We start from the raw sequence: 72089 nt of genomic DNA on the forward strand, positions 1-72089 counted from the left end.
ACTGAATTAATTGACATGGAGCGCATAAGCACTCCACATGGCCTAACCACTGTCGACAATCACCGTACGACTCGGATTCATCGAACGTATCCAATGTGGCGAAACTAGTTCAGCCACTCAATCATGAACTGTTACCAATTGCTTGGACTACGCAGTAGTCCCAATCATACTCAAATGCAATAGGTAGTCACATATGTTAATCATAACAATATTTAAAAAATAATTCAAACATAATTCTCATTTGAGCATTTTTCAAGCACATTGAACATGTTAATATACATATGCATTTCATCCATAAATCACATAGTGGCAATTTACATTACATGAAAGAAATTATAGATATGGATAAGGTAGTTGAGAATCCTATCTCAACACCCTTATTAAAAATGAATCATCAAACAATTTCTCATTCAGTCATTTTATCAAACACTTAGGCTACACATTACTACATCGTGAACTAAATTAGTTATAACATATATTATGGAAAATGCTTTCGCAAAGGAGTTCTCATACATACAAAAAACATGTATTCTAGATTAATAGTCATGACAAGCATAAATCAGAATTGTACTTTCAATCAAACATTTCAACAAACATATGGAATGCATTATATATTCACATAGTTCACACACATGTATAGTTTATAGGATACATCGTAACTAAGATCATATAACAGCAATCAAGTTAGACATAAATCATTGCTGACATTAAAAGCCTTAAAAACCATAACCTAAACATTTATAGTCCGCACCTTTTGTCGAATTACTCATTTCGAACTCAGTTTGAATCCTACGCTCCTGTCTATAGAACAATGGTTACCTAAATCACAAAATAGGTTAGTTATTTCTTCGATTCCTCTATTTGGATTCCTAAAACAAGATTAGGGTTAGGATTTCTTACCCAAATTAAAGTTGGAATGGCTCATGTAGTGATGGTGGGGAGGCGATTCAGTACATGGTGTAGTGGGAGTGAATCCCAACAACGATCTCCCGAACTCTCACTCTACTCCTCACTCTTTCTCCTCTTTTCTCTCTTTTCTCACCCAGGGTCTAAGAAATTAATATGGAATGAGAGAGGGGTGGTTTAAGGGCCTTATATAGGCTCAGAAGTGATGTAAATGGCTCTATGGCCATGATATACTTAGGTTATAGCTAAAGGGTGCTTGTTTTGGACAAACAAGGCCCTTAGGAAGGTCCATTTCTCACCTAAGTCATAAAGTAAGTTCCCTGACAATGGATCTATGCCAGGACTATGTTTATGGTGTAATCTGATAAACTGATCGTCCATGAAGGACCCGTATCAGATCAATAGTTGTCGTCCCTCGATCAGGGCCACAAGTATACCGATTGGTGCAGGGAAATTACTTGATCCATGGGTGTAGTTGGATCACAAACTAACGATCTAAAGTCTTCAATTTCACCCGCAAGTGAATGGTCTAATTCACTTGAGTTTGGGTTCATTTTTTAAAGATATTCGCGTTTCTCACACACTTCACTCAAGGCTCAAGTTGTGCATTTCTGGATACTATTTGAGCTTAATTCCTGCGATGGTTATCAAGCCCAATATGACGGTCATAACCCTATAGTTTCGCAGTCATCGGACTTTTGACGCACAGTGCAGGTCCGATACAGAGTTTCAATGTGCTCCCGAGGGCAACTGGGTTTTGGGATTTTCCCGAGGTTTCCAGGTAACGTTGAGCTAGCGATTTTTATGGTTTTAGGTCTTACAGTTTGTATAGATAGTGGTCCAAGCTAATCCACTGATTAATTTAGTTTAGTACTTAATTAATTTTTGTCTAATTTCTACAATATACGGTCTTTAGGGATTTCTGCTTGAGGTGGTACTGGAGTCTTTGCATAGATTTTCCCGAGACATTAGAATCTACCCCTCTTAAAGAAAAATTGTGTCCCCGAAATTAATACTTTTTCGTACTCCTCGAGGATCTGAGGGTAGTTCTTATAGACTTCGGCTTCTGTTTCCCAAGTAGCCTATTCCTCAGTGTGGTGAGTCAACAATACTTTCACAAGTGGGATAATTTTATTACGTGACACCTGTTCCTTCCTATCCAGAATATGTGTTAGTCACAGTACATAGGTAACATCCTCACTTAGCTGCACCTGCTCTCACTTGATAATGTGAGTGGGATCAAAAACGTATTTCTTCAGCATGGATACGTGAAAAACGTTGTGCATGTTGGCGAGTGGTGTGGGCAAAGTAAGGTGGTATGGTACCACACCCACTCGGTCTGGAATCTGGAATGGCCCAATAAATTGCAGTGTGAGTTTCCCTTTCTTGACAAATCAAAGAACTCCCTTCGTGGGGAAAACCATAAGAAACACATGGTCCCCAACTTCGAATTCCAACTATCGCCATCAGGTATTGGCATAACTCTTCTCTCTACTTTGTGTTGCATGGAGTTGGCGTTTAATAATATTAATCTTTTTTGAGGTCGCCTGAACTAAATCTGGGCCAATCAGGCTCTTCTCGCCAACTTTCGCCCAACAATGCAGTGCTCGACATGGGCGCCCATACAATGCTTCATAGGGAGCCATGCCAATGCTTGTTTGGAAGTTATTTTTATAAGAAAACTCAACATAGGGAAGGTAGTCATCCCAACTGTCCTTGAAATCAAGCACACACGCTTGTAACATATCTTCAAGTATCTGATTTACCCGTTCCATCTGCCCATCGGTCTGTGGGTGGAATGCGATACTGAACTTCAATTTCACCCCCATTGGTTCCTGGATTCGAGTCAGAAAATGAACATGAATCGCATGTCTCGATCCGACACAATCTCCATAGGAACTCCATGCAGTCATACAATCTCCTTGATGTACAACTTGGCTAAATCATCTGTTGAGTTTGAAACTTTAATCGGGATGAACTGAGCAGATTTCGTCAATCGGTCCACAATCACCTAAATAGAGTCCTGTCCACTCCTCATCTTCAGTAACTCAGAAATAAACTCCATAGATATGAAGTCCCATTTCCATTCAGCTATGGGCATGGGCTGAAGCAAACCAGGAGGTCGGCGATGCTCTGCCTTAACTTGCTGGCACGTGAGACAACGAGATACATAATCTGCTATGTAGGCCTTCATGTTGTCCCACCAGTATGAACACTTCATTTCTCTATACATCTTCATACTGCCTAAATGCATTGCCATCCTTGAATTGTGAGCGGCGTCAAGGACTTCCTTTCTCAAGTCATGGAGGTTCGGGACGCATAGGTGGCCGCGATATCTCAAACCTCCATCTAAGCTAACCCTCTATTCGGAGTCTTCACTGTCAATTGCTCGCCTTCTCATCTTCACCAACAATCTGTCTTCTTTCTGTGTTGCAATGATTCGGTCATTAATAAGCAGCTGTACATGTATGTGTGCGATGCTCTCGAACGACTCCTCTACTGTAAGCCTCTGTTTGAAGTCTCGCACGAACTCTAACATATTCCATTCTTCTATCATCAGCGAAGCTATAAATTCTATTGTCTTCTTGCAGCTCAACACATCAGCCATAAGGTTGGCCTTACTAGGATGGTAGGAGACCTCAAACTTAAAGTCTTTCAAGGTTTACATCCAACGTCGTTGCCTCATATTCAGGTCTCTCTGTGTGAATATGTACTTGAGGCTCTTGTGGTAGCAAAAGAGCTCGAAGTGGTCGCAAAAGAGCTCGAACTCCTCTCCGTAGAGGTAATGTCTCCAGAGCTTTAATGTGAAAATAACTACTGCCAATTCCAAGTTGTGCGTGGGGTAGTTTTCTTCGTACTTCCTCAACTGTCGCGAGGCATAGGTGATCACCCTATCCTTCTGCATTAGAACACATCCCAAACCAACACGAGATGTGTCGGTGTATATAGTATATTTGACCCCTTGCTTTGGCAATACTAGCATAGGTGCGAATGTCAGCTTGTCCTTTAATTCCTGAAAGGCTGCTTTGCTTTCTCATTCCAAACAAATTTAAGATCCTTTCGAGTGAGTTGAGACAATGGTCTGACTATCTTGGAAAAGTTTTTGATAAACCTGCGATAGTAGCCTACAAGTCTGAGGAAACTCCTCACTTCTGTAACCGAACCGGGTTGTTCCCAGTCTTGTACTGCAATCACCTTAACAATGTCCATGGTAGCAACCTAGAATGCCATATGCCGAGGATGTAATGCAATATGCAATATGTGGTGCGAATGAAATGACCAAGCTGCAGTGTGAATTCGGGATGATAGTACATGGTATCGCAGGCTGCGGGGCCTATCACAAAGAACTTCTATCCAAACCAGTCTCATACCTAAATTTAGATAGACTCAATGTGGTAAGCTCCTGATCTTAGGTTAGTCGTGCACCCCAACCAGAATCCTGGTCATTATGAAAGTACACATAACGATTAGTTGTGCACTACCAGCCCGAGTGGATAGTGAATGAATGAATGAATATAATGCTGAGTATGCAACTCGTGCTCCAAAAATCAGTATTGTACATCTCTAGGATCGTCACCGGGGTCTAGTACACTCTACATGCAATCACCGTCCACTGACGCACGACCATGCAAGTGGAAGAGACCTCACTATCCGCCTAGCCAGTAGCCAGCTAATATCTACCTAGCACGTCGATAGTGGACCCATTCATGAGCTGGTTAAACTTAACCTAGCTATGCCCCCTACCCTCAGGTGGGTAAGGCCACACCCCTCCCAACTGACCATGACACAGTGGGAGATGTGGCCTCCTGGTATTCGGTACTCGGACGCTTATGTATCCAATCGATCTCAACATTGGGGCAGCCTCTGGTACCAAGAGGGTTTAAGAATTTTCACCCGGGGTCATCTATGGCAGCCCGATGCTAATAACAGATTTTCGGTGTCCCATTTGGCCATCCACAATATGCAAGTGGAGGCTATGGCCCTGATGTTGCTAGGGCATACAGTAATCAAAACACACAATGCAAGATGCATGAGTCATACAATCCAGTCATGCATCAATCCTGCGCATACCGTGTACTTATGTGAGACAATCTCTGCCTATCAGGGAGTCTCATAAACCACCAGCACTATGGCATATGCAATGGACAATCATATCGCATAATAAACATGTAGATGATGTGTATGGGCATGTATCATGATGTTATGCTGTCACATACTCATAATCGGCATCAATAACCGACATCGACAATCGACCTCGACAATGTGGATATTTAACCAACATTGCCCCTAAGGAATGGCCCACATAGAACCTAACATATAGTGGACCTATGGCCTCACATAAGGGCCTAATATATAACACCATATGCCTCACTCAAGAGCTTAATACACATCACGATGGGCCCCTCTCATGGGTCTAATATACATCACAATGGGTTCCATCGCCTGGCCCTCAAATGCACCATAATGGGCCTCAGCACATAGGCCTTATATGCATCAAACCGAGGCCGAATGTTCATCACAATGGGCCTCAAATATAGGCCGCATATACATCATGTTGGGCCTCGACATTTAGCCTCGATATCCGGCCTCGACCATTAGAATCAGCCTCGACAATTGGCCTCGGCAATCGGAATCAGCCTCAATAATCAGAATCGGCCTCAACAATCAGCCCCGACATTCAGAATCGGCCTCAGCAATCGGCCTCGATAATCAACCTCAGCAATCGCCTTGATAATCAGCCTCAACAATCAAAATCGGCCTCGATAATCGGAACTGGCCTCAATAATCGGAATCGGCCTCGACAATCAGAATTGGCCTCGACAATCGGCCTCGACATTCGAAATTGATAATCAGAATCAGCCTCAGCAATCGGTCTCGATAATTGGCCTCGACAATCGGAATAAGGCTCGACAATGGAAATTGACAATCAGAATCGGCCTCAGCAATCGGCCTCGATAATCAACCTCAGCAATCGCCTCAATAATCAGCCTCAACAATCAAAATCGGCCTCGATAATCGGAACTGGCCTCAATAATCAGAATCGGCCTCGACATTCGAAATTGATAATCAAAATCAGCCTCAGCAATCGGTCTCGATAATTGGCCTCGACAATCGGAATAAGCCTCGACAATGGAAATTGACAATCAAAATCGGCCTCAGCAATCGGCCTCGATAATTGGAATCATCCTCGACAAACGGAATCGACCTTGACAATCGACCTCGACAATTAGAATTGGCAATTAGAATCGACTTCAACAATCGACCTCGATAATCAAAATTGACCTCGATAATCGAAATCGGCCTCGACAATCGAAATCGACAATCAGAATTGGCCTCAGCAACTAGCCTCAACAATCAGAATCGTCTTTGACAATCACCTCGACAATCGAAATTGGTAATCAAAATCGGCCTTAGCAATCAATCTCGATAATTGGAATCAGCCTCGACAATTAAAATCGGCCTTGACAATCGGAATCAGCAATCAAAATCGGCCTCAACAATCAGCCTCGACAATCGACCCCACATTCGGAATAGCCAATCAGAATCGGCCTCAGCAATCGGCCTCGATAATCAGAATTGGCCTCGATAATCAATCCCGACATTCAAAATCAGCAATCAGAATCAGCCTCGACAATCGGAATTGGCATCGATAATTGAAATCAGCCTCGACATTCGGCCAAACAAGGCCTAAGGTAAGGTCACAGTGGGGACATTAAACCATTATTGCCCATCAATGTGGTCGTTTAACCAACATTGCTCCCAAGGAATGGCACACATAGAGCCAAATGTATAGTGGGCCCATGGCCTCACACAAGGGCCTAATATATATCGACATGGGCCTCACTCAAGGCCTTAATACACATCACAATGGGCCTCACTCATGGGCCACATATGCATCACATTAGGCCTCACTCATTGGCCTCATATACATCAAATTGGGCCTCATCATATGGGCCTCACATACATCAAATGGGCCGCCATACATGGGTTTCTCCTACATCATAAAGGGCTGCAATACATAGGTCTAATAGACATCACAATGGCCACTCACACGGGCTTAATATACATCACCATGGGCCTCTCATACGGCGTAATATACATCGTAATGGGCCTTACCAAATGGGTCGATAACACATCACAATGGGCCACAACATATGGCCGTAAATACATAATAGGTGGGCCTCAAATATCCAACAGATGGGCCTCAAATAGCCAATAGGTGGGCCTCAAATATACATCACAGGTGGGCCTTGCACATGTAGTAAGTGGGCCTACTAGCGGTCTAGCCAAAAAACAGCCTGGATAACATACACATCACGGTGGGTCTCATCATTGGGCCGCACTAATGGGCCTCATATATAACAAGTGGGCCGCATCAATGGGCCACACTAATGGGCCTCATAAAGGTCAAGTGGGCCGCATCGACGGGCCACACCAATGGGCCTCATATACTTTAAGTGGGTCACACCAATGCGCCACACCAATGGCCCTCATAAACATCGGGTGGCCACATCAATGGGCTATATATACATCATAGGTGGGTCTCAAGTGGGCTTGGACCACACCAAAAATCATTTCAATTGTTGTGGGCGTGACATGGGTATCACTGTACACTATCATTCCATGGGGCACATGGCCCACTAATGATGATCAGCACTGTCCAAACATTGTCCAGGTGAATCAGCACCATCCAAACATTTCCCATGTAAATCAACACCACCCAAACATTGTCTATGTAAATCACCACTATCCAAACATTGTCTAGCACCGTCCAGCACAATCTGGACGGTGTGGATGAAATAAATACATCGTGGCGGTGTTCATGCCAGCAAAATAGGTGGACGACTTGGGGTAAAACACATATAAGGTGGGTCCACAATGGACGAACGGTTTGGATTTAATACATACATCGTGGGAGGGCCCACCATCCCATCTGGACGGTGTGGATGAACATATACATCATGGTGGTGTCCACCATCTAGATTACTGGACGATGGAGATAAGACACATTTATCACAGTGGGTCACACCATCCCACTCAGTGGATGGTGTGGATATAAAACACTTGCATTAAGGTGGGTCCCACCCGCTAGAGATGGACAGCAAAGGTAAAACACAAATATCAAGGTGGGCCCCAGTCCCACACATGTAGCACGTGTGGGGTGAGCCCCACATGGCTGCAAATGCATGGAAGGCAGGGTTAACATGTACATCACGGTGGCCCCTGCATAAACGGTGCAAATGAAATCCATATAGCATGGTAGGTTCCACGTCCCAAACGATTGGACGATATGAAAAGGCCTAGTTATATGTCCTAGAAGGGGGGTGAATAGGACAATGCCAAATTTAAAATAATAACAGCAGAATTAAATAATGAGATAGCCAAATAAAGGAAATCAATTCACAATACTGAAATGAAAGGCAACCTCAATAAACAAGTATTGAGAGGTTGATACAAATATTGTTCTAAGGACAACCTTACACCATAAAAACCAAGGGTTTACAGGACAACCTTATTTCTAGAACGTTCTTCGTATCAAAAACTCAAACCGAAGAGGAATAAATAAATAGCAAGGAATTGAAATAAATTGTAAGAATTTAAATCTAAATTATTACAACATTCCCCATAGTGCTTGAAATGTAAATATTACAACATTCACATTCACACATATATTCTACAAACTTGAATGATAAAAGATAGGAAATATAAATCACACATCCACCAAACACAGAGTTATAGTGGTTCGCCTGTATGTACACCAACTGTTAAACAGCAGCTACACAGCTTGCTACTCCACTCCTAATATCCTCATACAGGGGATATCAGCGTTCACAATGAAAATAGGTTTCACAGGTTTACCTAAAACCTTCACAATTGTGTCTTTCAAATAGGCTTAAAAAATTCAAAAACCCTACTTCTGAGTTTTCCTGGCTCTCATTAGATAACCACTAGATTGATATTTTTCTGGCTTAATCTCAAACAAAAACCAAAATGAAGGAAATTTACAATACAGTAAAATACCTGGATTTCTCCTTTTGTAGCAGCCCGGAAGAACCAATCGGAGTAGAAGTTCGAATGTGAAAGTTCAATGTCCAATGCTCACTTTGAAATGGTTCTAGGTTTTAATTGATTTTAAAATAAACCAGTTGGGCTAGCTATATTTGATTTTGATTCCAAGAAGAAGGACTACAACAATTCCTCTTTTTAATTCAAATTGGAATATAAAAACAAAATCAAATTAATAAAGCTAACAAAAGAGAATATTAAATATGCACAATGTAGCTTTAAAATGAACACAAACTTATCTTAGAGTGATGCCTTGAATTTACTTGAAATTCGTTATGAAACTCTGAAATTCGTCTTCTATTTATAGTTGCAGAAATCTCATCTATGACTGGTCATAGACTGAATAGATTTTTAACATTTTGAGCGTGATCAGATACAACTGTTTCACGACTGGTTGTAGGGTGTCCACGATCGGTCGTGAGCCCTCCACGAATGGTCGTGAGAAATCAGGTTGAGTCATAGGTCCAGGAGTAGTCGTCGGACGAGTCATGCACTGTTCACACGACCGGTCGAACAGAGTCTAGGACTGGTCATAGCTCAACCAAAAAATTCTAAAAATTTGCAACAACTTAGGACTAGTCTTGGAATTTCTTGGACTGGTCGAGCCATAGCTAGGATTAGTCAAACAGAGTTCAGGACTAGTCTTAGAATAGTCCAAATACATGTAAAGTAATTCAATTTGAATTATGTATACAAAATGACCTACCCTAAGGTCAATCATACCTTGAAAGTGAGGTATGAATATTGAGACTTCATTTCTTTAGATGATAATTGACCTTTGAAGATTGTGAAGCTTGAGATCTCTCTCCTTGATGTAACATTGAGCTTGAGATCTTCTAGAGCTTGAATTACACTTAATCTTGAGTTGTACTTCTTGTAGCTTGAATTACACTTGACTTGGGTCTTGAACAAGATCACTTCTTTCGTTGTAGCTTGTACTTGCATTTCTTGAAATGGTTTGAAGTAGTTCTTCGTTCTTGACTTGAAGCAAAGTGTTTAGAGAGGTGATGCAATGTCTTGATCATATAAACCAATGAGCTACACAAGACATAGATTGATGTTTTGGCACCACAAAATTTGACAACCAAAGGAGCATAAAACCATAGCACTTACAATCTCCCCCTTTGTCAAATTTATGACAAAACACACTTCAAAAATAAATAAGAGAAGCACAACATGCTCAATGAAGAATCATGCACCAGACATATATAAGAGAACCAGTTACAGCCTATTTAAAGAATCATGCACCAGTTGTCATTAACTAGCACAAAGTCTTCCTTACTTATTTACTCCCCCTGAGTGGCACATATATATCGTAAACATTAATGTTACTACCCTTCAATCTATATCCATTATCCATTACAATCAATCTAAACTACTTGAAATCTTCTCCCCCTTTTTGTCACAAGATGACAAAGGAAGCAAAAAAGAAATGGAAAAGGATAATAAACAGGAGTAAGAAAAGGATTAACTAGTCAAGATTTAAGCAAATTAAAGTCCACAAACCATTAACCAGTTCAAATTCCACAAACAAAGGTCAGTCAACCAAACTGAAGTAAAATCAAAGTGCACACACTAACAAAGGTAAAATAGTATTAGAGTTAATATAGACCAAAGGATAAAACACTTAATCAGATCCAGATGAAGGAGCAGGTATGGTAGGATCAAGTTGATGAAGGCCCTTGTTTATGTGTCTAAGATACTTGCGCATATATTTAAATCGTAAATCATGAGCAACATTCATGTTCTCAACCTTCTCCTCAAGTGCACGAAGACAAGCATCAAAATTAGATGGCTCATAGTCAGGATCATTAGTAGAATCAGATTCAAGTTCATCAAAGATATCATCCATATTAATATCATCAGGAAGATCACCAGCTTCATATTCATTCCCTGCTTCAGCTCCGCCAACACCAACATCCACTTGGCCAAGGGTCAATTCCAACTTCATCTTGTTAATATTCGAATTGTTAAAAATAAGATGATGGATAGGAGCCTCTCCAATCGGCATAACAACTAACATGTGATTAGCTAACACAGTCATAATATATGCAAATGGAATATTACTATGACCTGGATGGAGACGAAACTCAATGACAGAATGACATATCAATGAAGGAAGACAAACTTTAGTACCAGAAATAACAGAATGCAAAACCCGAACCATAAACGAAGCCAGTTCAGTTTTGTTACCTGATCGAGGATACAAACTTGAAACAAAAATTTTGTGGAGAACTCTATATCTGGGTAACAAATACTTTGAGGGAAGCGTATTCCCTTTATAAGTCCATTGCACATTCATATTACATAGATCTCTAGTGAGTATGCATTTTTTCAATTCTGATGGTTTTTTAGCTAAAGTATGAATAGGAATACCCTCATCATTGACAGGTATGTCCATAAGGCCATATATCAGATGGCGGTCTACATCGAATGGACCTTCTTTGGCATCAATTTTAAATGTTAAATTCTCAGATGAAAATTCAGACATACATGCAAACATGGCCTGAGCAATAGATTGGTATGCAGGTCCACCCCAATGTAAGATATTAGCCCATCCTACAGATTAGAGCAAAGGAAGGATACCAAAAGAAGCAATGTAGTCAAGATCAATAGGACGTTCAACAATGACATTGTGCATATGCAAATTCCACAAATGTGAGGGATCATCTTCGGGTAACCGAAGATGGCACCGAGTGATAGGAGTTGATTTAGAAGATGATGGACCACGAGAAGTTTTCTTTTTCCCTCTAGCATCCATTTGCATGAAATAACTCAAAGAATCAAGAAGATGCAAATAGGATAAAGTGGGGTTTACAAAGATTAGATTTGGGTGTAGAAAACCCTAAAATCTTTAAGAAAACTTAAAATCAACCACTCCAAGGAAGAAAATGAAGTGATTAGAGCATAAATCTACAAGGAAAACTGAAATGATGCACTTACCTTGAAGAATAAAGCAGTTGGGTACGACTAGTCATGCCACACCCGTTAGAGAAGAAGGAAGAAATGAAGAAGAAAATATTTTCCCCAAATTTTAAAATGACCAGCGTGCTCCATGACCGGTCTTGAGCTGTCCTTGACCGGTCGTACCATGACCGATTGAGCACATCCACGACTGGTCGTGTACAAATAAAAACATGCATTTTTTATAAAAATTTGAAATTTAAACACATAAATTATCAAATATATGTATACTATGATACATACATGCATGAATAATCAATTTTGAATACACATACCAAGATTAAATTTTAACTTATTAAACCTGCTTTTGTTGAGCAGTTTAGTGAAAATGTCAGCAAGTTGACTCTCGGTCGGAATGTATTCCAAAGATATTATTTTTTTTCTTCCACTAATTCATGAATGTAATGATACTTAATGTTAATGTGCTTAGTACATGAATACTGAATTGGATTTCTCGAAATATTTATAGCACTGGAATTATCACAATATAATATCATTGATTCCTGTGCAATTCCATAATCGCTTAACATACGTTTCATCCATTCAAGCTGAGTACATGTATTTCCTGCTGTGATGTATTAAGCCTCAGCAGTTGAGAGTGATATGGAACTTTGTTTCTTGCTAAACCAAGAAACCAAATAATTTCCAATATAGAAACAACCACCACTGGTTGATTTCATATCATCAATATTACCAGCCCAATCAGCATTTAAGTACCCAGCTAATTGAACACTAGTATCATAAGGATACCAGAGACCTAATTTAGAAGTGCTTGTGACATATCGCATTATCCTCTTAACAGCAGTTAGATGTGACTCTTTAGGGTCAGACTGATATCTAGTGCAAATACCAATACTAAAAGCAATATCAGGTCTACTAGCAGTTAAATAAAGTAAACTGTCATTCATACTATGATATAATTTAGGATCAACATTTTTACTTGTAGAGTCCTTTGAGAGTCTTAAAGTTGTACTCATAGGAATATCAAAATTCTTACCATTCTCAAATCTGAACTTTTTAATCAAGTTCAAAACATATTTGGTTTGAGAAATAAAAATACTATCAGGTTGTTGTTTTACTTGTAACCCTAGGAAATAATTTAATTCCCCAACCATGCTTATTTTAAATATAGATTTGATTAAATCTGCAAACTAACAGTCATGTTAGAACAGGTAGATCCATATATAATATCATCAACGTAGATCTATACTATTAGAATGTGATCATTAAGTTTCTTAACAAAAAGAGTCTTATCTACACTTCCCATTTGAAAATTATGACTTAGTGAAAACTTAGTCAACTTCTCGTACCATGCCCTGGGAGCTTGTTTTAAACTGTAGAGAACCTTTTTAAGGCGATAGACATGATCGGTGTTCTTAGGGTCTTCAAAACCCATTAGCTGTTCAACATACACTTCTTCATGTAGATCACCATTTAAGAAGGCACTTTTTACATCCATTTGATAAATTTTGAATTTTCTAAAGCAAGCAATGGATATGAATAGTCTGATTGATTCAAGATGAGCTACTGGGGCAAAGGTTTCATCATAATCAATGCCTTCAATTTGAGTGTACCCTTGTACGACCAGTCTAGCCTTGTTTCAAATAATATTACCAAGTTCATCAGACTTATTTTTGAAAATCTATTCACCTCCAATAATATGTTTATCTTTAGGTCTAGGAACAAGATACCAAACATCATTTCTCACAAATTGGTTCAGCTCTTCTTGCATCGCAACTATCCAGTTTTCGTCAGTAAGAGCTTCTTTTACGTTTGGCGACTCTATCTGGGATGTAAAGCATACGTAGTTACATATGTCTTCAAGTTGTTTACGAGTGCACACACCAGTGAGAGGGTTTTTAAGAATTTGATTGGTTGCATGATCTTTAATAGTCCTTAATTCAGAATTATTTTAACTTGATGAAGTATTTGGTTTATCAATTAAAAGAACTTCATCATTATCTGAACTTGGGGCAGGTATATTCAAGTGATCGTCTATGACTACATTAATAGATTCCTGAATAACACTAATCCTTTTGTTCAGTACGCGATATACGCGACTGTTTAAAGAATAACCTAAAAAGATCCCTTCATTACTTTTAGTGTAAAACTTTCCTAAATTTTCACAGTCACGTAAAATATAGCACTTGTTGCCAAAAACTCAAAAATATTTGACAGTAGGCTTCTTATGGAACCACATCTCATAAGTTGTCTTACAGTTTGACTTTCTTGTATACACCCGATTGATTATATAGCATGCAGTATTTACAACTTCAACCCAAAGATTTTTAGATAGCTTAATACTATTCAACATTACATTAGCCATTTCTTGAAGTACTCTATTTTTTCTATCTACAATTCCATTTTTTTGTGGAGTTTTGGGTGCAGCGAATTCATGTAATATCCCCTGATCGCTATAAAACTTCTTAAAACTGCTATTTTCGAATTCTTATCCATGATCACTGCGGATCTTATTAGCTTGAGAACCTTTTTCAGTTTGGATCCGTTTGAGAATCCTTTTTACTTCATCAAGGGTTTTTAATTTATCCCTTAAGAAAGCTACCCAAGTAAACTTGGTATAATCATCCACGATCACCAGTATGTATTTTTTGCCACCTCGACTCTCCGTCTTGTTTGGTCCTATTAGATCCATATGGAGAAGCTCGAGTGGTTTTGATGTGACATTGGAGTTCACCTTTTTGTGAACACTCCTAGTTTGTTTGTCAATCTGGCATTCGCCACATATTTTGTCTACTTTCTGTATTTTAGGTAAACCTTTTATTAGTTATCTTTTGCTCAATCTATATAGATTACGGTAGTGTACATGTCTAAGGTGTCTATGTCATAATTTAGTCTCATCGGTATGGACCATGTAACACAATTGATTAGATGAGCTAGAATCACTTACGATGTAGCAGTTTTCTGACATTCTACGACCAGTTAATATTACTGAACCATTTTTGTTTAAAATTTCACACTCTAGGTTAGAAAATTTAACACTATGATTTTTATCGCATATTTGATAAATGCTTAACAAGTTATGTTTTAACCCTTCAACGTATAAAACATTCTCAAATAAGGGGAGGTTAGAAAGTTGAACAGTACCTTGGCCAATAATCCTGCAGTTGCTACCATCACCGAATGTGACTGAACCATCAGCCATGTCTTTCAGATCGGTGAATAGACCTTTATCACCATATGCCTTGAACATCCACTGTCTAAGTACCACTTTGAATGGCTTGAAGCTTTGAAAGTCGTGTGGGCAACTAAGCAAATAACCTTAGGAACCCATTTCATAACTGTTTTGGGTTTAGGAGTATAGTTGGTCTTCTTGTATTTGTAATAATAGTAGGAATGAACCACTGAGTTAGATTTTAAGAGCTCCTTAAGCAAATCAACTATCTTTTCAGCCAAAGGGTTTTGATTCTGATTTTTATAGTTGATATAATTACTTTTAGGTTTGAAAGATTGAAAATTTTTAACATTTTTAGAAAACTTTTGATCTGAACTATTTCCTTTTGAGTTTGAAGATTCTCCTTTCACAAACTTAGGAAAAGTATTCTTCTATTTAAGAGGAACATTTTTATCGTAGCTCAAACTAGATCGGTCGCCACATTTTCTTGATCTAGATAAAAGTTTTTCCAACTTTAGATCACCTTGGGCATATCTCCATGTATCCTTTAAACTCAAAAGAGAAGAGACTTCAAGTTTTAGTTTTTCATTTTTAGATTTTATATTTTCAATCAGGGAAGTTTTGAAATCTAAATCGTATTTTAATTTTTCAAAACAATCTGAAATATGGGATTTTTCTAAAACAAGTGATTCAAAATTTTCTTTAAGTTTTAAAAATTTTTCTTTTGGAAGTTTTAGTTTTACGACAATTTTACAACTTTCCTTGTATGGGGCATTGTAAGCATCTTGAAGATCTTCTTCATTTTCACAATCACTGTTTAGATTTTCTTCACTTGTTAAATCATCGTTATCTGAAAAAGTGAATTTGGCTAGAGTCATAAGGGCTTTAACTTCACTGCCCGACTCGAATTCAGAATCTTCTGATTTAGAAGATGCTTCAGAATCAGAGGATTCATCCCAAGTAGCCAACATATTCTTCTTTTTGGGTTTATCCTTTTTAGGACACTTGTTTGCTAAATGCCCATATTCTTGGTAGTTGTAACATTGACTATCTTTTAAAGATTTTCAAGTTCTAATTTTAGATCTTTTCTTATCATTTGATTTTTGAAAGTCAACCCTCTTTTTACTTTTGAAAATCTTGTAAAACTTTTTCGCTAAAAGAGTCATATCGTCTTCAGAATTTTCTAAATCAGAATTTTCTTGAGAAATACATTTAGAAGATTTAAGAGCAATAGATTTACCTCTAGGAGCCTTAAAGTTTAACTCATAGGTTTGTAAAGAACCAACTAGTTCTTCTACCCTCATATTGTCCGTATCACGAAGTTCCTGGATCGCGGTTACCTTAGAATTGAACCGTTCAGGAAGTGAGCATAGTATCTTTGCACACACTTTACTTTCTGGGATTTAGACCCCACATAGAGTTTACAATGTCATTTAATCTTGTATAAAAGTCCATAAACATTTCATTTTCTTCCATATGAATTTCTTCAAATTTGGTTGTGAGGAGTTAGACTTTAGATTTCTTGATAATTGAAGTACCCTCGTGTGTCATTTCTAAAATATCCCAAGCTTGCTTTGTAGTATCACATGATATAATTCTTTTGAACTCATCCAGTGATAGTGCACAAGTGATCGCATTTAGTGCTTTTGCATTGGCACTACTTCACTTTTCTAAACTGTGGTCCAAGTGAAATATGGTGAAACTTTTATTAATTTTGAATCATCGATACCAGTCACTTCAGTGGTAGGGGGTTCCATTCAATCATTGTGGCTTGCCACACACTCTCATCCATAGATTTAAGGAAAATCCTCATCCTGGCTTTCCAATAGGCATAATTGGAGCCATCAAATGGTGGAGGCCTAGTGACTAAGAGGCTATCAAAATTTGACATTTTATCAATAGCTTAGATTGATTAGCTCAAGAAATAAATCCAAATATAAAGAATTAGAATGAGCTATTAGGCTCTGATACTACTTGAAAAGGCCTAGCTATATGTCCTAGAGGGGGGGTGAATAGGATAATGCCAAATTTAAAATAATAACAGCGGAATTAAATAATGAGATAGCCAAATTAAGGAAATCAATTCACAATGTTGAAATGAAAGGCAACCTCAATAAACAAGTATTGAGAGGTTGCTACAAATGTTGTTCTAAGGACAACCTTACACCATAAAAACCAAGGGTTTATGGCAGGACAACCTTATTTCTAGAACATTCTTCATATCAAAAACTCAAACCGAAGAGGAATAAATAAATAGCAAGTAAATGAAATAAATTGCAAGAATTTAAATCTAAATTATTACAACATTCCCCACAGTGCTTGAAATGTTAATATTATAACATTCACATCCACACATACATTCCACAAACTTGAATGATAAAAGGTAGGAAATATAAATCACACATCCACAAAACACAAAGAGTTATAGTGGTCACCTGTGTGTACACCAACTGTTAAACAACAGCTACACAACTTGCTACTCCACTCCTAATATCTTCACACAGGGGATATCAGTGTTCACTATGAAAATAGGTTTCACAGGTTCACTTAAAACCTTCACAATTGTGTCTTTCAAATGGGCTTACACAATTCAAAAACCCCACTTCTGAGTTTTCCTGGCTCTCCTCAGATAACCACTAGATTGAGATTTTTCTGGCTTAATCTCAAATAAAAATTAAAATGAAGGAAATTTACAATACAGTAAAATACCTGGATTTCTCCTTTTGTAGCAGCCCGGAAGAACCTATCGAAGTAGAAGTTCGAATGTGGAAGTTTAATGTCCAATACTCACTTTGAAATGGTTCTAGGTTCTAATTAATTTTAAATTAAACCAGTTGGGCTAGCTATATTTGATTTTGATTCCAAGAAGAAGGAATACAACAATTCCTCTTTTCAATTTAGATTGGAATATAGAAACAAAATCAAATTAATAAAGCTAACAAAAGAGAATATTAAATATGCACAATGTAGCTTAAAAATGAACACAAACTTATCTTAAAGTGATGCCTCGATTTTACTTGAAATTCTTTATGAAACTCTGAAATTCGTGTTCTATTTATAGTTACAGAAATCTCATATATGACTAGTACTGAGGACACTACGACTAGTCATAGACTAAACAGATTTTTGAAATTTTAAGCATGATCGGATAAAACCGTTTCACGACTGGTCGTATGGTGTCCACGACCGGTCGTGAGCCATCCACGATTGGTCATGAGCATCCTATGATTGGTCGTGAGAAACCAAGAACAGTTGCTGGAATTTGAGTCGTAGGTCCAGGACTAGTCGTAGGACGAGTCGTGTACTGTTCACACGACCAGTGGAATAGAGTCCAGGACTGGTCGTAGCTCAACCAAAAAATTTTGAAAATTTGCAACAACTTAGGACTGGTCTTGGAATTTCTTGGACTAGTCGAGCCAGAGCTAGGACAAGTCGAACAGAGTTCAGGACTAGTCTTAGAATAGTCCAAATACATGTAAAGTAATTCAATTTGAATTATGTATATTGTAAGTGCTATAGTTTATAGGCCCTTTTTGTTGTCAAATGTGTGGTGCCAAAGACAATGTTATGAAACTTGCATTTGTGAAGAACAATGCTCTACTCAAGATCAGCTTTGATTGACAAGCACTGTTCACAAGTCAAGATCTCAAGAAGCTTTCAAGTTCAACCTCAAGATCTCAAGAAGCTTTCAAGTTTGAGCTACATCAAGACTTCAAGCTTCATTACTTTCAAAGGTCACTCGTCTCTAAGTTTCAATGTCCTTACTTCACTATTGAGGTATGACTGACCTTAGGTTGACCTTTAAAGTAGGCCATTCTGGATACATAATTCATATGTCTTATATATGTGAGTATAAGTTGTTCTAAGACTAGTCATGGATCTCGTTTGACTAGTCCTAACACTACTTTGACCTGTCTAAGAATTTCCTAGATCAGTCGTAAGTTTCTTGCAAAATTTGGATATTTTCTGTTAGGCTTCGATTAATCTTAGGGACTGCTTAACTAGTTGTATGAACAGTGTCGACTGTTTCTTCGACCAGTCGTAGTCCTACAACTCAATGTACAGCATTGAAATTCGGCTAGCTTCGACTAGTCGTGTGCAACCTATGACTAGTCATAGATCACCTACGACTAGTCGTGAAACTGTCAGATCTTATCGCGCGTGAATTTTCAAATATCTGTTGGTTCTACGACCAGTCGAAGAGTTCTTTAGAATAGTCGAAGATGTGATTTGTTCACCTATAAATAGAGCACGAATCTCAGAATTAAATATGATTTTCAAGCTAATCTAATTCGGTCTTCTGAGAGATAAGTGTGTGCTCCATTTTAAGATAAGTGTGCATATTTAATATTCTCTTTCTTTAGCTTTTCTTATTTGATTTTGTTTCTATATTCCAATCTTATTTGAAAAGAGGAATTGCTATATTCCGTCTTCTTGGAATCAAAATCAAATAGAGTTATGCCCAATTTGGTTTAATTTAAAATCTATTAGAACTTAGAATCATTATAAAGTGAGTATTGGACATTGAACTTTGACATTCAAATCTCTACTCCAACTTGGTTCTTCTGGGCTGCTACAACGAAGGAGAAATTCAGGTATTTAATGTTTATGTAATTTACTTTCATTTGGTTTTCTTTTGGGATTTGCCAGAAAAAATCTTATTGTATTGGTTATCTGAGGAGAGCCAGGAAAACTCAGAAGAGGGGTTTTTTTAATTCTTTAAGCCCACAGAGAAAAACACAATTGTGAAGGTTTTGAGTGAACCTGGAAAACCTATCTTTGATAGTGAACGCTGATATCCCCTATGTGAGGATATTAGGAGTGGAGTAGCGTTGTGTGGCTGTTGTTGAACAGTTGGTGTACACACAGGTGAACCACTATAACTCTTTATCTTGTAGTTTGAATGTTTGCTTAAGTTTTATATCTCTTTTCATTCAAATTTGTGGAATGTATGTGTGGATGTGAATGTTGTAAAATTTACATTTCAAGCACAGTGGGAATGTTGTAATAATTTAGTTTTAAATTCCTGCAATTTATTTCAATTCCACTCTATTTATTTATTCCTCTACGGTTTGAATTTTTGATACAAAGGACGTTCTAGAAATAAGGTTGTCTTACCATAAACCCTTGGTTTTTATGGTGTAAGGTTGTCCTTAGAACTGAATTCGTATCAACCTCTCAATACTTGTTTAGTGAGGTTGCTTTTATTTCAGCATTGTGACTTGATTTAGTTTATTTGGCTATCTATATTTCTTTATTCCGATGTTAAAGTTTTATTTTGGCATTGTCCTATTCACCCCCCCTCTAGGACGTATAGCTAGGCCATTTCAAGTGGTATTAGAGCTTAATAGCTCGCTCTTATTGCTTTTTATTTGGATTTATTTCCTGAGCTAACAATCTAAGCTATTTAAAAAGATGTCAAATTTTGATAGCCTATCAGTCACTAGGCCTCCACCCTTTGATGGCTCCAATTATGCCTATTGGAAAGCCAGGATGAGGATCTTCCTCAAATCAATGGATGAGAGTATGTGGCAAGCCACAATGACTGAATGGAACCCACCTACCACTGAAGTGACTGGTATCGATGGTTCAAAATCAATGAGAGTAACACTATATTTCTAACGGACCACCCTTCAGAAAAATGAGAGTAGTGTCAATGCAAAAGCACTAATTGCAATCACCTGCACACTATCACCGGATGAGTTCAAAAGAATCATATCCCGTGATACTGTAAAACAAGCTTGGGATATATTAGAAATGACACACGAAGGAACTACAATTGTCAAAAAATCTAAAGTCCAACTCCTCACAACTAAATTTGAAGAAATTCATATGGAGGAAAATGAAATGTTTATGGACTTTTACATAAGATTAAATGACATTGCAAACTCAATGTAGGGTCTTGGCAATAAAATCCCAGAAAGTAAAATGTGTGCAAAGATACTATGCTCACTTCCTGAACGGTTCAACTCTAAGATACTATGCTCATCTTCGAGATACGGATAATATGAGGGTAGAAGAACTAGCTGGTTCTTTACAAACCTATGAGTTAAATTTTAAAGCTCCTAAAAATAAATCTATAGCTCTTAAATCTTCTAAAGACAACTCTGATTCTGAAGATGATATGGCTCTTTTAGCGAAAAAGTTTTACAAGATTTTCAAGAGTAAAAAGAGGGTTGATTTTCAAAAATCAAATGTTAAGAAAAGATCAAAACCCAAATCTAAAACTTGGAAGTCTTTGAAAGATAGTCAATGTTACAACTGCCAAGAATATGAGCATTTAGCAAACAAGTGTCCTAAAAAGGACAAACCCAAAAAGAAGGGTATGTTGGCTACTTGGGATGAATCATCTGATTCTGAAGCTTCTTCTGAATCAGAAGATTCTGAAACCGAGTCGGGCAGTGAAGTTAAAGCCCTTATGACTCTAGCCAAATTCACTTTTTCAAATCATGATGATTCAACTAGCGAAGAAAATCTGAATAGTGATTATGAAAATAAAGATGATCTTCAAGATGCTTACAATGCCTTATATAAGGAAAGTTGTAAAATTGCTGTCAAACTTAAACTTCAAAAAGAAAAGTTTTTTAAACTCAAAGAATTTTTGAATCTCTTATTTTAGAAAAATCCCAAATTTCAGATTGTTTTAAAAAATCAAAATGCAATTTAGAATTCAAAACCTCCCTGATTGAAAATCTAAAAATCTGAAAATGAGAAACTTAAAAATAAAGTATCTTCTCTTTTAAGTTTAAAGGATACATGGAGGTATGCCCTAGGAGATCCAAAGTTAGAAAAACTTTTATCCAGATCTAGAAAATGTGGCGACAGATCTGGGTTGGGCTATGATAAAAATGTTCCTCCTAAACAAAAGTATACTCCTCCTAAGTTTGTGAAAGGAGAGTCCTGTAACTCAAAAGGGAAAAATACTAGTCAAGGTTTTCTTAAAAATATAAAAGCTTTTCAAAAACCAAAAAGCAGCTATGTCAACTTCAAAAATCAAAACAAAAACCCGCTAGCTGAAAAGATAGTTGATTTACTCAAGGAGCTCTTAAAATCTAACTTAGTAGGTCATTCTTATAACAACAGACAGAAGAAGACCAACTATATTCCTAAACCCAAAATAGTTCTGAAATATGTTCCTAAGGTTGCCTGCTTGGTTGCCCACACCACTTTCAAAGCAACAAGTCATTCAAAGCGGTACCTAGATAGTGGATGCTCCAGGCATATGACAGGCGACAAGGCTTTATTCACCAATCTTAAAGATATGACTGATGGGTCAGTTACTTTTGGTGATGGAAGCAATTGCAAGATTATGGCCAAGGTACGGTTCAACTCTATAACCTTCCTTTGTTTAAAAATATTTTGTCTGTTAAAGGACTGAAACATAATCTTCTAAGCATATCACAAATTTGTGATAATAACCATTGTGTTTGGTTTTCTAATCAATGTTGTGAGATTCTAAACAACAAGGGTTCAGTAATACTAACTGGACATAGAACGTCTGAAAACTGCTATATTATTAATGAATCCAGCTCATCTAATCAATCATGTTACATGGTCCATACAGACGAGACTGATTTGTGGCACAAACGTCTTGGACATGTACACTACTAAAATCTATATAGATTGAGCAAATGAGAACTTATAAGAGGTCTATCCAAACTACAAAAGTTAGATAAAATATGTGGTGAATGCCAGATTGGCAAACAAACGAGGAACTCACACAAAAAGTTGAATTCCAATACCACATCAAGACCACTTGAGCTTCTCCATATGGATCTTGTAGGACCTACCAGGACAGAAAGTCGAGGTGGCAAAAGATATATCTTAGTAATAGCAGATGACTTTACTAGATATACATGGGTTGTCTTCTTAAGGGATAAATCAGAAACCTTTAAAGAAGTGAAAAAGGTTCTCAAAAGGATTCAAATTGAAAAAGGTTCTTAAGTCAGTAAGATTCATAGTGATCATGGATCTGAATTTGAGAATAGCTGTTTTGAGAAGTTCTATAGCGACCAGGGAATATTACATGAATTCTCAGCGCCCAAAACTCCACAACAAAATGGAATAGTTGAAAGGAAAAATAAAGTGCTTCAAGAAATGGCTAATGTCATGTTGAATAGTATGAAGCTTTTTAAGAATCTTTGGGCTGAAGCAGTCAATATAGCTTACTATATCATTAATCGGGTTTACACTAGTAAAGATAATAATAAAACAGCTTATGAAATGTGGTTCAATAAAAAGACTACTGTTAAATACTTTTGAGTTTTTGGTAGCAAGTGCAATATTCTACGAGATCGTGAAAATCTGAGAAAGTTTGATACAAAGAGTGATGAAGGGATCTTTTTAGGATACTCTTTAAACAGTCAAGCTTATAGGGTTCTGAACAAAAGGACAGGTGTGATTTAAGAGTCTATCAATGTAGTCATTGATGATCACTTAAACACACCAGTCTCAAGTTCAGATAATGATGAAGTGCTAGTAATTGATAAATCTGATACTTCATCTAATTAGACTGATTTTGAACTGAGGACTATTAAAGATCATCCAACCACACAGATTCTCAGAAACCCTCTCACTGGTGTTCGTACTCGTAAACAACTTGAGGATATATGTAATTATGTATGTTTTACATCCCAGATAGAACCATCTAACGTAAAAGAAGCTTTTACTAATGAAAACTAGATTGTTGCGATGAAAGAAGAACTTAACCAATTTGTGAGAAATGATGTTTGGTATCTCATACCTAGACCTAAAGATAAACACATCATTGGAACCAAATGGATTTTCAAGAATAAGTATGATGAGCTTGGCCATATAATTAGAAACAAGGCTAGACTAGTGATAAGAGGTTACACTCAAATTGAAGGTATTGATTTTGATGAAACCTTCGCACCAGTAGCACGTCTTGAATCAATTAGACTCTTTATATCCATTGTGTGTTTTGAAAAGTTTAAGATTTACCAAATGAATGTGAAAAGTACTTTTTTAAATGGTGACCTACATGAGGAAGTCTATGTTGAACAACCGATGGGTTTTAAAGGCTCCAAAAATGCTGATCATGTGTATCGCCTTAAAAAGGCACTTTACGGTTTAAAACAAGCTCGTAGGGGATGTTACGAAACTAACAAAGTTTCTATTAAGCCATAATTTTCAAATGGGATGTCTTGATAAGACTCTGTTTATTAAAAAACATAATGATCATATTCTAATAGTACAGATTTATGTTGATGATATCATTTATGGATCTATCTGTACTGACATGACTATTGAGTTTGCAGATTTGATGAAATCTCAGTTTGAAATGAGCATGGTTGGGGAATTGAATTATTTCCTTGGGTTACAGGTAAAACAAAAACCTAAGGGAATGTTAATTTCTCAATTTAAATATGCTATGAATTTGATTAAGAGATTTGGATTTGAGAATGGTAAGAACTTTGATACTCTTATGAGTATAACTTTGAAACTCTCAAAAGATTCTAAAGGTAAAAATGTCGATCTGAAATTAATCGGAGTATGATTGGTAGTTTATTGTATTTAACTGCTAGTAGACTCGATATTGGTCTAAGTGTTGGTATTTGCGCTAGATATCAGTCTGATCCTAAAGAGTCGCACTTGATTGCTGTCAAGCGGATTATGCGATATGTCGCAAGTACTGTTAATCTCGGTCTCTGGTATCCACATGAGACTAGTGTTTAATTAGCTAGGTACTCGGATGCTGATTGGGCTGGTAATCTTGATGATAGAAAATCAACTAGTGGTGGTTGCTTTTATATTGGAAACTGTTTAGTTTCTTGGTTTAGCAAGAAACAAAGTTCTATATCACTTTCAATAGCTGAAGCTGAATATATCGCAGCTGGTAATGCATGTACACAGCTAGTTTGGATGAAACGTATGCTAAGTGATTATAGAATTAAACAGGATTCTACATTATTATATTGTGATAATTCCAGTGCCATAAATATTTCAAAAAATCCAATTCAGCATTCTCATACTAAGCACATTGAGATTAGATTTCATTATATTCGAGAATTAGTAGAAGAAAAGGTTATATCTTTGGAATATATCCCTACCGAGAATCAACATGCTGACATTTTCACTAAACTACTCGATAGAAGCAGGTTTAACAAAATGAAATTTGATCTTGGCATGTGCATTTTAAAATGAGTATTTATGCCTATTTGTATCATATTGTATATATTTGCTTGATTAGATTTCAAATTCTGTATATATTGCTGGAAATCAAGTTTTTTGGCCGGTACTCGACCAGTCGTGAGTGTACACAACCAGTCGTGCTACGACCAGTCATGTACATCCACGACTAGTCGTGAATCGCGTGAATCACATAAAATTTAGGAAATGATGCTTCTTCATTTCTTCTTCACTCTCCAACGGGCCGACGCACGACCAATCGAACCCTTCCTTTAAAATCTTCAAGGTTAGTGCTCCATTTACATTTTTCTTGTAGATTTATGTTTAGATTTTTTCTATTTTTCTTTTGAAGTTATCTATTTCAAATTTCGTTGAGATTTGCGATTTTTCTTAGGTAAAATCTGATTTGAGAAAACCCACTTCTCAATCATTTGCAACTCTTTATTTCCTTGAAATCCTTGTTGCAAATGGTATCTAGAGGGAGAAAAATAACATCCTGTGGTCCATCTTCTTCCTCTAGATCGGCCCCTATCACTAAACGTCATCTTCGAGCTCTCGAGGACGATCCATCTTATATTCAGGACATCAGATTGTGTAATGTTATTGTTGAACATCTTGTTGATACTAATCATGTTACTCCATTTGATATCCTTCCTATGCTCCAAGCTGTAGGTTGGGATAACTTATTACATTGGGGTAGGCCAGCATACCGGTCCATTGCCTAGTCCATGTTCGCATGCATATGTGATTTTTCATTGAAAAATTTATCTTTTAAGATAGCCACAAGAGAAGGACCATTTGACGTTGATCGTCATTTGATTTCAGCTCTTATGTAAATTTCTGTGAATGATGAGGGCATTCCTATCCATAACTTATCTGAAAAACCCTTTGTATCTGAAAAACGTATGCTCCCAAAAGATTTATACAATTTGGATGTTCAATGGACACATAAAGGGAATGCGCTTCCCTTAAAGTATCTGTTACCCAAATACAAAGTTCTTCACAAAATCTTTGTGTCTAAATTGTATCCTTGATCGGGTAATAAATCTGAATTGACTTCATTCATGGTTCTTGTCCTTCATGTTGTTGCTGGCGGTGCTCATGTTTGTCTACCATCCCTGATTTGTTACTCCATGTAAGTATTATAGTAGATAGCCCCTTTTTGTTGTCAAATTTGTGGTGCCAAAGACACTAATATGAAGCTTGCATATGTAAAGACCAAAGCTTTACTCAAGATCAGCTTTGATTGACAAGCACTATTCACAAGTCAAGAATCTCAAGAAGCTTTCAAGTTCAACCTCAAGATCTCAAGAAGCTTTCAAGTTTGAGCTTCATCAAGACTTCAAACCTTGCTACTTTCAAAGGTCACTTGTCTCCTATGTTCAATGTCCTTACTTCACTATTGAGGTATGACTGACATTAGGTTAACCTTTAGAGTAGGTCATTCTGGATACATAATTCATATGTTTTATATATGTGAGTTTAGGTTGTTCTAAGACTAGTCCTGGACTTTGTTCGACTAGTCCTAGCACTGCTTCGACCTGTCTAAGAATTTTCTAGATCAATTGTAAGGTTGTTGAAAAATTCAGATATTTTCTATTTGGCTTCGACTAGTCTTAGGGTCTGTTCGACTAGTCATATGAACAGTGTCGACTGTTGCTTCGACCAGTCGTAGACCTACGACTCAAAATACAGCATTGAAATTCGGCTAGCTTCGACTAGTCATGTGCAACCTATGACTAATCGAAGGGGACCTACAACCAGTCGTAGACCACTACGACCAGTCGTGAAACCGTCATATCTTATCGTGCCCGAATTTTCAAATATCTGTTGGTTCTACGACCAGTCGTAGAGGTCTTTAAGCCAGTCGAAGACATGATTTGCTCACCTATAAATAGAGTACAAATCTCAGAATTAAATATGAAATTTAAGCTAATTTAATTCATCCTTCTGAGAGGTAAGTCTGTGCTCCATTTTAAGCTAAGTGTGCATATTTAATATTCTCTTTCTTTAGCTTTTCTTATTTGATTTTGTTTCTGTATTCCAATCTTATTTAAAGAGAGGAATTGTTGTATTCCGCCTTCTTGGAATCAAAATCAAATAGAGATATGCCCATTTGGTTTAATTTAAAATCTGTTAGAACTTAGAACCATTACAAAGTGAGTATTAGATATTGAACTTTGACATTCAAATCTCTACTCCAACTTGGTTCTTCGGGGCTGCTACAACGAAGGTGAAATTTAGGTATTTTATGTTTGTGTAATTTACTTTCATTTGGTTTTCTTTTGGGATTTGACAGAAAAATCTCATTGTATTGGTTATCTAAGGAGAGCAGGGAAAACTCACAAGAGGGGTTTTTTAATTGTGTAAGCCCACAGAGAAAAACACAATTGTGAAGGTTTTGGGTGAACCTGAAAAACCTATCTTTGATAGTGAACGCTGATATCCCCTGTGTGAGGATATTATGAGTGGAGTAGCGCTGTGTGGCTGTTGTTGAACAATTGGTGTACACACAAGCGAACCACTATAACTCTTTGTCTTGTGATTTGAATGCTTGCTTAAGTTTTATATCTCTTTTCATTCAGATTTGTGGAATGTATGTGTGGATGTGAATGTTGTAAAATTTACATTTCAAGCACAGTGGGAATGTTGTAATAATTTAGTTTTAAATTCCTGCAATTTATTTCAATTCCACTCTATTTATTTATTCCTCTCTGATTTGAGTTATTGATACAGAGGACATTCTAGAAATAAGGTTGTCCTACCATAAACCCTTGGTTTTTATGGTATAAGGTTATCCTTAGAACTGAATTCGTATCAACCTCTCAATACTTGTTTGGTGAGGTTGCTTTTATTGCAGCATTGTGATTTGATTTAGTTTATTTGGCTATCTTTCTTTCTTTATTCCGCTATTAAAGTTTTATTTTGGCATCATCCTATTCACCCCCCCCCCCCCCCTCTAGGACATATAGCTAGGCCATTTCAAGTGGTATCAGAGCCTAATAGCTCGCTTTTATTACTTTTTATTTGGATTTAATTCCTAAGCTAACGATCTAAGCTATATACAAGATGTCAAATTTTAATAGCCTATCAGTCACTAGGCCTCCACCCTTTGATGGCTCCAACTATGCATATTGGAAAGCCAGGATGAGGATCTTCCTCAAATTAATGGATGAGAGTGTGTGGCAAGCCACAGTGACTGAATGGAACCCACCTACTACTAAAGTGACTAGTCTTGATGATTCAAAATCAATGAGAGTAACACCATATTTCTCATGGACCACCCTTCAGAAAAATGAGAGTAGTGCCAATGCAAGAGCACTAAATGCAATCACTTACACACTATCACCAAATGAGTTCAAAAGAATCATATCCTGTGATACTGCAAAGTAAGCCTGGGATATATTAGAAATGACACATGAGGGTACTACAATTGTTAAAAAATCTAAAGTCCAACTCCTCACAACCAAATTTGAAGAAATTCATATGGAGGAAAATGAAATGTTTATGGACTTTTACACTAGATTAAATGACATTGTAAACTCAATGTGGGGTCTTGGTGATAAAATCCCAGAAAGTAAAGTGTGTGCAAAGATACTACGCTCACTTCCTGAACGGTTCAACTCTAAGGTAACCGCGATACAGGAACTTCGTGATACGGACAATATGAGGGTAGAAGAACTAATTGGTTCTTTACAAACCTATGAGTTAAATTTTAAAGCTCCCAAAAGTAAATTTATCGCTCTTAAATCTTCTAAAGAAAACTCTGATTCTGAAGATGATATGACTCTTTTAGCAAAAAAGTTTTACAAGATTTTCAAGAGTAAAAAGAGGGTTGATTTTCAAAAATCAAATGATAAGAAAAGATCAAAACCCAAATCTAGAACTTGGAAGTCTTTAAAAGATTGTCAATGTTACAACTGCCAAGAATATGGGCATTTAGCAAACAAGTGTCCTAAAAAGGACAAACCCAAAAAGAAGGGTATGTTGGCTACTTAGGATGAATCATCTGATTCTGAAGCTTCTTCTGAATCAGAAGATTCTGAAACCGAGTCGGGCAGTGAAGTTAAAGCCCTTATGACTCTAGCCAAATTCACTTTTTCAGATCATGATGATTTGACTAGCGAAGAAAATCTGAATAGTGATTATGAAAATGAAGATGATCTTCAAGACGCTTACAATGCCCTATATAAGGAAAGTTGTAAAATTGTTGTCAAACTTAAACTTCAAAAAGAAAAGTTTTTTAAACTCAAAGAATGTTTTGAATCTCTTATTTTAGAAAAATCCCAAATTTCAGATTATTTTGAAAAATCAAAATGTAATTTAGAACTCAAAACCTCCCTAATTGAAAATCTAAAATCTAAAAATGAGAGACTTAAAAATGAAGTATCTTCTCTTCTGAGTTTAAAGGATACATGAAGGTATGCCCAAGGAGATCCAAAGTTAGAAAAACTTTTATCTGGATCTAAAAAATGTGGCGACAGATCCGGGTTAGGCTATGATAAAAATGTTCCTCTTAAACAAAAGTATACTTCTCCTAAATTTTTGAAAGGAGAGTCCTCTAACTCAAAAGGGAAGAATACTAGTCAAGATTTTTCTAAAAATACAAAAATTTTCAAAAACCTAGAGGCAAATATGTCAACTTCAAAAATCAAAACAGAAACCCACTAGCTGAAAAGATAGTGGATTTACTCAAGGAGCTCTTAAAATCTAACTCAGTAGGTCATTCTTATAACAACAGTCAGAAGAAGACCAACTATACTCCTAAACCCAAAACAGTTCTGAAATGGGTTCCTAAAGTTGCCTACTTGGTTGCCCACACCACTTTCAAAGCAAAAATCCATTCAAAGTGGTACCTAGATAGTGGATGCTCCAGGCATATAACAGGCGACAAGGCCTTATTCACCGATCTTAAAGATATGACTGATGAGTCAGTTACTTTTGGTGATGGAAGCAATTGCAAGATTATGGGCCAAGGTACGGTTCAACTCTATAACCTTCCTTTGTTTAAAAATGTTTTGTATGTTGAAGGACTAAAACATAATCTTCTAAGCATATCACAAATTTGTAATAATAACCATATTGTTCGGTTTTCTGATCAAAGCTATGAGATTCTAAACAACAAGGGTTCAGTAATACTAAGTGGATGTAGAACGTCTGAAAACTGCTATAGTATTAGTGAATCCAGCTCATCTAATCAATCGTGTTACATGGTCCATATAGACGAGACTAATTTGTGACACAAACGTCTTGGACATGTACACTACCGAAATCTATATAGATTGAGCAAAAGAGAACTTATAAGAGGTCTACCCAAACTACAAAAGTTAGATAAAATATGTGGTGAATACCAGATTGGCAAACAAACGAGGAACTCACATAAAAAGGTGAATTTCAATACCACATCAAGACCACTCGAGCTTCTCCATATGGATCTTATAGGACCTACCAGGACAGAAAGTCGAGGTGGCAAAAGATATATCTTGGTAATAGTAGATGACTTTACCAGATATACATGGGTTGTCTTCTTAAGAGACAAATCAGAAACCTTTGAAGAAGTGAAAAAGGCTCTTAAAAGGATTCAAACTGAAAAAGGTTCTCAAGTCAGTAAGATTCGTAGTGATCATGGATCTGAATTTGAGAATAGCAGTTTTGAGAAGTTTTGTAGTGACCAGGGAATATTACATGAATTCTCAGCGCCCAAAACTCCACAACAAAATGGAATAGTTAAAAGGAAAAATAGAGTGTTTTAAGAAATGGCTAATGTCATGTTGAACAGTATGAAGCTCTCTAAGAATCTTTGGGCTGAAGCAGTCAATACAGCTTGCTATATCATTAACCAGGTTTACACTAATAAAGGTAATAATAAAATGGCTATTGAATTGTGGTTCGATAAAAAGCCTACTGTCAAATACTTTCAAGTTTTGGGCAGCAAGTGCTATATTTTACGAGATCGTGAATATCTGGGAAAGTTTGATACGAAAAGTGACGAAGGGATCTTTTTAGGATACTCTTTAAACAGTCGAGCTTATAGGGTTCTGAACAAAATGACCGGTGTGATTCAAGATTCTATCAATGTAGTCATTAATGATCACTTAAACACACCAGTCTCACGTTCAGATAATGATGAAGTACTAGTAATTGATAAATCTGATACTTCATCTAATTAGACTGATTTTAAACTGAGGACTATTAAAGGTCATCCAACCACAGATTCTTAGAAACCCTCTCACTGGTGTTCGTACTCGTAAACAACTTGAGGATATATGTAATTATGTATGTTTTACATCCCAGATAGAACCATCTAACGTAAAAGAAGCTCTTACTGATAAAAACTAGATTGTTGTGGTACAAGAAGAACTTAACTAATTTGTGAGAAATGATGTTTGGTATCTCGTACCTAGACCTAAAGATAAATACATCATTGGAACCAAATGAATTTTTAAGAATAAGTCTGATGAGCTTGGCAATATAATTAGAAATAAGGCTAGACTAGTGGTACAAGGTTACACTCAAATTGAAGGCATTAACCTTCGCACCAGTAGCACGTCTTGAATCAATTAAACTCTTTATATCCATTGCGTGTTTTGGAAAGTTTAAGATTTACCAAATGAATGTGAAAAGTGCTTTTTTAAATGATGACCTGCATGAGGAAGTCTATGTTGAACAACCGGTGTGTTTTAAAGACTTCAAAAATACTGATCATGTGTATCGCCTTAAAAAGGCACTTTATGGTTTAAAACAAGCTCCTAGGGCATGGTACGAGAAACGAACAAAGTTTCTATTAAGCCATAATTTTTAAATGGGATGTGTTGATAAGACTTTGTTTATCAAAAAACATGATGATCATATTTTATTAGTACAGATTTATGTTGATGATATCATTTATGGATCCACCTGTACAAACATGACAATTGAGTTTGCAGATTTGATGAAATCTCAATTTGAAATGAGCATGGTTGGGGAATTGAATTATTTCCCTGGGTTGCAAGTAAAGAAAAAACCTGACAGAATGTTTATTTCTTAATCTAAATATGTTATGAATTTGCTTTGAGAATGGTAAGAAATTTGATACTCCTATGAGTACAACCTTGAAACTCTCAAAAGATTCTAAAGGTAAAAATGTGGATCCAAAATTATATCGTAGTATGATTGGTAGTTTACTGTATTTAACTGCTAGTAGACCTGATATCGCGTTGAGTGTTAGTATTTGCGCTAGATATCAATATGATCTTAAGAGTCGCACTTGAGTGCTGTCAAGCGGATTATACGATATGTTGCAAGTATAGTTAATCTCGGTCTCTGGTATCCTCATGAGACTAGTGTTCACTTAGCTGGGTACTCGGATGCTGACTGGGCTGGTAATCTTGATGATAAAAAATCAACCAGCGGTGGTTGTTTCTATATTAGAAACTGTTTAGTTTCTTAGTTTAGCAAGAAACAAAGTTCTATATCACTTTCAACAGCTGAAGCTAAATATATCGCAGCTGGTAATGCATGTACGCAGTGTGTTTGGATGAAACGTATGCTAAGTGACTATGGAATTAAACAGGATTCTATGTTATTATATTGTGATAATTCCAGTGTCATAAATATTTTAAAAAATCCAATTCAGCATTCTCGTACTAAGCACATTGACATTAGATTTCATTATATTCGAGAATTAGTAGAAGAAAAGGTTATATCTTTAGAATATATCCCTACCGAGAATCAACGTGCTAACATTTTCACTAAACCGCTCGATTAAAGTTGGTTTAACAAAATGAAATTTGATCTTGGCATGTGCATTTTAAAATAAGTATTTATGCATATTTGTATCATAGTGTATATAATTGCTTTATTTGTTTTCAAATTTTTGAATATAATGTTGGAAATCAATTTTTCTGGCCAGTACTCGACTAGTCGTGAATATACACGACCAGTCGTGAATCGCGTGAATCACTTATAATTTGGGGAAAATGCTTCTTCTTCTTCATTTCTTCTTCACTTTCCAATGGGCCAACGCACGACCAGTCGAACCCATCCTTCATAATCTTCATGGTTAGTGCTCCTTTTGCATTTTTCTTGTAGATTTGAGTCTAGATTTCTTCTATTTTTCTCTTAAAGTTATCTATTTCAAATTTCTTTGAGATTTGGGGTTTTTCTTGAGTAAAATCTGATTTGAGAAAACCCACTTCTCAACCCTTTACAACTCTCTTTTCTCTTGAAATCCTTATTGCAAATGACATCTAGAGGTAGAAAAATAACATCCCATGGTCCTTCTTCTTCCTCTAGATCAGCCCCTATTACTAAGCGTCATCTTCGAGCTCCCGAGGACGATCCATCCTATGTTCGGGACATCAGATTACGTAATGTTATTGTTGAACATCCTGTTGACATTAATCATGTTGCTCCATTTGAGATCCTTCCTATGCTCCAAGCTGTAGGTTGGGATAACTTATTACATTAGGGTGGGCCAGCATACCGGTCCATTGCCCAGTCCATGTTTACATGCATATGTGATTTTTCATTGAAAAATTTATCTTTTAAAATAGCCATAAGAGAAGGACCATTTGACGTTAATCGTCATTTGATTTCAGTTCTTATAGAAATTCCTATGAATGATGAGGCTATTCCTATCCATAACTTATCTGAAAATCCCTCTGTATCTGAAAAACATATGCTTACAAAAGATTTATGCAATTTGGATGTTCAATGGACTCATAAAGGGAATGTGCTTCCTTCAAAATATCTGTTACCCAAATACAGAGTTCTTCACAAAATCGTTGTGTCTAACTTGTATCCTCGATCGGGTAATAAATCTAAATTAACTTCCTTCATGGTCTGTGTTCTTCATGCTGTTGCTAGCGGTGCTCATGTTTGTCTATCATCCTTGATTTGTCACTCCATTATTCAGTTTCAACTCCATCTTGGTCATAGTGACATTCCTTTTGGTTATTTGATGACTGTGTTAGCTACACATATGCTAGTCAATATGCTGGTTGGAGAGGCTCCTATCCATCATCTGATATTTAACAATTTTAATATCAATAAGATGAAGCTTGATTTCCTTCTTGGTCAAGGTGTTGGTTGTGGCAATACTGAAGCTGAATGTGAGGAAGAAGCTAGTGATCTTCCTCCTGATGATATCAACACGGATGATATATTTGAAGAACTTGAATCTGATTCTGGAAATGATTCAAATTATGAGCCTTCTGAGTTTGATGCACGTCTGGGTGCATTGGAAGATAAAGTTGACAATATGAATGTTAAGATGAAAAACATGTCTGTTGCCCATGATTTACAATTCAAGTATATGCACAAATATCTTGGGCGCTTGAACAAGGGCTTGCATCAACTTGAACCTTCCATCCCTGCACCTTCATCTGGTTCAGATTAGTTTTTTTTTTAAAAAGTTATCTGCTCTGTTATAACTTTATTACTCCTGTGTTAGCTTAACTGGTTTTGAGACTACAGCTATTTTTGACTTAGCTCTGTATATGGATTATGTGGGTTGTTTATGCTGGTTAATCATATCATGTCTTATTTCCACTCATATATCTCTTTCCTTATTTCTCCTCAGCCATTTGTTCTATGCTTCCTTTGTCCTATTGTGACAAAAAGGGAGAGAATGGAAATGGATGTGATGTGTGTCCAATGAATGATTATGTTATGAGGAGGGAGTAGCATTGTATGTTACTCAGGGGGAGTATGTGCAGAAGTGGACTGTATGTTATGTTTATTTATAGGTTTGTAAGATCATGTATGCCGGTTGATAACAACTGGTACATGATATAACAACTAGTGCATGAGTCTTTAATCAGATATTCTATGTTATGTAACATATCTTGGAAGTGTATTTTATCACTAATTTGACAAAGGGGGAGATCGTAAGTGCTATAGTTGATAGCCCCTTTTTGTTATCAAATTTGTGGTGCCAAAGACACTATTATGAAGCTTACATATGTGAAGACCAAAGCTCTATTCAAGATCATCTTTGATTGACAAGCACTGTTCACAAGTCAAGAATCTCAAGAAGCTTTTAAGTTCAACCTCAGGATCTCAAGAAGCTTTCAAGTTTGAGCTTCATCAAGATTTCAAACCTTGCTACTTTTAAAGGTCACTTGTCTCCTATGTTCAATGTCCTTACTTCACTATTGAGGTATGACTGACCTTAGCTTGACCTTTAGAGTAGGTCATTCTGGATACATAATTCATATGTTTTATATATGTGAGTTTAGGCTATTCTAAGACTAGTCCTAGACTTTGTTCGACTAGTCTTAGCACTGCTTCGACCTGTCTAAGAATTTTCTAGATCAGTCGTAAGGTTGTTGCAAAATTCAGATATTTTATATTTGGCTTCGACTAGTCTTAGGGTCTATTTGACTAGTCGTATGAATAGTGTCGACTGTTGCTTCAACCAGTATAGACCTGCGACTCAAAATACAACATTGAAATTCGGCTAGCTTCGACTAGTCATGTGCAACCTATGACTAGTCGAAGGGGACCTACAACCAGTCATGAAACTGCCAGATCTTATCGCGCCCGAATTTTCAAATATCTGTTGGTTCTACAACCAGTCGTAGAGGTCTTTAGACCAGTCGAAGACGTGATTTGCTCACCTATAAATAGAGTACAAATCTCATAATTAAATATGAAATTGAAGCTAATTTAATTCGGCCTTCTAAGAGATAAGTCTGTGCTCCATTTTAAGCTAAGTGTGCATATTTAATATTCTCTTTCTTTAGCTTTTCTTATTTGATTTTATTTCTATATTCCAATCTTATTTGAAAAGAGGAATTGTTGTATTCCGTCTTCTTGGAATCAAAATCAAATAGAGCTACGCCCAATTGGTTTAATTTAAAATTTGTTAGAACTTAGAACCATTATAAAGTGAGTATTGGACATTGAACTTTGACATTCAAATCTCTACTCCAACTTGGTTCTTCTGGGCTACTACAACGAAGGAGAAATTCAGGTATTTTACGTTTGTGTAATTTACTTTCATTTGGTTTTCTTTAGGAATTTGCTAGAAAAATCTCATTGTATTGGTTATTTGAGGAGAGCCAAGAAAACTCAGAAGAGGAGTTTTTTTAATTGTGTAAGCCCACAAAGAAAAACACAATTGTAAAGGTTTTGGGTGAACTTGGAAAACCTATCTTTGATAGTGAACGCTGAAATCCCCTGTGTGAGGATATTAGGAGTGGAGTAGCGCTGTGTGGCTATTGTTGAACAGTTGGTGTACACACAGGCGAACCACTATAACTCTTTGTCTTGTGATTTGAATGCTTGCTTAAGTTTTATATATTTTTTCATTCAAATTTGTGGCATGTATGTATGGATGTGAATATTGTAAAATTTACATTTCTAGCACAGTGGGAATGTTGTAATAATTTAGTTTTAAATTCCTGTAATTTATTTCAATTCCGCTTTATTTTTTTATTCCTCTTCGGTTTGAGTTATTGATACAGAGGACGTTCTAGAAATAAGGTTGTCCTGCCATAAACCCTTGGTTTTTATGGTGTAAGGTTGTCCTTAGAACTAAATTCGTATCAACCTCTCAATACTTGTTTAGTGAGGTTGCTTTTATTTCAGCATTGTGATTTGATTTAGCTTATTTGGCTAACTTTCTTTCTTTATTTTGTTGTTAAAGTTTTATTTTGACATCGTCCTATTCACCCCCCCTCTAGGACATATAGCTAGGCCATTTCACTCCATTATTCAGTTTCGACTCCATCCAGGTCACAGTGACATTCCTTTTGGTTATTTGATGACTGTGTTGGCTACGCATATGTTAGTCGATATATTGGTTGGAGAAGCCCCTATCCATCATCTGATATTTAATAATTCCAATATCAATAAGATGAAACTTGATTTCCTTCCTGGTCAAGGTGTTGGTGGTGGCAATGCTGAAGCTGAACATGAGGAAGAAGCTAGTGATCTTCCTCCTGATGATATCAACATGGATGATATTTTTCAAGAACTTGGATCTTATTCTGGAAATGATCCAGATTTTGAGCCTTCTGAGTTTGATGCACGTCTATGTGCATTGGAAGATAAAGTTGAGAATATGAATGTTAAGATGGAAAACATGTCTGTTGCTCATGATTTACAATTCAAGTATATGCGCAAATATCTTAGGCGCTTGAACAAGGGCATGCATCAACTTGATCCTTCCATCCCTACTCCTTCGTCTGGTTCAGATTAGTTTTTTTAAGTTAGTTAGTCTGTTATAACTTTATTACTCTTGTGTTAGCTTAACTAGTTTTGAGACTGTAGCTATCTTTGACTTAGCTTTGTTTATGAATTATGTGGCCTGTTTTTACTGGTTAATCATATCTTGTCTTGTTTCCATTCATATATCTCTTTCCTTATTTCTCCTCAGCCATCTGTTTTATGCTTCCTTTGCCCTATTGTGACAAAAAGGGGGAGAATGGATACGGATGTGATGTGTCCAATGATTATGTTATGAGGAGGGAGTAGCATTGTATGTTACTCAGGGGGAGTAGTATGTGCAGAAGTGGACTGTATGTTATGTTGAATATTAATTTACAGGTTTGCAGGATCATGTTAGTATATGCCGGTTGATAACAACTGGTGCATGATATAACAACTGGTGCATGATTCTTTAATCAAATATTCTATGTTATATAATTGGAAGTGTGTTTTGTCACTAATTTGACAAAGGGGGAGATAGTAAGTGTTATAGTTTATAGCCCCCTTTTGTTGTCAAATTTGTGGTGCCAAAGATAATGTTATGAAACTTGCATTTGTGAAGAACAATGCTCTACTCAAGATCAGATTTGAATGACAAGAACTGTTCACAAGTTAAGATCTCAAGAAGTTTTCAAGTTTGAGCTACATCAAGACTTCAAGCTTCATTACTTTCAAAGGTCACTCATCCCTAAGTTTCAATGTCCTTACTTCACTATTGAGGTATGACTAACCTTAGGTTGACCTTTAAAGTAGGCCATTCTAGATAATTCATATGTTTTATATATGTGAGTTTAGGTTGTTCTATGACTAGTCCTGGACCTTGTTCGACTAGTCCTAGCACTGCTTCGACCTGTCTAAGAATTTCCTAGATCAGTCGTAAGTTTGTTACAAAATTCGGATATTTTTTGTTAGGCTTTGACTAGTCTTAGGGACTGTTCGACTAGTCGTATGAATAGTGTCGACTATTTCTTTGACCAATCGTAGTCCTACGACACAATGTACAGCGTTGAAATTTGGCTAGCTTCGACTAGTCGTGTGCAACCTACGACCAGTCGTAGATCACCTAGGACCAGTCATGAAATTGTCAGATCTTATCGCGCCTGAATTTTCAAATATCTGTTGATTTTACGACTAGTCGTAGAGTTCTTTGGACCAGTCAAAGATGTGATTTGTTCACCTATAAATAGAGCACGAATCTCAGAATTAAATATGATTTTTAAGCTAATTTAATTCGGCCTTATGAGAGATAAGTTTGTGCTCCATTTTAAGCTAAGTGTGCATATTTAATATTCTCTTTCTTTAGCTTTTCTTATTTGATTTTGTTTTTATATTCCAATATTATTTGAAAAGAGGAATTGTTGTATTCCGTCTTCTTGGAATCAAAATCAAATAGAGCTACGCCTAATTTGGTTTAATTTAAAATCTATTAGAACCTTGAACCATTATAAAGTGAGTATTGGACATTGAACTTTGACATTCAAATCTCTACTCTAACTTGGTTCTTCTAGGCTACTACAACAAAGGAGAAATTCAGACGTTTGTGTAATTTACTTTCATTTGGTTTTCTTTTGGGATTTACCAGAAAAATTTCATTGTATTGGTTACCTGAGGAGAGCCAGGAAAACTCAGAAGAGGGGTTTTTTAATTGTGTAAGCCCACAGAGAAAAACACAATTGTGAAGGTTTTGGGTGAACCTGGAAAACCTATATTTGATAATGAACGCTGATATCCCCTGTGTGAGGATATTATGAGTGGAGTAGCGCTGTGTGGCTATTATTGAACAGTTGGTGTACACACAGGCGAACCACTATAACTCTTTGTCTTGTGGTTTGAATGCTTGCTTAAGTTTTATATCTCTTTTCATTCAAATTTGTGGAATGTATGTGTGGATGTGAATGTTGTAAAATTTACATTTCAAGCACAGTGGGAATGTTGTAATAATTTAGTTTTAAATTCCTGTAATTTATTTCAATTCCACTCTATTTTTTTATTCCTCTCCGATTTGAGTTTTTGATACAAAGGACGTTGTAGAAATAAGGTTGTCCTGCCATAAACCCTTGGTTTTTATGGTGTAAGGTGTCCTTAGAACTGAATTTGTATCAACCTCTCAATACTTATTTAGTAAGGTTGCATTTATTTTAGCATTGTGATTTAGTTTATTTGGCTATCTATCTTTCTTTATTCCACTGTTAAAGTTTTATTTTGGCATCGTCCTATTCACCCCCCCCCCCCCCCTCTAGGACGTATAGTTTGGCTATTTCATATACAAAATGACCTACCCTAAGGTCAATCTAAGGTCAATCATACATTGAAAGGGAGGTATGAACATTGAGACTTCATTTCTTCAGATGATAGTTGACCTTTGAAGATTGTGAAGCTTGAGATCTCTCTCCTTGATGTAACATTGAGCTTGAGATCTTCTATAGCTTGAATTACACTTAATCTTGAGTTGTATTTCTTGTAGCTTGAATTACACTTGACTTGGGTCTTGAACAAGATCACTTCTTTCGTTGTAGCTTGTACTTGCATTTCTTGAAATGGTTTGAAGAAGTTCTTCGTTCTTGACTTAAAGCAAAGTGTTTAGAGAGGTAACGCAATGTCTTGATCATATAAACCAATGAGCTACACAAGACATAAATTGATGTTTTGGCACCACAAAATTTGACAACTAAAGGAGCGTAAAACCATAGCACTTACATGATATGGATGAAAAATACTTACATCAAGGTGGGTTCCACCCCCACACATGTCACACGTGTGGGGTGGGCCCTCATCTCCAAATGGAAGGACGGTGTGGAGAAACATATATATCAAATGTGGTCCAACATCCAGCCATCTAGAAGGTGTGGACCAAGGCACATACATCACGGTGTGGTCCCACGTCCCTTGCTGGATGGTGTGGTGCCACATGTGTAGAGGATGGGGCCCATGAATGGACGGTTTAGACAAAACACATGCATTATACGTGGGTGGCCCACAAAGCTTTGGATCAAGCTGCTAATTGTGCTTTCCCTTCTCGTCCAGGCTGCTAGACAGTGCCAGCAGTGCTGGATCGTCCAGACACCTTTTGGATGTCAATAAAGTGGGCCCCACGAATAGTAGGCATGGATATAAAATACATACTTCGTGGTAAGGTCCATAGGGTGAGCCACATATCAAGAGAGAGAGAGAAAGAGAGAGAACGGAATAACGGAGGGACCCCGCCACTATGGGCCCCTCCATACAATTCATACATCAAGATGGGTCCCACCATATGTGGGCCCTCAAATCATAAAGTCACCCACCTCAAGATCTCTTCTTCCTTCTTCCACCAATGGGTTCTAGAGCTCTAAGGAATCAAGATTCAACGCTTAAGATTGATTTTGGAGGGTGAAGATAGGAGGTAGGAAGGTGGACCACACCTAGCTCTTTCTTATGGAGAGCTTGGATGTCCACCTCCCATGGTTGCTTGGGAGGATAAGTTTGAAATGGGAGAGAGAGAGAGAGGAGTGATGGATGGATGGAGTGCGTGTTGTAAGAAATGGGAACGGGAAGTATAGGTTAGTTTGAATTTGGTGTAAAGGTTAAATGGTTGGGGAGAGAGTGTTGACTTGGGGAAAAAAGGGAATGGTTGCATGTACTTGGGATAGGCTGAGGTGGATTGGGGTATAGATGGTGTACTTGACTTGATTGATGTGACAGGTTGTAAAGATTCTCTCGGGATTCGCAACGCGCGGTGTTTCTTCAAAATAAACGTAGGCCCATATCTCTTGGCCTGGGTATCGCCTCGGTGCGCCAGACGCGGCATCGGAACCGCAGCTACAGTGCGGTCATAAGGGTATAAGTTTCAAATCGAGACGACTCTGATATACGGGATATGACTCCGGATTGCGTGCGAATACCAATAACAGATCACAGGTCACCGAAATTTGACTGCGAGGACCGTGGAAGCCTACGGAACAGTACAGTTTAGGATACGGGCCTTACAATCATGGTGGGTCCCACATTATATAATATTATATTATTAAATAATATATAATATATACATATATATATATATATTGTATTATACAAGGGGGGTACGTAGCGTCTGGCCAGATAGATGTACAGATGAAATACATACATCATGGGAGGTGGGTCCCATGTCCCACATGTGGAGGACCCACACTTATCATAGCTGGCCCCACCATTGTTGCCTTGGACGATGGGGATACAACACATGCATCATGGTGGGTCCCACCGTCTAAGGTCTGGACGGTGTGGATGGGCACCACATCACCTAGGTCCCATAGACCCTGTTGACGTCAATACAACAGCTATATAGCTACTGTACGACGTCATGGTTGGCCAAATGCTAGATTAAAGATGGTGGGTCCCACGTAGGGCCATCATCTTATAAAATAATATTATATAATAATAATAACAATAATAATAATAAGGAAGGGGTTTTCTTTCCATACATCACCAGCTGCATGCGGTCCAGTAGCCTCAGCTGTTGGACGCTCCATGGCTGGACGTTCGTCAAGGTGGGGTCCACATACATGTGGCCCACCAGCTATATACGTCAAGGTGGCCCCATATCAAGGTGCTAAATGGCGTGGATTCACACGTGTACCATGGTGGCCCACGGACGGCCTAGATCAAATACATGAACCATACATCACAATGGGGGCCACAATACTTGGAAAGGAGAGAGAGAGAGAGAGATCAGATGGTGGAGGGACCCCACCACTATGGGCCCCTCTATACAATGCATACATCAAGATGGGTCCCAAATCACGTGGACCCTACATTAAAATCAAATATTATGAACACACCTTTGATCATGGACTTCTCCTTCCATTATCCCATTCTAGAGCTCCAATGGATGAGATTCAACAGTCGAGATTAGTTTTAGAGGGTGGGGATGGGAGATAGGAAGTGGACCACACAAAGCTCTCTCATGAAGCTAGCTTGGACGTGGGTTGCTTGGAGAATGAGAAAGAGAATGAGAGAGAGAGAGAGGTGATAGGAAAAAAAGTGATGGGAGAGAAGGATGGTGAGTGATGGATGGGTGTACTTGGTTGTAAGAGAGAGAGTTGACTTTGGGGAGGGTGGTTGTACTTGAGGATGGGTGTTGTACTTGACATTTAATTGATTGATTGATGTGATGTGTCGTAGAGTTTCCCTTGGTATTTGCAACATGCGACATTTTTCTTGAACTGAATGTGGGTCCACATCTCCTGGCCCGAGTATCGCCTCGGTGCTTAATACACGTCATCGGAGCCACGGCGACGGCGCAGTCACATGGGTACAAGTTTCGAGTCGAGTCGACTCTGATATACAGGACACAACTCAGGATCACGCGCAAATGCTGATAACAGATCACAGGTCATCGAAATTCGACCGAGAGGACCACGGAGGCATACGAAACGGTACGAGCTATGATATGGGTCTCACAAACTCTGTGGGGTCCGCCATGATTTATGTATTTTATCCACTCCGTCCATCAATTTTACCAGATAATTTTAGGGCTTAGGGACCAAAAACGTAGCATATACAATTTCAAATGGACCACACAATAGGAAACAGTTGAATTGAATGTTTACTGTTGAAAATTTCTTGGGGGCTACAAAAGTTTTGGATCAAGCTTATATTTGTGTTTTCCCTTTATCCATGTTTATATGATCTTATGAACAGGTTGGATGATAAATAAACATCACTATGGGGCCTAGTAAGGTTTCAACGATGGAAATCATTATCCCCACTGTTTACTAGTGTGGTATGATCCACTTGATCTTTGGATATACTTCCATTTTGGGCTCAACCCCATAAATTAGATAGAAAAACAGATGGACGACATGTATAGACCACATACATACAAGGTGGGTCCAATTGAGTTTACTTAGTATGATAAGAACGTACTGAGTAACTTAGTACGCAATCTGATTTCCAAATGGAAACCGTCTAACGTTTTCATTAGACTTTTCCCGAAATGTATTTTTTAAAAAAATATTTAAAAAAACTGGTGATGTGACACCTACACTGACATGGACCAATAATAAAGGTGGAATCAGTTGTTCTCTGTTTTCATGAAATAGAGGATCCGCACTCCTTTTTTCTGAAAGAGCCCGTTCCTCCATACATGTGGTCATTGTCGTACAATCATTTCAAGGATTTCATTCTTGTTGGTTGGTAAGAATTAGAATTTCTTTTTTGAGAGCAGTGTGGGTGGGCTTTAGGAAAGTGGACCAAGTGAACAAGGTTAGCCTTTGAAGACTTTTAAATTTACGTGATCGGCATGCAAGTTCATTCTTTTCGTGGAATTCATACTCATCCATGAAGCTTCAAGTATTTGGGTTTGAGAGAAAATCCAAATTGGATTGATCAGGATTCTCTTTTCAGCATTTTGATCGTGAATACATAAGATTAACTCCACATGTGTGTACATCCGTATACATCTACAAGTGCTTGCAAATGCACAGATATGAAATACATGTCCCATATCTGAGATTTTAATGAATTTTGAAAATAATGGTTGTTCATCCCATTATTGCCATTCCTCTTAAGAGCCAATAAGAATATATTACAAAATCTGCATGGTGTATTTCGAGATTTAAAAGGATTTCTTAGCAAACAACAACTGAGATGTATTAGACACTGCCACGTCAATGTCTAAGCAGCCATTGAAGAGGCAATTGTGAAGAAATGGTTATAGTACAGATGGGAAAGGGAGAAATAGATAAAGTCAAGTAGTGGTAAATGGTTGTAGTAAGCATAAGAATGTGAGAAGGATCCAGATGATCAGAATAAGGTTATAAATAACAAAGGAATTTATCAAGAACAATAGTCTTATACCAACTCAATCAAACCAAACATTGTCTTTCAAATTATCCTTTCAATTGTCGATCAATTTACATTCCATGGTGTAATCATTTACTTTTCTTATCAAGCAAATTACATTCTTTAGTGTAATTCTTTACTTTTCAGCCTGTTGTTTACATTTCATAGTATAATCCATAGCGTTATTTTAAGTAGCTGGTAATTTTAGTTGTAATTCGAGTCTATGCTCACATACTAGATTTCGTTCCTTACTCGAAAACGGATTTTGCAAGTGTTCTCTATGATCAGCTATAAGAATTCATTTCTCATCTCTTTTAACTGTATCAGATGATGAACCCCACCCTCTGAATATCACCTAATTTTAGTTATGCATTAAGTGAGTGGCTAAATAAGTGACTGATCTCATTAGATCTCAGTCATACATTACATGTCTACATATCTTGACGCTTGGGTTCATAGTTGTTCGGTTTGAATTAAGCCATAATTTCAACTCTGGCATGCACGCACATGTATTGTAAAATTTTAAAATTTTCGCGGCCCAATTACATACTCATGCTCGAGAATTTTATGTATTAATAATATATAAATTAGATACTTTAAAAATCGTACCATATTTTTTTTTCATTTAGATCACATCTAGTTGCATTCATGAAGGTAACCATTCATGGGAATAAAATCGACTGTACTTATTATTTCATTACAGTAAAAGAATTCAACAAATTATCAAATGCCTTCTCAATGGGAGCTTATTGCCTTATTGAGTTCATAGTAGAAATAGAAAACTAAATCATAAAACTATCTTCTTATTCTTTCAGTATAATCTTCCATAGGGAGATGGTCCTGTAGGTCTTTAATCTGTAAATCTCCTGCATCATCTGTATGGTTGTAGAGGGTCAATACCCTACTCATAGTGATGATTATCCTTTAAGATTAACAATAATTTATGTAAGGGTTCTGATATGTCTCGTACTCCACCACTACGAGAGGTATCAGCATGCACAACTAATCTACATGAATGCATGCCTAGCAAAGTGTGTGATGCTCATCATACGTACTGATCATCACAATGTGGAATATAATTCATAGAAAACCTGACTCACCTCGCATCCCTAACTATAAAGATTCATTAGCGTGTCTAATGTTAACGTGGATTTATGTGAACATTTTAAGGTGACACAACAATGCGATTGAGGGATTTATGTGACACGATGTGTTCATGCAGTGAATATTTACGACATCCAATTCCAAGAAGTGATGTAACACGGATGGCGATTTACTTACATCGATTGTGCACTACGCCAACCAATCCACGGAATTACGTACCGACCAAGATGGCCGCTACCCGAAATGTATTACGTCTACGATAAATATTTGAATCACTAACTGCGATACGTCTAACATATCACTTACATCGATAGATAGATAAATTGAATCATGAGAGTTTTAGAATTTTGAGACACATGCCCAAGCCTTAAAGGGAGGTATCATAAGGCTAACATAATAAAGGAGAAGAGTATCAATAAACCAAGTCAACAAAAGAGAAGAGTAACAATGGCTAACTCAACAAAAGAGGAGAGTAGCAATGGCTAACTCAACAAAACAGGAGAGTAGCAAGGGCTAACTCAACAAAATTAGTAAAGGCAAGGGCAAGGCTTGTATCCATCGCCCCACATAAATTAATTAAGATCGCACGTAATTAACATCATACCATAATTCCCAAATGATAAATAATTATTGGTGGTAAATTAAACAATTGTAAAGAGAGAGTTAAAGTAACATGAAAGTATGTAAAAGGCAAGATAAATCATATCAACTTAAATCAAGGTAAGCTTTAAAGGAATCCCTCACTTTAGCCTTATATCTAAACCTTAAGTAGATGTCCATGTAAGAAAGCTTCTATGTGAAAAGCTTCCACATGAATCACGACATCACTTGAGCAAGAGGGATGCACCATACATATGGAGAAGGAAGAGGGCGTCCAGGCTTCTCATTCTCATTCTCTTTCTTTCTCTTTCTTTTTCTTTTTCTTTTTCTTTTTCTTTCTTTCTCTCTCTTTCTCTTTCTCTTTCTCTTTCTCTTTCTCCTTAGACGTTTGGGAGGTGGGCATGTGAGTGGAGAGGGGACGCACACTCCTTTTATAAAAGAGTGGGCATGTGAGAGGGGTGTGTTTTCCATCCTACTTAGATTGAGTTTCTCTAATTTGCCCTTTTCAGACGATCTTTTTTTAAATCTAATTTATCCATTGTATCAGGGTCATCAAATAAAGTCAGGGTATATGATTTTCTTGGTGATACGAAATTTAGATTTTCTTATCTTGAAAATTCTCTCTATGGGTGCCAAAACCAACTTAATTTTAATTAACGGTCTACACGTGATGATCAGGGCATAATTTTGGAAAAAATGTGTAGTCATGATAAGCAAACGATTAGACAAAATTTGATGGTTGATTGATGGTGGAAAAAGCTTAAATCTAAAATTTCACCTTTTGTACCAAAATGAAGGAACTGGCTTCAACCTTCAACGGTGTAGGATCATAGATTGGGACTAAATTTTGTTTAACCTCATAGTCATATGAGACCAAAGTGTGGTCCAAATTTGAGTTGCGATGGACAGAAAGAAGTGTTTAAATCGGAAGATCCAAATTTATAAGGAGTAGGTAGGCCTTGACAGGATAACTTCGCACCTAAGAAAAACCCTAACAAAGTGGGGTCTTCATATTTCACACTTAGTCCATATTATGGGTAATCCAAGTTGTTCATATGAGGAGAAATATCTTACTACGACTACCCATGAGGTTTCTTCACTCGATGGATAGCAAAATCAACATTTAAGGGGATGATTTGTCAATTGGGTCACTTTTACAATGATCTAAGGGCCAAAGTTTGACATATATGGTTAATTTATGATACGCACGCATGGTATAAAATTTCACATCAAACGGATTGCGGGAACCATGTGATCTAGAATTTAGGGGTCTAGGTCAATGACATTTTTATAATTATTATTGATATGAGAGTTTTGGGAAATCTAATGGTTCTACATGTTTGTATACACTTTTCTAAGTAATTCTTACAAAAGAACTTAAATCTAAGTCATTATGAATAAAGAATTATTCACCAAACTAATTGAGGGAATGTACATATATCAATTAACATAATGGATGGTCAGATGACATGTTAAAAATAGAAAAACTTGATGGTTAGCACACTAATCATTATGTAAGTGGTTGTACGGTTAGTTTTGTAAACAGATGATCACAAGTGAGTTTTTGGAGTGATTAAGAGGTAGAACTTGTATACTGTTAGATTCAAGTGACATGTTCACATGTGTAAGTTTCTCGTATTATAGTTTTGATGGTGGGTTAAGCATATTCATAGGTAGTGAAGAAGATGAAAAGATCAGAATCTCAATTTGATATATGTACGAGTAGATGATGAGATTGAGTAGCTAGTTTATTACGATTGGGTTGTCCAAACTCAGAGTGGACGGTCATATATCTTTACCTAGCGGTGATTAGTTGACTAAAAGGTTGGTTATGATGGACAAGTGAGAATACTTAGGTATATGATGATCCTATCTCAAAATCAACAGTCAGATGGCTTGATCTATGAATGGAGATTATTCCCAACGGTCAGATTCATGTTGGAAAATGGATGTAAGGTTAGGATAGTTAGATTGGTATCGTACACATGTACATAATAAGTTAAATTTCATGGTAATACTCAAGAACTTTCAATACTCATGTATTAAAAAGTTCATGGTGTTATAATTTACCCCCCTTAAACAAAATTTCGTCCCCAAAGTTTAATTACTTGTACTAGTTACACTTATTCATTTGGTTTAATTTTTACTATATTCCTCGTGAGGTGGATATATATGTCTAGGTCTATGAATAATTGACTATATAAAATCGATATGCTACAATCTAACCCCCTTAAATGAAAATCTCGACCCCAAGATTTATATACATATAATTATTTTTATTTATTTATGTATTTATGTTTATAGTATTTCACACATTAGTTCCCCTGCTATTTAGAGTAAAGTTTCTCATCTCTCTCTCTCTCTCTCTCTCTCTCTCTCTCTCTCTCTCTCTCTCTCTCTCTCCCTCTATATATATATATATATATATATATATATATATATATATATATATATTGTTCATAGTGTTTCGGGGCAACACAAAAAACGGTTAGTATGGCTAATCTTGACACACTGAGCTCTTGCCTGGCCAGGGCAGTGAGTTCTTTGGTATCATCTATTCTAGGTGAGTCTCGAACTTCTACTTGATCAGGGCATTGAATTCATTAGTAAGCGCCCGGGATTTGGTACTCGGATCAAGCCACTTCTAACTTACTTGAATATGATTTTGAAATCCGTGGTCCCGATCATTTTAGATCCTTGGGGAATATCATTTTTTTTTTTTCATTCCACCGTAAAATTACCCTAAGTTAGATTGACAAATTACATTGATACTTCTTGCCTAGCTAGGATGGTAAGTTCTTTGGTATCAGCCATTCGGGTGAGTCTCAAACTTCTGCTTGATCAGGGCATTGAGTTCATTAGTAAGCGTCCGAGATTTGGTACTTGGATTAAACCGCTTCTAACTTGCTTGAATATGATTCCGTAAATCTGTGTTCCCGATCATTCTAGATCCTTAGGGAATATCATATATATATATATATATATATATATATATATATATATATATATATATATATATATATAATTATTCCACAGTAAAATTACCCTAAGTTTCATAAAAGATATGTCCAAATTATCTATTCATTGTTGAACCTAAGCTTTAGTGTATCTTTTATATAAAGGGTTGTAAATTCCCAAAATCGTTTTATATTGACAGTTTGTCACTCTCAGAATTTTAATTTATGATCCGTGTGACCAATTTATTCAAAATTTGGAAATTAAGTCCTTGACAATTCCTAAGGTAATATTCCATGGTTTGGGGGTTGTTTTAGGCTTGTGATGTGTATAAAAGCTTATTGTCCAGCAGCAATTCCTACCAATTTTTGTTATTGTCGGATTTTTATAGAATTTTGTGCAGATCCGATTGGGTTAAAATTTTAGGAGGATATTTCTTGGGACCTAAGTGAGGTACCAAAATATTTTTAAAACTTTATGGTAAGTATACCTACTGAGACCAATGGAAGTTTCCTAATGTTTCAGTTTTCATTGAAACGACAACAAAATTAAGGAAAAATTGGAAAATATCCGATTTCAGTTTGAGAAACTAGTTTTTCTTGCTTGGAAATTCGTTTAAGTATGAATTTTAGTTCATAATAAGTTTTTTTGGGATTTTGAGAATTTTTCTAAAGGTACCTAGATTCATAGTCTCTAAATTACACATCTAACTTAATATTTCCGATGGGGAACCTGAATATGGGTTTCTAATTCCTCAACTTCCTAGTTCCTTTGGGAATCTAATTAAATATATGTATCTAATTCATGATCCTATCTTAGTCACGTAAAGCTTATGATAGTTCATTCCCTCAGGCCCAGTTAATCTCATTCTCATGCCCTGATACCAACTATAACATCCCAAAATTTTCACAGCCCGGGTACATACTCGTGCCCAAGAATTTCAGGTGTTAATAATGTATAAATTGGATGCTTTAAAAATTGCACCATATTTTTTTCATTTAGATCACATCTAGTTACATTTATGAAGGTAACCAATCATGAGAATAAAATCGACTGTATTTATTATTTTATTAGAGTAAAAGAATTCAACAAATTATTAAATGCCCTCTCAATGGGAGCTTATTACAATATTGAGTTCACAGCAGAAATATAAAACTAAATCATAAAATTATGTTTTTATTCATTCAGTATAATCTTCCACAGGGAGATAGTCCTCTAGGTCTTCAATCTGTACATCACTTGCATCTTCTGTACGGTTGGAGAGGGTCAATGCCCTACTCATTGTGATGGTTATCCTTTAAGATTAACAATAATTCAAAAGATTCATAAAAGTAATGTAAGGGTTCTGATATGTCTCGCACTCCACTACAAGAGGTATCAGCATGCGCAACTAATTTTCATAAATGCATTCCTAGCAAAGTGTGTGCGGCTCATCATACGTAATGATCATCACAATGTAGAATATAATTCATCGAAAACATGACTCGCCCACATCCCATAACTATGGAGTTTCGCCGGCGTGTCCAGCATTAACGTAGATTTATGTGAACATCTTAAGGCAACACAACAACGTGATTGGGGCATTTACATGACACGATGTGTTCATAGAGCGAATATTTGCGACATTCAATCCTGATAAGTGATGTAATACACATGACGATTTACTTGCGTCGAATGTGCACCACGCCAACAACCCACAGAATTATATATCGACCAAAAGGGCCACCACCTAAAACGCATTACGTCCACGATAAATATTTGAACCACTAGCTTTGATACCTTTAACACATCACTTGCACCATTAGAGAGATAAATTGAATCATGGGAGTTTTGAAATTCTAAGACACATGTCTAAGCCTTAAAGGGAGGTAGCATAAGGCTAACATAATAAAGGAAAAGAGTATCAATAAGCTAACCAATAAAAGAGAAAAGTAGTAGTCGCTAACTCAACAAAAGAAGAGAGTAGCAATGGCTAACTCAATAAAAGAGGAGAGTAGCAAGGGCTAACTCAACAAAATTGGTAAAGGTAAGGGCAAGGCTTGTATCCATCACCCCAATAAATTAATAAAGGTCACACGTAATTAACGTCATACCATAATTTCCAAAGAATAAATAATTATTGGTAGTAAATTAACCAATTGAAGGGAGATAATCATAATAACATAAAAGCATGTAAAAGGCAAGATAAATCATATCAAATAAAATTAAGGTAAGCTTTAAAGGAATCCCTCACCATAGCCTTATATCTAAACCCCAGGTAGATGTCCATATAGGAAAGCTTCTACGTGAAAAGCTTCCACATGAATCACGACATCGCTTGAGCAACAGGGAGACACCATACATATGGAGAAGGAAGAGGGCGTCTAGGCTTCTCCTTCTCTTTCTCTTTCTCTTTCCCGTTCTTCCTTTTCTCTTTATCTCCCTCTCTCTCTTTCTTTCTCTTTCTATTTCTCTTTCTCTTTCTCTCTCTTTCTCCTTCTCCTTGGATGTTTGGGAGGTGGGCGTGTGAGTGGAGAAGGGACGCACACTCCTTTTATAAAGGAGTGAGCGTGTGAGAGGGTGTGTTTCTCATCCCACTTGGATTGGGTTTCTCCAATTTACCATTTTTTTATGATCTTTCTTTAAATCTAATTCATCTATTGTGTCAAGGTTGTCGAATAGAGTCGGGGTATATGATTTTCTTGGTGATCTAAAATTTAGATTGGCCTATCTTGAGAATTCTCTCTACTTTTGATAGTGGGTTAAGCATATTCATAGGTGGTGAACAAGATGAACGGATTAGAATCTCAATTTGATGTGTAAGAGAGGATGCTGATATCAAGTAGCTAGTTTACTATGATCAAGTTGTCCAATCTTAGAGTGGACAGTCAGATATCTTTCCCTAGTGGTGAATAGTTGAATAAATGGTTGGTTATGATGGACAAGTGAGAATACTTGGCTATATAATGATCCTATCTCAAAATTAATGGTCAGATGGGTTGATCTATAAATGGAGATTATTCACAATGGTCAAATTTGTGTTGGAGAATGGATGTAAGGTTAGGATAACTAGATTGGTGTCGTACACATGTACATAATAAGTTAAATTTCATGGTAACACTCGACAACTTTCAACACTCGAGTATTGAAAAGTTCAAGGTGTTACACATATAATTAAAAACCGAACCATGCAACAATGGTGATATCTTCTAAGTCTAAACAATTCACCCTTTTGGGGCCACAACTTATAAGTAAGTGAATGGTTTTTATTTCTATTTTCAAGCCATTTATTTGTTCAGTAAGTTGTGGCCGTAAGGTTGAAATTGACCTAATTTGTAGGCTAGAATATGAAAACAGTTAGCTCACCCGATAGAGAGTTCATATGTAATACACGTTTCACATTGTGACGCATGCATGTGTGTGGAATTAATAAACCTCTTCATTGCTATTTGTAAACTGATAATGGATGTACCAGCAATGCTTTTTTCAAAATTGAATTTGGAAATAATCAAGAAAAAGGGAGGTTGAGTTTTGTCACCTAAAGCGATTTGAAATGATAAATCCCATGTAAGGTTTCCAAGGAATGAAAAGTGAGGAACCCTCTTTTGAATTTTGACTACTTCACAGTCCAGTCATTGCTTTTCCTTTTGTTATACATCAAAGGACACGATTTCACCTTTAGACATTGGAAGCTTTCTATATATATTCCTCTTTTATTTCTCACCAAATAAATAAAATCTTTTGGCAATACTATCTATTACTGTCCCGATGTAGAGAACCTCACATCTATTACTCAGGTAAGATGCAATGTTAATTTTCTCATGAATTGACTGATGAATCTTATTCTCCACAATGTTCTGGTCCAAGGAATTTCTCTGGATATTTTCATGCTTTTGGTTGTTTCTCAACATATAAGCTTGAACAAAAAAAAAAAAGGAAATTCTAAGTTTAAAGATTAAAAAAATAAATAAATAAAGAAAAGGTGTTGAATATCACTTTAAGATTATGGATTATGGTCTAAGGAATTTCACAAAAGTTTGACATCTTCTTTTTCTACTTCTCATAAAAGTTTTCTCTCATTATTATTGCTTGGGAGAATTGGCACGTGGAATGCACGTGGAGAGAAGAAGGGAGGAGAAGTGTAGGGGATGCGCTTATATAGAGAGAGAGAGGGAGAGAGAGGGGGCGGGGATATGCACTTACATAGAGAGAGATCCAATTGAGGGCGACCCATCCAAACTATTTTCGGTTTTGTGACCCACCCAAGTTGATCTAACTATTTTTTAGGCTGACGACCTAACATTAAGCAGCACAATAGATGCAAGGATGCATGTTATACGGGGGGGGCGGGGAGATGCACTTACATAGAGAGAGCTCCAATTGAAGGCGACCCATCCAATCTATTTTCAGTTTTGTGACCCACCCAAGTTGATCTAACTATTGTTTAGGCTGACAACATAACATTAAGCAGCACAATAGATTCAAGGATGCATGTTATACAGACCTTACAATGAGCCCCACATATCCTTTGTTAGATGGGCTCTATATGCGGGCTACACACACATGCCAAGTGAGGTGGGAATGAGTTACCTATGCATAGGGTAAAGATAAAATCTAAGTTTTCCATTGACGCAGCTGCAATCCAAGACGTCCATTTATAAGCATGTAAAATTTTAAATTTTCAAAAATACTACGTCTATATTCAAAATCTAATTTAATGTCCCATAACTGAGTGCATGGGAAAAAAATGTACTTGACTCCTTACATTATAAATTATATAGATGATTAATTAGGTTGTATTATTTGATTAATTGTTAAAATAGGATGTTTTAGAAGTCCTTAGTATATGGGGCCTTCCATATTTTTTCATAGTATCACGTGTACATGTATATTGTCTATATTGTATGGCATTACTTCTCACTATTTTAGTACAGATGATTAGGTTTTATTATTTGATTAGTTGTTTGAATAAGATGTGTTAGAAGTCCTTACTAAATGGGGTTTTTTGATCCATAGCATCATACATACATACATGCATATTGCCTATATTGTATGGCTCTACGAAGTAATAGTTTTCAAGAGTAGTTGAATGTTCTGGACTTAGTTAAACAAGGTCATTGTAACTATGTTATCATGAAGCGGCATTCAATAGGGGGACTTACTAAGCACTGTATAACCTGATAACCAATCCTAGGTGCATATGGTCCACAACCAGTGTCGTTGGCCTATGGATCATGACTTACAACAAGCTAATCGGCTAGCTTTGAGCTTGTTCTATTTTGGACTCGCCCAAAGGCTAAGGTGAGTACTGTTCAGTATGTGATCAGTCGTTGAGCCATGTTGTTGTGTCATTGTTTAACAGCGGCTAGAAAGTGCAGTGTCTCGCTTTTAGATGAGAGTTATAGGTAGATTGACCAAACTCCAGAAAATGAGGCAATTGGTAAAAAAATTCAGTTTTTAACTCATGCTCATGTACTAAGCAAAGCGTGCCCTCAATAATCCATTTAAGAATTTCTCGCATCACCTGAACAAAAAATGTAGATAATCAATGCCTCAGAATCAGGGCACTACCGAGGGCCTCATGTGCCAAAAAAAGTAGACAGGCACTTAATGTCGAGCCATGGACTGATGGAGCACATTTCTCGAAGGGATATCATATGTCATGCGATTGGAGAAGATTGATCTTTCTTTTTTTACACATTCATTTGTTGGGGGACACGCGGAAGTAATTCCAAGTTATAATCAAACAATAAGAGATTAATCAAACTAAGTACAAATGGAAACACAAGATTTTACGTGGAAAGACCCTTCTGAAAAATAAAATTAAAAATTAAAAAAAAAGCAACAATGGCACAAAGAAACAACGAATCTACTACAATGTTACAAGAGATGAAATAGATTATCAATCATTAATACACCCTAAATACCACAAAAACCCTACCTTTGAACTCCATTTGCTCCCCAAAAGCCCTAAACACATTTTTCTATCCCTAATCCCCAATTATAAACCCGTTAATAGGCTAAAATCTGAAATAGAAAGTAAAACCCGTAATTCTACAAAACTGTCCAAGTCAGTCGATGGGAGCTTTGATCATATCGAGTGCCACTGATGTTCCATTGATAGGATCGAAGCCACCTTCATTCGTATCGTTTTAGACCTAAAAACTATCTAACGAGCAAGGCTAAAAATCAAAATTTTCTCGATGGGATTGAGTGGGTTGTCAATGGGATAGACAACTGCTCGATGGAATCGAGTGGTCTATCAAAGCCATTGATAGACGCTAGTCACAGATAAATTTATGACACCAAAAAAATCACCACTATGTCTTCAATCTTCACAAACCATAACTCCAAGCTCCATCTGTAATAGCCTCCATCATAGCTACAACAACGCCATCGCTTCTCGTGCACATTTCGCCTTCATCAAGTCTTTGTCAAGCCTAAAGAGGTTACATAAAACTTGAACTTATCTGTAGGAACCACCTTCGTAAGCATGTCCACCGGATTCATGCTTATGTGAATCTTCTCAAGAGTCACTCCGCCTTCCTCAAGCACTTGCCGGATAAAATGATGACGAACATCAATATGTTTAGTATGAGAGTGATAAATAAAGTTCTTTGCCAAATTAATCTCGCTTTCATTGTCACAATTAACTGGCACGGCCTCCTATTGAAGCCCTAGTTGATTTATCATTCCTCCCAACCAAACACCTTTTTGGAATGCCTCCGTCACCACCATATACTTAGCTTCGGTTGTGGAAAGAGCCTCAACAAACTGAAGCTTCGACATCCAACTGATCACACCACCCATTAGCACAAATGAGTAGCCAGAAGTCGATCTCATGTTATCTACATTTCCTACATAATCGACATCCACATAGCCTATTATCTTGTCCTCTGACTTTTCAAATGTCAAGATATAATCTATTGTATTTAGAATATACCGAAGTAACCATTTCATTGCCTCCTAGTGTTGTTTGCCAAGGTTAGCTATATATCTGCTTACAACACCCACTGCATGTGAAATATCGACCTCATAAAGACCATAACATACATCAAACTATCAACATCGCTCAATAGGGCACATGAGACATCACTTGCTTTTCTTTATCTGGAGTAGGACATTGTTCATAAGAAAGCTTAAAGTGAGCAGCATGGCGTGTGTCAACTGGTTTCACCTTGTTCATATCAAACTTTATCAATACCTTCTTAAGGTATTTAGTCTATGATAACCTTACCCTACTACTCTGTGTATCTTGGTGAATATATATGCTAAGAATCTTATTTGCAGCCCCTAGATCTTTTATTTTAAATGTCCATGACAATTGAGTCATCAACGTATCGTCTCAGACATGTTATGGCTAGTGATAAGCATGTCATCTACATACAATACCAATACAAAGAATTATTTATCATATAATGTCTTGTAATATATACAATGATCATACTTACTCTTAGTAAATTGTTAACCCATTATGAAAGTATCAAACCTTTTGTACCACTATCTAGGCAACAATTTCAGACCATATAACAACCTCCTTAAGCTATAAACTTTATTCTCCACCCCATATACTTTAAACTCTTCTGATTGCTTCATGTAAATCTGATTCTCCAACTCTCCATGTAGGAAAGCAATCTTCATATCCATTTGTTCAAATTTTATGATGTATTGGGCAACCAGTGCCAATACAAATCTAATATACACCTAATTGACTACAGGCACAAAAATTTCACTAAATTTGACACCCTCCTTTTGTACATACCCTTTTGCGACCAATCTTGCCTTGTATTTATCATAATTTTTCTTATATATTTATTAACAAGTAATTCATTTTTCCCTATTGCAAGCTCCACCATCTCACATGTTGCATTTTTATAGAGAGAGTCCATCTCGTCATGCATGACCGCCATCCACTTCTCAACATCAGAATCATCAATGCTTTCCATAAGGTAATTGGATCCCCCTCATCCACAATGAGGGTAAATGCAACATTCGAGTCATCCATGTATCTGACTGAAAATGTGTGATCTCTCGATGGATTTTTTCTGAGTGGTGCCTACTCCACTTGCTCCTGGGATGGAAATATCCTTTACAATATAAGCATGCACCTTCTCATTGATGTTGTCCATGAGCTCAGCACGTTGAGCTTGAAGGACTTGTAGCAAAGACCTGTTGAATTGATGAACCATGTTTTAGCGGAGGTGGTTGTTCCATACTCTCTTATAAGCATTACCCATGAGGTCAGACTCTTCTTGGGTAGAGGCTTGTTGTCTCATATATTCAGCAACCATCTTTGACTCGAACTCGAGTTGGAAGTATCAATATCTAAGGTAATGGAGTTTCCTCAGTACCTCATGAACTTCTTCCAGAGAAGCGTTGGTATTGGTAGCTTCAAAAGCATCTTTGATGAAGAGAGCAATGTCAAATAAGAGGAAACACTAGCCATAATCAATAAGGTCAAGGTTAAAGATCTCTTTCAAATAGACCTTAGCCTAATTGAGGAAAGGAGAAGAGGATTGCTTGAGAGTCATATATGTAAATCAGAGGAGTTTTACGAAGTATGTGTCGTGTGTGAAATATTATATATTTCCCCTCAAATTATACATTGCTTATATAAACATAGATGTGTTTAATTTATCTAATCATGTATGTTTTTTTATGTGAGGTAATTTGGCGATCTAAGATTTTTTTTAAAAGGATAATTAAATAAAAGATTTAATGCTCAAAGAATGACCAAGTAAAGATTTGGAGATTTGGAAGTAATTAATGAAGACTTCAAGTGTCAAAGATCCAAGAAAACCAAGTACAAAAGAGAAAGAGAGAGAGAGAGAGAGAGAGAGAGAGAGAGAGAGAGAAGCCTGGCAAAATTACAAATTACATCAACAAAAATAATATACTGTTTGATCCCACCTAAGGTTAGTTCGGTCCGACCGAATGTGCACAGAACAATCTAGCAAGAAATTGTGATTTTTGGAGGAAATTGGCTCGACACTTAGGTGTGACCAAAGCCATATTTGGTGCCACCAAAGGGAGCATAGAGGGTGATAAAAACTTATTATTTATTTTGGTGAAATTCGATGGCAACCGAAGGTATCTTCGGCTAGACTCAATGTGACTTCGGTGTGATAGAAGGCTATCGTTGGTCTACCAAAGCGTAACATAATACATAAAATAGAAGTCAATTCCAAGTCGGTGTGAATTTTTTCTATATAAATGAGTGATTCTAGCATTCCTAGATAGAAATTAGGGTAAAATAGAAAAAGGAGTTGTGGAGCTTCTACGAAGTCCTTCTCCAATCCTTTGGTTCTTCTTCGGTTTTTTATTTTTCTTTTGAGTTTAGTTCAATCATATTTATGGTTAGCTAAATCTCTTAGTTAGGGCAAAAAGGTGAAGCTTGTAGTAGTTTTTAATGTCTAAGTTTACTTTGATTCAATTATTTGGTTTAAATGTTGAACAAATTATTGATATTAGTTTAAAACGAAGATTTATTTTTTATTTACTTTGATCCATCGTTAACTCCATGCACATAGGATGCTTATGAAAGCTAAGAGTATTTTCTTATCTATTTTGTAATGGATTGATCTATAAAATCTATTGATCTATCGTAGATGAAGGGTACGATAAATGCTTTGAATTCCCTTCAATCAATACCTTGATGCTTTGTGTGGAAACCAAATCAATTGAAGGACAAATCTGTGTTGGTTAATGAATGATGATTTAACCACTCTATTATCTGGGTTGCATAGGATAGGACATCGATTCCAGTTGAGTAGTCTAATTAAATCAAGAGACTTAAATATTAAGAATGGCAATAAGTGGATCATTGGCATTCTAGTACTTTATCTCTATTAAATTCTATTGAGACTCAAATATTGCATATTTAACCTGTAAGTACTTATATGTTTAGCACATAGAAGGTTGTCAAATTTTGTGAGATAAAATGATATTGGTCAGATCACAAGTACGATTAGATTACAACTACTATACATGTTTGAATATCAGCTTAAGATCGACTTATAATCTCAAGAAGACGTCACTCAGTTTCAAGTTTAGATGATCTTTGTATTTACTAACCAACAGGTGATATAACCCTATAAAGACCTTAGGTTAGGTTCTTTTAAAATTTTATTTAGTTTAGGTTATCTATAGTATATTTTCTCTGGAGTTCGGCTAGCCTAACTTCCTCGGCTAACCTAACTTCAGGTTTAGGCTAAAATTCAAAATCTGTTGAAAATTCAGCCAACGTAACTTTTGGTTCAATTAGCCTAACTTGAAATTCGACCAGCTCGAGCGAAGTTCGGGTCAAATTCCAGCAAAGAAATTTTTTGAATTTTATGATAATTCAGCCAACCGAATTGGACATTTGGTCAGCTAAATTTCACCTCGGGCCAGCCAAATTTGGATAAATTTTATCCCACGCAATCCGATAGCCATTGGAACGAATTCGATGGAATCCAGCCAACCGAACTTATTCTTAGGCTAGTAGAATTTTCAAACCCTTTGGCTATAAATAGAGGCTAGTAGAATTTTATTTAGTTTAGGTTATCTATAGTATATTTTCTCTGGATTTCGGCTAGCCTAACTTCAGGTTTAGGCTAAAATTCAAAATCTGTTGAAAATTCAGCCAATGTAACTTTTGGTTCAATTAGCCTAACTTGAAATTCGACCAGCTCGAGCGAAGTTCGGGTCAAATTCCAGCAAAGAAATTTTTTGAATTTTATGATAATTCAGCCAACCGAATTGGACATTTGGTCAGCTAAATTTCACCTCGGGCCAGCCAGATTTGGATAAATCTTATCCCACGCAATCCGATAGCCATTGGAACGAATTCGATGGAATCTAGCCAACCGAACTTATTCTTAGGCTAGTAGAATTTCCAAACCCTTTGGCTATAAATAGAGGCATTCTCTCATTCTAAACAACAATGGAAAATCACTCTATACCCTCTGCAAGTGAGAGAAAAGCTCTGGTCCTTAGCAAGCAGATTGTGCAGTACTTATAAATTCTTTTTAAGCTTATTCAATTCTCTTTCTCAAGATTATCTCAATTTCATTTTTAGAGAGTAATTTATATTCCTCTTGAGATTTAAGAGAATTAAATCAGTTGCATTAGGGTGTTCATTTTCCAAAATACTTTAGAAACCTATACTCTTACTATTGAGCGAATATTGCCTCTTTTACATACAAGAAAGAAGATCTTTGCTACAAGCTTCTATTGCATCTTCGAATCTACGTTTGAAGATAAGTATTTTACTTTATTTCATTTTAGGTTATTCTGAGATAGCTTGTGAAAATCTCAATGGGTTGATTTGTGATAGCTCATGAAAATTACTGTTCATAACCCTAAGTGAAGGGTCGCGATGTAGTAATAACTCGGTAAGATCGAGGTTGAATCTACAGGGACTAATCTTGTACGTTTCTGAATTTAAGAATCAGAACTAGAAGAAGATCTGAATCTAAATCTCAAATATTAAAGAGAGTAATTATGAATGATGTAATTGAAACTTGTGAATTTAAAGGTGGGACCTAGGGTGCCAAGGATCTACTTATGGCAATCGAGATGCTACCTTACTTGATTTAGGAAACACAACTGGATTTAGAGTCGTATCTTATCCAGTTGGAAGAAGAGATGATTAATTCTCTGAACTTCTCGTTGATCCAGCCTTAATGGAGGAGAATTGTGAAGATTGGAAGGGATTCCATCACCCTATCATGCTCATGGGATAATGGTGAATAACAGGATCTACCAATCCCACAATCTCAAATGGAAAAGAAGATATTCAAAGCTATTGCAGGCTCTATTGTAATTTCAATCATAGTAAACCATGGAAAACTGAAAATATTCCTTAAAATCAAACTAGAAATCAAAGAAGTTCAATATAAACAAGAATTAAAGCAAGATAAACATCTTAATCACGCTACAAGCTTCACCTCTTAGACCTAGCTAACAGGTTTAGCCAAACATAGAAACGATTGAACTAAGAACTCTTAAAGAAATCATAAAAATAACTAAAGAAGAAGAAGAAAAACTCTTGGTGGCGGCCCTCCACCCTTTTTCTCCACTCCTTAAACCTTAAAAGATACCTAGGAACATCCCAGGGACTCCTATTTATAGTTGTGAAGCCCCATCTTACGCAACTCCTTGGAATTTCCAAAAACCGTCTTGAATTTACGCACTCCGCATAAGTCCCGCGTTACACTTCTGTTGAACCGAAGTTTGGTTCGGTCAGACCGAATTAAAATTGAAAATCACACTTTCTCGCTGGAAAATTATGTGTGATTTTGGTTAGACTAAAGTTGACTTCAGTTGGACCGAAGTTGACTTCAGTCGGACCGAAGTTGATGCCAAAAAATCTTGTGTAGAAAATCTGTCTATTTTAGGTCATACCGACTCTAACCGAAGTACTTCGATCAGACTGAAGTTGGCTCAGGTCAGACAGAATTATCCTAATTTCTTGTTGGACAGTTTTCTGCATTTTCGGTTAGACCAAAGTTGGCTCAAGTTGGGCCAAAATGTCTTGTTTTCTGCTGCAGATTCTATATTCTTTCAAGTCCTTTCTTCATTCTTTGTACTTAGTTTCCTTGGATCTTTGGCATGTGAATTCTTCATTCTTAGTCTCCTTAGATCCATCTTTTGCCTTGGTAATTCTTAAGCATTAAATCCATGCTTTTAGCATTCTTTTCAATCCAAGCTCTCAGATTCACCTTGCAACACAAACATGTATAAAATATACCATTAAGCCTTATAATGTTCATAAGACCAAGATATAAATTGGGAAAAATATGAAATATTTGACACTCAACACACTCCCTAACCAGCATTTTGCTAGTCCCGAGTAAAACATGCATGAAGTGAACCTCATTCTCAATGTTTAAACCTTTTTCAAAAAACAATCGTTTGTAAATTAAGTATGAATGAGTAAAGTTAAGATGAGAAAGTGGGATTTTGAAAACCTAGAGTCAAATCATATAAGCAGCCAATCAAATCAGTTCTTTATCAATTTCTTTAGAGCATAAGTTCCTATAACATGTTTTCAATGTGCTTGGTGAAAATCAAGTTACTTCCCATGAGAATACTATCATTTCATGATGTTAGTCATGTTCATCATATCAAGAGTGGTTAAAAAATCAAGTGCTGATTCTGAACTTATCCCCTTCTCCTTCTTTTTCCAATTTTAGATTTTATATTGGCGGACGCTTTTTTTATTATTCATTTTTTTTAGATTCTTTTCAAAAAATTTCATTCTCTTTCATTCTTTTCTAGTCTTTTCACCATATATGACCTTTTTATCGATCTTCTATTTTTTAACTGGTTCTTTTCATCTTTTAAGGTAGATAAAATTCTCCAAACTCAATCCTCGACATTTATCAATGATTTACATACTAAACATTAGAAATTCTAGCATTATTCACAGAAAGTAGCTTGAATGTGTCTTGTGATTCTCACGCCCCTGACTTAAAAACTAGGCTCACAAAATTCCCGATCGTCGAATTCGGCGCCGACAGCCTCCATAGTACCCCATTCTCGGCTCCTGGCACCCATATACCAAGTTCTGATCCTAGGATCCTACAAGGAGGATTTCCAACGTACATTTATCTCATAAGAAGCATAACCATCAGCATAACCCGCAATAACAACAATAAGAAACATCACCACATATCCACTATAATAAAAAACTTTAAGTATAATGCATAAGGGGAAAATAATATCAATATCAAAAGCTCCATAAGACAGCTACACGCTCCATTCTCAATGTTGTTGTGGCATCTTAGCATCACCTACACGCAACGATCGTGCATAAGCTTATAGAAAGCTTAGAGAGTGGTGTAAGTGTGTGTGCAAGGTAAGTGCCAAGTATGTTATTAGCCATACAAAGGCTATTTGATGTAAGGCATGAATGTTATCGGCCATATCGAGGCCATGCGATGCAAGGCATGAATGTTATCGGCCATACCAAGGCCAAGTGATGTGAGGCCTATGTAGCCAAATGTCATATGCGAGATGCAACGCAAGCATGTCAGTCCTCATTTGAATCCACATAACAATATAGTTCACATCTATAATATCACCGGGGTCTAGTACATTAAACACTACCTTGCTGCCCTATTTAAGCGCACAACCGAGTAAGTGAAAGAGACCTCACTATCTGCCTGCCAATATCAGGCCCGTCTCGTCAATACCGAACCCATTCCTCAAGTTGGGTCAGACTTAACCTAGTCATTGCCTCCTCACTCAGGCGGGTAAGGCCACACTCCCTTCCAACCGACCATGACACAATGGGAGACACAACCAACTTGTATTCGGCCCTCATACAATCATGCATCCACTCAGTCTAGACATTAGAGCATCCTCTTGGTACCATAAGGGTTTGGGGACTTGCACCTTGGGACATCTATGGTGCCCCGAATACTAGTAACAAGTATTTTTGGTATCCAAACCTGCCATCCACGTTATGCCCGTGGAGGCTCACAACCTTGATATTACTAAGGTATACAGTAATCATATCACACAATGCAAGGTGCATGAGTCACACCATCCAGTCATGCATCAATCCTGTGCATACCGCGTGCTCATTTGGAGCAACTCCATCTATGAGGGAGTCCCATAAACAATCCACCCAATGGCATATGCTATGATCAGTCACTGCTCATATTAAGCATACATATGATGCATGTGGGCATCTATCATGAAGTTATACTAAGCATATGATGATGATGTACTCATCTCATAACAAGGTTGGGCCTAGACAGCCTACTCATATCAAGTATGGGCTCAAGAATAATGACTGGGCTTCCTCACCTGTTCCATCACATAGCAATTTGGGTTTTCGTAAGGGCCCAATAGCACAAGGTGGGCTCTGTGACTTGGACAAGTCTACAAGGCATGGCGGAAGCATAATCAATAGTGGGGGCCCAACGGTTTGGGTTAGCCCACTAAGACTAAATCAGTAATACTATTGGGGCCAAATCGATGACAATGGGCCTAACAATGGGCCCTAGGGAGGGTTACAAGGTGGACATTTAACCACCATTGTTCTTATAATGTGGACATTTAACCATCATTGCTCCCAAGGCATGGCCCATTTAGAACCTATCCTATAATGGGGGGTCAATGGTCCTCATGCTAACTACGAGATGGGTGGGCATCATAAGCATTATCACATACATCATAGTGGACTCACATAACTCATTTGGGCCTCACATGCATCACATTGGGCCACACACAAGGGCCTCACATACATCACGTGGGGCTACAACCCACGGGCCTAACATATACATCACATTGGGCCTCATCACCTGGGCCTCAAATGCATCACAATGGGCCTCATCACTTGGGCCTCAAATGCATCACAATAGGCCCTGTACAGCCAGCAGGTGGGCCCTGCACATACAACAAGTGGGCCTTGCACGTACGGCAGGTGGCCCTACGTCTAGCAAAGTAGATGGATGGAGTGGATATAAAACATATACATCGCGGTGGTCCCCACCGTCTAGACCACTGGACGGTGTGGATATAAGACATGCATCACATGTGGGTCCCATGTGTGTGGCCCACAGCTGGGGAAACTGGCTCCACCGTCCAGGCTTGCTGGCAGGCTGGACAGTGCAGATGCAACACATCCATCAGGGTGGCCTCACGCCCAGGCCTTAAACGGATGGTGTGGATATAAAATACATGTATCACGTGTGGGTCCCACCATCCCATTTGTTGGATGCTGTGGACACCACACGTGACAGGGGTCCCTCCGTCCCAGATGGTGGATGGGGTGAATATACAACACATATATTTGGTGAGCCTCATGTCCATATCGCTGGAGAGTATGGATGTAACACATTCATTAAGGTGAGGTCCACGTCCCATGGTCTGGACGGACTGGATTACACCTAGTGGGTCCACGCATGTGGCCCACCAGCTTGTATCAAGCTAATCTCTATTTTTTTTCCATTGTCGTCGAGGCCTACTAGACGTCCCATAGATGGACGGCCTGGACGGAACACTGACATCTAGTGGGTCCCATGTGCACGTGGCCCACCTGGTTTGGATCAAACTGACATTTGCATTTTCCCTTCAACAGTGTCTACCCAAAATGGGCAGCAGGTGGACAACAAGTTAGGCCCCGGTTGGACAGCATGTGCATCCCACTTGGTGGACGACATGGATAAAAATACATACATCATAGGTGGGCCATACAATCAGGGGGAGAGAGAGAGAAGAGGAGAGAGAGATGTGCAATGGGGGCTCTGCCACTATGAGTCCTCCCTTCCATGCATTACAAAACATACATCAAGTTGGTCCCAATACATGTGGACCCACTGAAAAGGCCGAGCTAAATGTCCTAGAGGGGGAGGGTGAATAGGACTATGCCAAATTAAAAATAAATGCCAAATATAAAGATAGATAGCACAATCAAATAATAAAATATCATAAGTAAATAGAAACCTCAAATGCACTAGTCTTGAGAGGTTAATAAAAACTTAGTTCTAAGGACAACCTAACACCAAAAACCAAAGGCTTATGGCAGGACAACCTTACTAGAATGTTTATAAGTATTAAAAACCCAAACCAATAAAGAGGCAAAGAAAATAAACTAAGTTATTACAACATTCACCACAAGTGCATAAAATAAATTATACCATTCACCACAAATGCTTAAAGTAAATTAGAACATTCACACACATAAGCAAATCCAAACATCCACCACAACTCCAGGAATTATAGTGGTTCGTTTGTGTATACACCAACTGTTAGAAAACAGCCACACAACTACTCCACTCCCAATATCCATACCCACGGGATATTGACTTTCACTATGAAAAAGGTTTTTCAAGGTTCACTTTAAAACCTTCACAATTATGTCTTTAGAAGGGCATACACAATAACAAAAACCCCACACTCTGAGATTTTTTGGATTACCTTAGACAAAACCAAAAATGAGATTTTCCTGACATAACCTCACAAACCACAAAAGATATACAAAATGTCAATGGTACTTATCTGGAAATTCTCCTTCTAAAGAAGCCCAGTAGAACCAATCCGATGTAGACGAAGATGTTCAATGTCCAGTCTCACAAATGAAAGGTTCTAAATTTAAATGATCTTTAGATTAATTCAACCTATGCTAGCTTGATTTGATTTTAATCTCAAAGAGGGTAAAATCATAATTCCCTTCTTTAAAAAAATAGAGTTCAATGGAGATCACAAAATTAAATGTAAAAAAACTATTTAAAAGAATTTAAAATGAACAAAATATAGCTTAAGAAATGCAGGAACTTATCTCTCAAAGTGATGGTTTGATATAGTTTGGAATGAATGAAAAACTCTGAGATTCATCCTCTATTTATAGGTTAAAATATTGTTCACTCGATTGGTCCAAGGGTCGGTTCGACTGGTCGAAGGAGCAACCAAATTTCAAAATTTCTGGTGCGATAAGATAAGGTCGTTACTCAACTGGTCGAGTGGGACCAAAAAACCTCGCTGGACTTTGAATCGAGCCTGCACGACTGGTCGATGACTGTTCACTCAACTGGTCGAGGGTCCAATAAAAAATTCTAAAAATTTACTACGAACCTTGGACTGGTCGAGCCAAAGCTTGGACTAGTCGAACAAGGACTAGGACTGGTTGAGGAAACGACCTATAAACTTATGAAATGACCCACATAGCATATGCAATGAATGTGACCTAACCTATGGTCAATCTAGGGTCATCCATACCTTATTTGTGAGTTTGAACAATTGAAACATTGTTCGCTCTACGAATTCACACACTTGAAATACTTTGAAGCTTGTCTTCAAATCATGAACTTGAGCTTGAGAAAAGACTTGAATTATTGAGTCTTTAAAGTACTGAACTTGGAGATTAAACTTGAACTTGAGTCTTGAACTAGTACTTGTACTTGAGATTGAAATCTTAAACTTCGACAACGCTTCTTCAACTTGAATACCTAGAAAAGTTCAACAAAGACTTGGACAACTTTAAAATGCACAAAGCTGATCTAATCACTACGCCAAAATTGGAAATTTGCAATGCAAAAATCTCTTGGTTTAACGACGAATGTAATCCGTCACTAATGGAAAAAGTCCGTCACTAAGCTCGTCTTTCTCAAAAATCCGGTCCTAACGTCGCGAAATTTCGTAACAGACCAAAATCCGTCGCTATAATCTGATTTACGACGGATTTTTGTCCATCCTAAGTAGGCGACGGACTAAATCCGTTGCAAATTTTGATTTTGCGACGGAATATGATCAGTTGCAAATTCCCGCCCAAAATGCCAATTAGCACTCTTATCAGTTGCTTTTGCGATGGATCATGGTCCGTCGTAAAAGGACTTTTGCCTTAACATTATTTTTTTCATTTTTTTTTTTTAGAATATGGTGGAAATTTAAGTTTTTTTTTTTTGCAGTTTAATAATTGTTTTTAATAGAATTTCAGTGGTTTAATTGTATATATTTGTATCTAAGATTATTTTTTGACAATTGAGTGAATGCAAAAAGAAATTTTACTTTGTTTTTATATCAAATGAGTGAAATTTTTATTTTTATTTTTAATTTAAAACTAATATTTAAATGATTTGTAATATCACATGAAAAAGAATATTGAGAAGTTTAAAAAATTTGACAATGTTTGAGAAAAAAATTAGGTTTTGAAAAAATAAAAATCGTGATTTAATAAAAATCTATTTTGTGGGAATAAAAAAGAATATTTAATAAAGTTGATAAATTTGAAAAAAAAAAAAAGCATTTGATTTTGAGAAAAAAATAATATCCTGAAAAAGAAAATTAAAAATATTTTAAAAAATGTGAAAATTTTCACAATGTTGAAAAATGAAAATATTTTTAAAAAGAAAATGAGAGTTTGAAATTTGAAAAATAAAATAAAATTGAGAAGTTCAATAAAAATTGAAAAGTTCGAATAAAATGCTTTTTAAAAAATGGAGAAGTGAAAAAGAATTGAAAATTTTAAAATAAAATGATATTAAAAAAATTGATACTTTATCAAAAAACAAACATTTTGAAATGAAAAATAAATAAGTTGAAAATTTTTGAAAAATAATTGGAAATGTTCAAAATTTGAAATTAAAAGGAAAAGTTATTTATAAAAACACTAAGATTTTGAAAAAATATATATAATTTTAAAAAAATTGAAAAGTTGAAAACAACATGATGCTTTTGAAGGAAAAAAAAATCGGCATTTTGGAATTTTTGGGGAAAAAAATAAAATTTGTGAAAATTTAAGATATTTTGAAAATAAAAATTCAGAATATGTATTTTAATTTATTTTTGAAATATTTTATAATCAGAATGATATTTTGTTAAAAGTTTTCAAAGAAAAATTAAGAGTAAAACATTATACATTTTGAAAAAAAATGTTATTTTTAAATGGAAATTGAAAATTATCAGTGAAAAAAAAATATTTTTTAATAAATTATTAGGCACATCCACTAATTGAACATTTAACCATTTTTGGACAATCGAATCAGTCTAGATTGAGGAGTAAATAACTTTAGATGTTTAAATCAAATTTCACTCAAATTATTGATCAATCTTGCATTCCCAATATCTTTCTCATATGTAGCCTGATCGGGGCAAATAACTAGTCAAATTGAGGGTATTAATCAGTAAAATAAAGTGAATGGACCAGACATCTAAAATGGGCCAAATATTCAAGTCAAAATTGTGACCCAACTTACTGACCTCGTGAAAACCCAAGAATTGATGTTAGTAAGTTTTATGGGGCCCATCATGATGTGTGTCGAACATCAACACCGTGCATTTGATGTGTCCCCTTTAGGCTATGAGATATCTCAAAAATCATCCATATACAAAACTCAGGTGGGCCATACCATCTAAAACTATGGGAAGACATCTTTAAAAATATAAAAGCACTTGGTGGGGCCCACATGAGTTTTGGATGCAGCTGAAATTTGGTCTAACCCCTCATCCAAGTGGGACACACATAATGAATGGGCTGGATTTGTGAATCACATTTATGTGGGCCCGATATATGATTATGAATATTTTAAGGAAACCCCTCTCCACTATATTATGTGGTGTGGCCCACGCAAGTCATGGATTGACTTATTTTTAAGCTCTTAGCCCACCTAAGTCATGGATTGACTTTCTCGATACCGTTCAATGCTTTTCTCGGATCATTTTATAATATTAACTAAAAAATGGGGCGGGTCCAAGGCTTAAGTAGACTATAAGGTGGGGATTGAACGTCCATTGTTAAAAACTTCTTGGGAGCTGGAGAAGTTTCAGATGAAGCTGATATCTATGTTTTCACTTCATCCACATCTACATGACCTTATGAATAGGTTCGATGGTTAAAACAAAAAAATCATGCTGGCCCTTAGAAAGGTTTCAACAGTAGGTGACATTATCACTGCAGCTTCCTTTGGTGTGGTCCACTGGAGCCCTTTCCCTGCCTCATGTTTTTGCTCATACATTAAAATGAACTGAGAAAAATGATGAACGACATGGATAAAACACTTACATCATGGTGGGCCCCGAAGAGCCCTGCCCGGACTAATCCATCCAGGCGGGGTATCATTTGAAGGAAGCGGAGGCAAAATGAGTAACCCGGTACCCTTAGTGTACTGAGTAAACTTTGTGGGTCCCACAATCATTCATGCATTTGATCCACTCCATCCATACATTTTAAGAGGTAGGTTGAGGTGTTTATCCCAAAAATGAAGCATATCCAGAGCTCCAATGGACCACACCACCAGAAAGAGTGTGAATTGAACATCTTACCATCGAAAATTTTGTGGGGGTGACGGACGTTTTAGATCAATCTGATATTTGTGTTTTCACTTGATCCATGTCTTTGTGATATTATGAACAGGTTGGATGACAAATAAACATCACTGTGGGCCATTAGAAAGGTTTCAACGGTGGAAATCATTATTCCCACAGTTTCCTGTGGAATGGTCACTTGAGCTTTAAATATACCTCAATTTTGGGCTGAACCACTAAAATGATTTGAAAACACGGATGGACGGAGTGGATAAGACAAATACATTCACGGTGGGCCCAACTGAGTTTACTCAGTACGCAATTCGTTTACCCAACTAGGTAAACAGAGAGTTTACCCAGCGCCGGCCCTAAAGTCTCTTTCCCTCTCTCGCCCTTATTCCCCTCTCTCTCTCTCTCTCTCTCCCCCTCTCTCTTTCTACAGATCTCTCCCTCCTCTCTTCCTGTCGAGCTCTCTCCCTCCTCTCTCTTCCTTGCTCGATCTCTCTTCCCACTGTCTCTCTCTCTTCCTTGGTCGATCTCTCTTCCCACTGTCTCTCTCTCTGTCCCCTCTGAAGATTCTGTTGCCGACCGCCCTACCCACGCATGTCATCTCACTCTCTCTGAATCTATAGTTGAAGGCTCAAATCTCTAGGAACATTGAGGTATCTCTCTCTCTCTCTCTCTCTCTCTCTCTCTCTCTCTCTCTCTCAATCTCAATGCCGATTTAGGGTAGCCCAACCTGTAGGCCAGGGTCTGGAACCCTAAAATTGGCAGGGCTGGAAACCTGTAGGGCCTCCTCTTTCTCTCTTCCTTAAATTAGATCAGAAGAACTAACCACCTCCAAATAGACATTATGCAATTTTTGGCCTGAACTAGCGGTGGTATTTGTTGAGACCAGCATTCTGTGCATGTGGTCTGCTTTCCATTGATTCGTATGTTCATTGCTTTGCTGTTGAAAATAATGGACTGAAAATCTCACCTATTGAACAATCCCAGCACTTAGCAGGTAGACTTTTTCCTGTTGCAAGTGGACTGTTGGTCACATTTCGTTCCTGCAATTCAGATCTATGTCATTTTTATCTCATGGCCTAGAAGAGAGGGTAAAGTAGATGTACGATGTCGATCACAAATAGAGCTTTTCTTCCTCTTATTTACAGCAGCACAGTGGGCATCTTGGACTCACAGATGCAGAGCCCATTATGATGGTTTGACTTGTGAAAGAGAGTGCCCAATTAAACATGTTTTAGTAGTAGAAAAATGTTGCTTTGAATTAAATTGTGCAATTCACAACGCCCCATTCAGTGATCAGGAGCTGATCTGGTTATTTACTACACACCTATGGGTTGCGTCCAAAATTTGCTGGGATCAGGTGATTGTAGCCATTCATCTAGTTCAACTTTTGCCTATTGAAGTGTGGCATTGCTTGTTTTGTGAACGATCCACATATTGATGGTGATCATCCCCTGATCATTGCATATTGATGGTGATTGTGCGCGTTGTTCATTTATATTTGATATGAAGGTTATTCGTGGAAAAACCCTGAATGTCATTTGTGTAGTCCACACTCATGTATTTTTCATTAGATGAATCAAATAGAACTGTGGCTCGGTCAGATTGCCTACCTATTGCTACTTTGTAAGATGTCTAACATTGGCTCAAAATTCCTTGAGGTATTAAGATTTATTTCAAGGCTTCATGTGCCTAAAGAAGCTACATTCATATATTAACACTTTCAGCCCTTGCCAATTTCATTGAATCATTGGAGTGAACATTCATAAAAATCTCTGCTTATCTAACCAACATGTCACTCTTTTTTTCTTGAATTTTGTTACTTTAAGGTGTTTTGTAATATTTGTTTTCTTCAATCCTTACAAAATTGACGTTCTCTTATGGTTGTCTCCATGGTTGTCCATGTTTTTGTATTCAATCCACTCTATCTTGTGTCTCGTTGCAGAGATTGCTGATTTTTTTATTTGGTTGCATGCTTGCAGGGGCCTAGTTGGTTATAGAAGTGTGTTTAGCAGTGATACACATTGCACTGGATTTATGCATTGTTCTTTCTTGAGTATGTATTCTTGTTCTCCTTTTTCTTCATTTAATTCTGCTCTGATATGGATTTATGGACTCAATCAAAAGTGTAAACTACTTACTATTTTTCATAAATGTCTTTGAATGATTTGCATTTATGAAGTAAAAGTTAATGTAGAGATGTCTTGAACTCTGATGTTCATCAGCACTAAATCTCCATTATATTACAATAATGTATTATTTAGGCAGTTATAAGTAGAGGGGAGTTTGGTACCATGGGACCTAGCGGCAAATGTTGGCCTCAAATGGCTGGCTTGATACCTTCTTCTGACAGTGAGGTATCCAATGGATTTATGAGAAGTATAATTTGTATGGTGTTCGTATTCATATCTTTTGCCCTTTTTTCCTTCCCCTTTATATTTAGTGTTGTTTCATTTTTCTCACCAGGAACTGGGTTTTCTTATGAAAAAAA

This window comes from Magnolia sinica, chromosome 15, assembly GCF_029962835.1.
Source record: "Magnolia sinica isolate HGM2019 chromosome 15, MsV1, whole genome shotgun sequence".
Classification (NCBI taxonomy): Eukaryota; Viridiplantae; Streptophyta; class Magnoliopsida; order Magnoliales; family Magnoliaceae; genus Magnolia; species Magnolia sinica.